Here is a 60,305-nt window from a genome sequence, read left to right on the forward strand (position 1 = left end):
GAGACCTGGGGCTAATTTGCTCACCTCTGTAATGCCCTTTTACACTTAAAAACCGTGTATACGTCCAGTTTTCTTTTTACAGCTCCATGCAAACCTGCTAAAAAAGCTAATTGATGTTTCCCACCAGGAGCTGCTAATTATGGCTTTGCCAAGGTGAAAACATCAAGAGCACAACTTCAGAGAAACATCAGGCACAGAAGTTAATAAAAATACGCATTTGTAACTTTTATCCAGCTTTATGTTTTAATTAGAAACTGATTTCTAGAAGTGTATGGACACACTTATTCATTCTGATCAGTAGGATGTCACTTAATGTCTGGTTTTATACAGACGAGGCTCCTAAAGGTTAGTTCGAACTCAGAGTTGTTCTGGCATCAACAAAATCAGAGCATTGTATTTCAATATTCCAACTGTGAAAGTGTAACTTCAGACTGCAATCTGAATTTATCACTAGTTTCATTTAAAAAAAAAAAAAAAGCTACTTTCTAAAGAACTTCACACCAAAGCAATACAAAGTAACTGGCTGATAATGAGCTCCAGACTCACTTGCTGGTTTTTAACCAGGATTTTAGTGGAAGATTTAGTGTTTGTACCAACTAATAACTGCAGGAGGAGACGGGCGTCACCTTTTCTGTTTGGTCTGAACACAGATTTCTGCTTCGGAGCACAACTTTCTGTTTATCTGTATCTAAAACACTCCAATATTCACACATAAACAAAAAAACCCCAAAACGATTAGACCTAGTAATGTTCCAAATGGGTAATTTTACTGTTTTACAACATTTAAATTTTAAGATTTAGATGTTGGACTCCATTTTAGATGAGATGAATATTATTTTTGTTTCCTAAAAATTCATTGAACACCATTTTAACAACATTGTGACACATATGGGTAAAAAAAAACAACAAACCTCCTTCTGCTTCAAATCTCTGCAAACTTTCTGTATAAATAAAAATTCTGAAAATATGATGCAAAAAAATATTAAAACTCCACTCACTGTAAATTTGCCACAGCTTGCTAATGACTAAATTAAAGATGGAAGCAAAAAATATGAATTGTTTCCATATGACTGAGTAAAAATGAGTTTCAGTGAGGTAAGTAACAGTTTTCTGTGTGTAATAATCCTGCTGGGATTCAAACCCAGGAACCCCTTGTTGCATAGCAACAGAGCTAACAACTTTACTAGCCAGCAGCCCAACATGTACTACACTGAATAAAATAAAATGAATATAAAATTACAAGGTCATAGCATATCTTGATTCCCTATCTTTAAGGATGTGTGTGGCATAATTTTTTCACTAATCAGATGTTAATAGTCAGACTTTATTGCTCAGGTAATTTGTTTTTGTCTCATGCAGGATCATTTTAATTTCTCTAAATGAAGTAAACTTTTTCTATGGTCTGATTGTCAGCTTTCATTTTGTTTTCATCCAGCAAATCAAAAGACCCAAACTGGTCTAATTTGACTGGGGATTCTCACAGATTGGTTTCTGTCTGTTATCATGACACAGAGTGATGTAAACACACTTTGACACCAGGGTGTGACAAGTGTGAGATGTTGTTGACCCTCGTCTGTCCCCTCTCGTTCTGCAGAGGTCCCTTAACGTTAAGGTCACAACCTGGCGGTTTTATTGGCGCTCTAAAGTCATCAGCGCTTTGGGATCGGATGAAAGGCCGCTAATGAAGTCAGTAATTGCTCCCGTTGATCAGTTTATTAGCTGCTCTGGCTGTGAGAACAGCTTTGACATATTAAGTTGAACATGCACCGTTAGCAAAGAAGTGGCTGAATGATGCTTGGGGTGGAGAGAAAGTCATCCGTAGCAACACCTGCAGGAATTACGGTGATATGTTTACTTATTTTCTGGCAGCTGTTTCTTTGATTTGGTTCTGGAGCCAAAAGTGAAATTGGTGGCCAGTGAGCTGTCATCCAGATATACTGTGGCGGATTCGTCATCCAGTCGCCATGCATGACCTCCAGCAAAGAGGAAAGCTTTGGGTCCTTTTTGTTCGTTTCCCATTATGTACGTGACCTGTCCCCTTAAAATGCCCTGAATGAGTGAAAGGTCCTGACTCAGCTTCAGTATACATGTTAACTTTTTCTTTTCACCCCACTGCAGCAGCAAGAACAACTGCAATCTACAAAGACACAAAAATGAAATGCTGGTGCATGTTTGAAACAAATTAAACACGTTGATGTTTGGTGGTTTGGGACGAGAGTTTCAGAACACAAACAAGCTTTTTCTGCATGACCTGTCGACAAAGAAGAGGAAAACAACTGTATAAAAGCCCTCCACCCCCGTTCTCTCCCCATCCTTCTCCCCTCCTCACCCACAGAGTCCTTTCTCCCACTGACCAATGTTCAGGATTGCCCCCTCACCCCAGTGACCCCCACCACTGGACGCTTTCACTCTGCAACAAAGGCTGCCAGGGGCCGTGTTATTTGATGCACTAAAGAGCCATCCCACCCTCCCGCCCCAGGACAATGCCCCCCCCCACCGAGAGCTTTCTTCCTCTCACCTCCCTAATGACAGGTTTCATCCTCTTTGCTGGATCCCCCGGGAGGGGCAGCGGCTCCCGGCTCGGCCCGCTCTGCCAACAGACCTTCCTCCTACCCGCTAATAAACACTTTCACTCCCCTCCAGTGACTGCATGGATGTAGGAAGCTGTGATGGGTCCCACTCCTCTCTATATGCACTGTAAAACATTTGAGCTCCATTCAGTTCTGTCTGCTATCTTCTACTCTTCAAGTCAAATAAATTTATCAGGTTTTAGATTTTGAAGCTAAGTGGTGAGTTTGTGAAAGATAAACTTTCAGTAGTAAGTTTTGTTCACTTTTTATGCCTTTTGTCAAAAATTTTATAAACTAGAGTTTTTAGGTTAGCACTTAAAAAAACTGAAAGAAGAAAAAGACAGGAGTGGGAACTATTTCCCAGAATCCTTAGCGGCATGTTTTTGTATCCTGAGACGGAAGTGTGTTACATTAATCTGACTCTTGTGTTTTATTAAGGAAAATGTTTATTTTAATGTTTGTAAATGTTGAAGATAATGCCCTACTAAACTAGATGTTTTTAATTCAATTCATTATAAAATCATAAATTTTGTTCATGCAAAAATTTAAATTATTCCAAAGTAAAATAAGTAGCTAACAGTAGCTTTATAATGTGAGTGAAAGTAATGGAGAAATATGCACTTTAACTGGGTGAGGACAGTTGTTTTGCACATTGTGAAATAATTATTTGGTTTAAATTTCAGCATTAAGTAAATATTAATGCTTTCATTAATCTTGAAACTCAGAATTCAAGATTAATGACATTCATAACAGTTTGGACAAATTGTCTCTTGTTGTTAAATCAACTCCATAAACTTTCATTTCTGAGTTAAAACCAAAACAATTTTCTTGTTGATTTAAAAAGCTTTTTCAAGGCAGCAGGTGGATTTTCGTTTTCAAAGTTAAACCACCTTCAAATGTTCAAATGTGTGCCATTCGTCTAAATAAGAAAAGTCTAAAAAAGAAAAAGTGACAGTCAGTATACTGACTAGTGACTAGTGACAGTTTATTTATCTTTTATCTCTGTGGATCAGTTAAAATCAACACTCTGCATTCACTAAGTGACTTCAACAACGTTTCACCTCATTCAAACTCAAACCTAAAAGTTCATCTCTGTCGGTATGACAGATAAAACGCAGCCCTTGATCTTGACTTGATTTCAGGTTGGTTCGTTGACCTTCCTGTATCTGAGAGGTCATGAAATACCTTCAAAACACAACCAGTCCTGCAAAGTCAAACTTCAGGCAAGGAAATGTCAAAACTCTGCTGGACATTCATCAGTGACAGCTACCTCTCTGTCATCACACACAAGTGGTCACTGACAGGTTCAAAGAAGTTCCTGGTCCCTCATTACTCAGGCCTGCAGCCCAACCTCAGCGTGAATCACTGTCTCTGAGGTTTTTTGTCTTTCTCAGTCATAAAACTACATCATCAGCAAAGTAGTACATAATACTCAGTTTTTCAATGATTTCCAGTGTGACTAATCAGTAGCAAAGAAAGTTGGTCATTCTCACTGCAGATCTATAAAAGACAGAAGAAACTTCCTTCCCTCTATTCACAGCTCCAGCGTTCGCTTCCTAATTCATCCTGGTCCCATGACTGGAAGTCATGATCCCGTTCTAATCCTGAGTGATTATTTCCTTTGTTGAGTGTTGCACAGATCTTATCCTGTGAACTTACGAGGGTCTCAATTTGCAGCACAGGGCGAGATCATGCTGACGCCAGTTTAAAATCAGTGTCGAGAAATGAAACTAAGTCAGTCACACATCTGACTTTAAAAGTCAAATTCAGGCAAAACTTTGATGCTACTGCAATTATTTTTAAAGCTCAGAAGTGCTGAATCAGATTTTAGTAAGTTCTGATCAATCAATGAATATTGAATATAAGAGTGATTTCTGAACCGATGGGCTTTTTAGCATCTAAACAGGCTAAATGGGTTTCCTGATTGGAAACCAAAATGAGGACGGAAACTCTGCAGGTACCTGCAACAAAGTCACATTTCACCAATACCCACAGAACTAGTGAATAACGTGGAAACAGACGTATTGTTTGAAAAAAATGACTGTCTTTTAAGGAAATGCTAATCAAATTATTCATTTATTTAAGTGGACAAAACTAAAGAACTTTTCCCTGATATATTCCAGTCAATAAACTCTGGTCAGATACAAACTTTCCTCTTCAGAATCCAAACTTTTGGTTCAAAATACCTAAAATTATTGATTATCTAAGCAAAACATAACATCCCATTTCCAAATTGCAAAAGAAATCACCTGCACTTTTGTCAAATTTTCCAGCTTTTCCTGATTTAATGTTGTTATATTTCAGTGATTAATGTCTGGTGAACAGGTGAAACACCCTAAAACCAATAACAATTAACACGACGTGCACCAGAGCTTGTATTAGTGATTCCATTTGAGCCTTCGGTGGGGCCGGGGTTAGTGTTTACCAGAGGTGGGTGGGTGTGGGAGGATCGCTGAGGGGCGCTGAGGTGGAGAGAGGGCGAGAAAGGAGAGAGAGGGCGTCACTGTGCAGCAGTGATGTGAAGGCGACAGGGTGTGACAGGAATGTGCACAAAGAACACAATTAAAGAAGTTTGGTGAGATTTGTCTCATTTATCAGTCAGATTCTCACCAAAGATCCAAATAAATTACATAATTGGTTGATTTTCATTTTATGTCATTTAAAATTGTGAAATACTTGAAAGTTGTCAATTCCTTAAACGTTGACTAATCAAACCTTTTTTTCATAAAGATGACTGATCTTTGTGCAGTTTCTGTCTAGATTCACTAAACCAAAACCTTTGAGGTTTTACGGAAGAGAATTAGGGCCACCGAGAAAAAAATTTAAAAAAGAATTCTGACTTTGATCTCAGAATTATTTTTTAAATTTTTTTGGTGGCCCTAATCCTCTTCCGTAGGGTTTGGTCTACTCTACTCGCAAATATTTGAGTTTTTAAGAAACATTTTGGAAAATTTTGAAACATTTCAGTATTCAGACATGTGTCTTTGTCAGGATGATTTTATTTTAGCCAACATGAAATATATGCTGACACAGGAAGAAATCAAGTTCATAAACAGTGAATATTAAATTAGGCTGCTGGTAACGTTACCAACTACAACCGAACAATAAATGCAACATCCAAACCGATTCCTGAAACTTCACATTAATTTACTTCCTATAATACGCAGGATGTTTAGCCTTATACAGTTAGACTCCACAAAGAGTCTCTTCAGCTTGACTTCAATCACTTATAAGTGTAAATGCATCGTACTGGAAACTGAATTATTATATTACTGCTTCCCCATGTCGGACCTTTAGCATCATGGGTCATATGTGCATCAGCTGTGGCATCAACTGCAGTAAAACAGCATCCAGAATGTTTTCTGGAGGCAATTAGTACATTGTTGTGCTAATTAGCCATGCCATCAAATATATCTTCTTTTTTTTACCAAAGTAAAAGTATTAAAATATGCATGCAAGTTTATCCATATTTCATTTTGGATCTTCCATTGATGGTGTTGGGGCAGTCTCATTGTTCTGGCCTTTTCTGGACTGCCTTGGTTGCAGTGAAGTCATGGAGATCCAGATTCTTAGCTGCAGTTTTCTGCATGCGGAGCAGTTTTGATGCAAAGCGATGATGACTTTTCTTTGGCAGTTATCACAACACAAGAAAACAATAATTTCCATCAGAAACGTTTCGTTTGCAGCAATCAGCCATAAAGACATTGAGTGATTTCAGCTGGATGCTCTCACAGCTTCACATGTGCTGATTGTAAAACTGCCCTGAAGTGAAGCTAGCTGAGCGGTTTGGGATATAAGCTAATAAATCTTTGTTTCCATCTGATCATTCTGTAAGACTGGATGCATTATTTAATTCATTATAACAATATTTCTTTTTATATCTATTTGAGAAGGATTTTTATAGACTAAATAATATGTTTCAGTCATGCAGATTAAGATGTGATTAGCAGATATTTTTGTGTTTTGTATTTAAAAGTTGGAGCTTTTCAAACCCAAAATTTGCATTTCAGATGCTTTTACATCTTAATCATGAATTTTCCAGCACCACACATGGCCGCCATGCAGCAGTGCATCAAACATTGACAACCACAACGCCTGTCCGCAGATCCTCCCTGGGGGGTCAGAGCAGCGGGAGGGGGGCAGGGATTTCACGCTTGACCTTCCCCTCACAGCTTTGTGAGCCCCTTCACTCCCGCCTTGATTCTCTTGACCTACTTGGTCATCCCGGAGCAAGCCACTTATAATACCTACATCTCAGCCAGCAGCACGCCCATCACCACATCTGCACCGCTCCTCGCCGCCGCCCTTTGACTGTGACTGCTGCAAAAGTTTACAGATAAAGAGTTAATCCCTTTGTGTCAAAAATTCGTATTGACCCCTCGTAGAAACCGACAGAAATACATCTGCCAGGCTTGTAAATCCTTTTTACATGATTTTTAATCCAAATCTCTTTGAGTCGGTCGTATGATTTTACGAGGCAGGAGAGCTGCAAAGCTCAAACCGGCTCATAAAAATGGCCGCCTCTGTAGGAACAGTGAAATAAAGTTGGGTGACTGAGGAGTTTGTTGTCTTCAGTGTTATGGAAGTTCAACATTTAGTGGCATAAGTGAATTACCAGCTGGGTGTAGCAGAGCAGATTTAATTGGAAGGGATGGTTCAGCTGTTGCCATCTTTTAGCTTAGAGACAGGATGCATCTCAAATATTCATTTTAAAGTTTTACTACCTCTAAAGGTGACCTATTATGTTTCCTAGTACAGGTTAGGATAGCACTATGGGCTATACAAAATATATTCATTACATTTTTTGCACAAAATCATCCTTAGATAATAACATTTTAGTCTGGTCAGTTCTGCCTGTTTTGAGCTCCTTTCAGAATGAGCTGTTTTAAGGCCTCCTGTCACTTTAAATCCATATAAGCTCCTGCTGGCCACCTCTCCTGCCCTCAACTCAACGTTTACAGTCACACATGAAAATGGCTGACAACATCTTTGAAAAGCATTAGTAGAGCCTCCTGCGAAAACCAACAAGAATGCAGCAAGTGGTTTCTGGATGGAAAGTCAGCAATAAAACACTTGTCTTTTCCAGCAGCCATTGTACAACACAAACAGCGAGAAATCCAGCTGATCAAGAATGCTGGAGCTTCGCTTGGGTTGCTAGGTAACAAGGCTGGGCTTGGCTGGGGTTGCTAGGTAACGGTGTAGAGCACACTGAATGTGACTTAATAGCTGGGAGAATTTTGAAATGGCTAATTTTCCAGACAACATAAAACAATGACTTATTGCCAAAATAGCTAGGTGTTTTTTTCGAAGCAGTGCAGACCCTTAGTAAGTTCTTACTACTGTCAATAATGCTCAAGTACATGCTGCTCACACCCTCCCCATACAGCATATTCAAACTCACTATTGCTGTTTTGCTGCAGTTGTGAAAAACATGAGAGAAACAAGCTAACGCTACAGGAAAACTGTTTAATCATGGCTATGCTAACTAGCCTATGGATTCACGGCAGGCTCTGCTGTGGTGGAGGAGCTGTAGCGCAGCAGAGAGCAAAGGGGAAGAGTGTGAGCATGAGTGTACACAAGGATGATTGACAGTGTTAAGATCCTCCTACTGGCTCTGATTGGTTATTTCTGTGAATTTCTGCAGGTGGCAGTAGGACCACTGGAAGAAGGCAGAGGAGCTTGGTGTTCTTCACACATTGTCTGTCTCATATTATCCGTTAGTGACAGTTTTATCAAAATTTATTTAAAAAAAACTATTTTATAAAAGCTACTGTAGCTTTAAGGCAGCAAAACAGTATAAATCTGTAAAAGGGATAAGTACTTTTCTAGCAGCATTCCAAAATTGTTTTGAAGGATGAAACTCCAGTCTGTAAACTCTGAGGTAGAGCTGCAGGTTTCATCCAGATTAATACCCAGGAACTCCCCTGTTTTACTCTTTCTGCCCCTCCAGAGGCTCCTGCTGGAGTCCTGGGTCCATCCAGCAACCAGGACTCATTTTCTCCCCCCAGCAAGCAACACTTAAGGCCTCCTGTCTCACACTGCAGCGCTGGCGATAGCTGGGAACCCTTTTGTACTCTGATGAGAGCAAACAAAGACATGCATGTGCAGAAGCAGAAATAAAAGGAGGGAGGAGGGACAATGGAGGAGGGAGGAGGGAGGAGAAAGGGCGACGGCATGTTTGGTAAACAGCGTGAAAGCCGAAGGGAGCGGCCGTCGCCAGATGAGAGGAAGAGGGGAAGTGAAGGAGAGGGAAATTGCATGTCACAATCCGAAGACGGGCTGATCATAGAGGAAGAGGGGGGGCACACCTGGCACTGAACAAACAGGTGTGTGTGTGCATAGACACACAGCTGGAGCTGGAGCTCAGAGCTGATCTCACTCATCCATGTGATTATTGATAAAAGCATCTCTCCATTCCTCAGCAGCACTCTGAGCTCTTCATCATCTATTATATGGATATGAGGGTCAAACCCAAAGATGACAAAGTCCTCATATCAAAGACCAAACTCTCCCAGTTGACCCAGAGCTCCCAGTTGCCCCTGTTGCTTTATTTGAGTCCAAATAACTCCCCTAATTAAAGCTCCTTCCTATTATTTTTCCCTCCTCTCATCTGTAAAGAGTCGGGTCTTCAAACTGTTAATAAAATAAACTGAAAGGGGCCCCAGTTCTTTATTTGTATGAGTGTGAAAAGCGTGTGGGAGAAGAAGGGTAGGCATAGAGAGAGGGAAGAGAGGGGAGGATGGAGGTTTAAGGTTCAGAGGGGGGGTAAAAGAAACAGAGGTCAGCAGAAAACAAAGAAGCGCGAGACCTGGAGGTCAAGCTGCCTGGTGTCAGAGTCAGCGGCCCGGCGATGCTGCGGGGCCCGTTTTGTCCACCAGGGTAGGATAGAATATATCACGGCGCTGCTGACAGATGAACAATAGATCACGCTCTGTGGAAGTCCGAGCGGAGCCTTCGGACGTCCTTTGACTGGGCCAGTACATCTGGAAGAGACCAGATTAACCCCGCGTTTACTGGCCTCGCTCATGGCTGACCTCTCTGGCCTGAACAGAAGCCCCAACAATATCATTTATGGGTTTCATAAAGGATACTGAGAGATGGAGCGAGTCTGAGTGAATCATCCTCTTAGGAGGAAGTGGGAGGAAATCAGCTAAATAAAATAAAGGTGCTGCATGTTTAAGAATTACCAAAAAGGGAGAGCTTAGCATGAAAAAACAAAAACATCCTGAAGTCTTGTATTTCACACTTTGTTTGCTCTCAAGGACAGTATAAAAACATGCATGATGTTTTTATCTTCTATATCAGATTCTTGAAAGTGAATAAGTCGCCATATTTTTGTGCTTTGATACATTAGTTATGCTAATTATCTGGTTCTCTAAGGCAACTGTGACACCAAAGCGAAGCGTTCAGGACTCCTAATCTCTAACATTTGGGGAATATTAAGGTTTCTCACACAGCTACAATGAGGAAAGAAAGGTGGAAAAAAACAAAACTTTATGTCAACATATGCATCTTTCAACATCAGTAAGGCACAGAGCTCATTGTGCGTCCAGCTGAAAGATTCACCTGAAACAACATCAAGCTGAATGTAAACATCACTGGTAGCTGAGGAAAACCAGAAGTCCAAATTCAGCTGCCTGCAGCATTCAGCTGGTCCAAAACGCTGCACAGCATGTGGGAAATAAAACACAGCTATGGTGCTTTTCCTGTGACCCAAACAGACACACAGGTCAGCTTACGGTTCTGTGCCTTGCCCAGAGGAACATCAGCATAAAGAAGCTGGACTCAAACCTAAAACCTTCTGATTGCAAGGTGATTGCTCTACCCACCGTGGCTTCAGTACCTCAGGCTCACTGGATCCTCTAAACATCAACAACTCCAAAGTGATTTCAAGCTTTTTTATTTCTAAATGTCTGAACCTAAACAACATGAAACTTTTCAGTTTTATTGTGTGTCCATCGACTCTTCATTAAACCACAAAACAAACTGTGAAGAGGGTATTTAGAAAAATTGTTTTTATCATCTTTGAATCATGTTATAATGTTATTCCCTCATCAAAAATATGCTGGAAAGGATTGGAGGTTTTTAAAGAGACAGAGGCCAATTTCAAGGCGTCAGATAGTTTTTATATATATATTTTTATATATTTATATTATATAGTGTGCAACTTCCAAGAAAATACACAAAGCCACCACTTTTAAAATCGAAGTACAGACAGAGCCGTGACATTTTACTCCTAGTCAGACGTCTGAGACTTTACAAAATAAAAGCATAGCTGCAGACATGAATTTTCCATAACATCTAAAAATAATCTTTTTTTTTGTTGTTAAAATATGAATTTGATTAATCTACAGCCCTGCTTCTTCTTTACTCTAACTGAATCCTGTCAAACACAACAGACCACAACAGGAAACTGTCCATGAAATGAAAGTAATGAAAACAGATGAAACCACTAAGTCATGGAAATGTCTGGGACAGACTAAATTCAAAATTTGGGGAATTTTTAAAATATTCCAATTAAACCAAAGAATCCTTCTGTCCAATAAAGCTGCTGATTTTAAAGCAAACTAGTAGAAAAGTTAGTAAAGGTCAGGATGTGCTGTTAGCTATAAAGAGATTTCTGTTCATCACTTCAAACTTTCCCATATTTGTGTTAATCCATTTGAAGCAACACAGTAAGTTACAAACTTCCTAAGTTTTGTATTTCTAGATTTCCTCTGAGCTCATCTTGGCCAGGAAAGGCTCATAAATTAGATCTTACATTTTAAGAGTCTTTTAGAGAATAAAGTTTAAGTAAAACTGGGACACAACAGGTGCAAAAGGACACCAGTGACAGACATTAAAACCAGATGGTATCGGTTGTTTTACTTTACTCAAGGCTCAGCCAGTAAATTTGACCCATAACAATCCTGCGTTTGCATTAATAAACATTTTGTGGACGTTTATGAGTGTTGCTTTGTCTCTATGGATATCATGAGATTTTCAGGGTTCTCAAATCCTCAGAAATATTCTAAATACCCGGTGTTTAAATAACTTTCAACCTCTGGACTCAAAACATCAGGGGCTGAGCAACGCTCAGGAGGAAAAGTGATAATGTGAAATGGTGATATGATAATAGCTTCAGGCTGTGCTGGAGATATAAACATGATCTGAAGGCCGTTTGAGCTCATCGGGGGGGTTAAGTGGATCTAATCCTCCTGAAGAGCGAGGGCTATTGAATGAAATGTAGGCAGAGAAAACTATCTGTTAAGGTTCAGTCATGGGTAACGCTGAGAAGATTTGAAAGAATTACACAGAGCAATGCCACATGGAACAGCTTGGCTAAACTTAGATGTTACTTGAGTAGAAAAGAAGTTACCAGAAAGCTCCGAGTTCAGGAGAGCTGGCCAAGGTGTGCAAACGGAGCCCAGAGTAGCAGAGAAGCTGCTGTGACTGACAGCGAGGGAGGACGAAGAACACCCTGCAGGAATGAGGCACAGGTTCAAAGCTCGTAATCACAACGCTGCGGAGCAAAGAGGTTGAAAGAAGAAGCCTTGAAAGAGACTTATCTGTGACCTATTTGTCCTGACATGCACACTCCGAGCCCTGGAGGGGAGCGAACAAGAGCTGCATGACGAGCGCAGGGCTCAGGGCTCAGGGTTGGGGCCTTGGCCTGTGCTGCTCTCTGGCCCAGAAACCAGTCCATCCAGACTCCCTCACACCCTGAGGAAAAACTCCCAGGACTTCCAGCTGTGATCAACTGATTGGGGGGAAATCACAGTAACAAGAAAGGCAGTTGCAGCTACAGATGTCACTTTCTCAATTCATTTATCATCTTGTGTGTCAGCAGATTTGTCAGCGATGTCTCATTGGTTCAATCACACCATCCACAACACATCAAGCTATTTTTTAGTGATTTGATTCATTTATTTCATACATTTCACCAAGAGAGAAAACAAAAGACATGCAAATACAGCACTTATTTGGTGACTATGTGCCCCAAAAGCAGAATAAAGAAGTTTTGATTCCCAAAATAAATACAGTGAGTTGGAGATGACTGTGTAAAGCAGCAGCAGTAATTCAAAATACGATGACGTCACAGTACACATGGAGATTTGCCCAAACTGGATGTGCAGTCGGGTTTAAAAGGTGAGCATCACTTTAAATTATTATAGTAGCATGAATTTTCAAACATGCCAACACATTCTTAACACTAAGTACTCTGCTACATGAAGGAAAATGAATCTAATTTGTTATTAAGTTAAGTATTTGCAGGTCAGTATTTACATGTTTTTTTTGTGGAATGTAATTATCCATGGGAAATTTGTCCATTTCAGGATTTTTTTTGCAGATATCTAAAATATTCTGGAAAAAAATGAAATCCGGGAAGCTGAATGCTACCTGACACACTGATCAAAGATCATCGTTAATTTATTGATTGGCTATACCCAAGAATGGAGATAAGAAGACAGTAGATGTTAGCATGTGCGCCAATGCTAAGCCAGTTTCCACAGTGCATATTAATGCATATCAAGGTGTATTTAACATTGGAACACAGTTATAAGAGTCATTCATTTGGTTTTAGCTATTCGCCGGTTTGCTCCCAAGGCCCTGCGAATACAGAGATCTGCTGTACTTAGCACCTGGCTAGTAGCTACTAGCAGTGCATGCTAATAATTTTGAGCCAGCAAGATTTTGTTTTACCAAGATAGCTTTGAGAAATGCAGATAAAATAATGTTCACTTTCATTAATGTGAAGTTTCAAAGGCAGGGCGGCCATATTGGATTTACGATCAGATACTTTCCAGATTAAAATTCTAACTTTACTGTTTATTTTTAAAAATGTAAACTTTCAAAGGACCAGCTCCGGTGAGGTTATGAGTATTTTTAGAGAGGGTTTCAAGTATTCAGGATTTTAGCTATTTGCGGTGCTTTTTGTTAAGCTTAACTCTTGTATAATTTTAGCTTAATAACTTTGATTCTCTACATTTTAATCCACTGACGTTGGTTTGGATGTATGAAAGAGGATTTCCTTTTTTAATTCTTTATGCTTCTTTCCAGATCCAGAAAGTTCTGGACTTCAGATTAATTGTTTCAGAACCAGAACATTATCCTCTGTAACTGCGGCTCTGATCTTGCCGTTTCCAGCTGAGATGTGATCCTTCCAGTGAGTAACAATTAAAATCACCTCACTGCCCCGCGCCTTGCTGCCATGTCGCCGTCGTGCATCAGAGCCGTGTGGCTGCTTTTCTCACACGTACAGCACACCTGGGAGATTTACCCTAATGAATACCTGATGTGCTGAAGCAGTTAATTCCGCCTATAAAATTCCTCCCTTCCTCCTTCCTGTGAGCCACGGCTGCTGTTTATCAAACGAGGTAACGTCCTGTCATGTGACCCCCCCCCCCATCTAACTCCCACCTGTGTGGACTTCTCCTTTAATCCCCTCTTCTACCCCCAACCTCATTTTTTTATTTTTCTCCATGCTTTGAACACTTAGACTACTGAGTGTAACTAATTCTCCCACACAAGGATATTGTCTTTTCTCTATCTCTGCTTTTGTCCCTCTCTTTCAAGGCTGCTATTCACTGATTTCATTAGTCAGCTGTGTGGTGGGCTGGGGGGCGGGGGGTGGAGGCAGAGGGGCTTTCCAATTAAAGGGCTTTAATAGCCTATTACCATCACCTCAGGTTTAACTCAACTGTTTCTAAAACATGAAACCAGCTGAAGATTAATCGTCAGAGCTGCGTGGGAGCCGCTCACAGAGTCTCTGATGATAAATATACATTTTAGAATAGTTTTAGCAATTTTCTGAATTGCAAATTGCTTCTTTTTTCAATTAATAAGCTGAAGGTGGGTTTAATTTAGGGGTGCCAAACTTCTTTTCAAGTCAGCTCAAAAGTGGGCCAAGAAAATATAAGTTTCAGAAACTAAATACACCCAATATGTTGTGTTTTTAGTTTTTTAGCTGCTCAACAATAAATTGCAAGGACTATTTTTCTGAAAAAATAAAAATAGAGTAATGAGATTAGATTTTTTAAAATGGGAAACTACAAAAGGTTTTTGCACATTTTTCTTGTTAACTAAAAGGTGTCCGGTTTGCTTTTTAAAGAAAACTGAAGGAAAATATGGACAGGATCCAGCTGAGTCTTCATTTGAAAACACCAGCTGCGTTTCCATTAAGAATTTGAGCAGAAAAAATTTGATATTCTGCTAATATAAAAAATAACATAGTTCCGTAATTTCTGTTTCCATTAAATAAGAAACACAATTAAAATCATATAGGAATAAGTTTGTTCATGTGATGTCATTAAAAGCTGCCGTGCTGTGATCCTCCAACCACTTCCTGTCGTCTTCTTCTTCATTTTGCTAAATAAACCAATTTTGATACAGCCAGAAAACCACCTCATCAAACAAGTTTTTATCAGAAAATAAGAGTTTTTTGAAAATTGACATGTTTCAGTTAAACAAATTTATTTTCAAAATGTCAAATTCTGCAATTATATGGTCAATAGAAACTAAGTTAATAGCTGTATTTTGCAAAGTTTTAATACACTAATTAAAATAGGAATATTAAATATTATTTAACTTTAAAAGGTAAATGTCAAATGCAGAGATGGTTAATAATTAATATTTTAATAGATTTTTTAATGGATTTTACCAATAAATTACATTACAGCTAGCAGAATTATGCAAGTATAAGTTACCATGACAACAGAAAGAAACCAGAAAGTTTGGGAAATATGGTTTCTCTGTGTTGCATCTAACATGTTGTAAGTACAGCTTAATTTAAAAGCTGTATCTTTGTCCCAATTTGTCCTCAGAACACAAGCCCACGGGCCACAAATGGCCCCCGGGCCACGCTTTGAACACCGTTGGTTTAAATGAAATGCGTTGCTTTTTGTACACACATGCTGCACAGATCCTGCAGCTGCTCTGAGGGTCCACAAGACGACGCCAATCCCCTGGGACAGCACAGCCACCCTTTCTCAGGCACCCATTTGTTGCGTCCAGAACCCCACCCGACCTCCCAGAACCCCACCTGACCTCCCAGAACCCCACCTGACCTCCCTTCAGCCATCCCCACCGGTGGATGACCCCTCAACCAGCAGAGGTCAACTGTGCAGAAGGAGCCGCGACATAAATCAGCGGCCGCTCTGGTACGCGGGAACCCTGCCCCGTTCAGGGTCCCAGCACCAACCTGGCACCATCTGTCTCGGACCGGTGACGCAGAACCAGAACCGCCAAGGTGGGTTCCCACTAACCTACACTGGCCCACACAGACCTGACGGGCCAGAGCCGGGACCAGACACAGATCCATCACTGCTGGAGCCGGACTCTGGAGGAAAACACAGCAAAAACACAAAATAATACCAAGTACTCTAAGTCTAGTTACTAGTGCAAATAACTAAATACACCTGGAATAAGAAAACTAACTTACAAGAAACTCTTCGGCAAAGTAAAAGAGCTGGTTTTACATAAATAATTGCTTAATATTAATGAAAAGTACTAGTTATACTGGTAGATTTTTTCACTAATAAAAATAAATTTTTCCCATAAGTGAAATAATCTGCCAGTGGAACTAGTTCTTTTTATTAATATTAAGAAATTATTGCCTTAAAGCCAGCAGCTATATCTTACTGAAAAGTTACTTGTAAGTTAGTTTTGTCTTATTTGAAGTACACCGAGATATTTGCACTAGAAACTAGATGAAAAATAAGATTTTGTGTTTTTGCAGTGGACTGAGGTTCAGCTCCGAATGTTTGTAAGAATGATCTGAAATAAAAGATTTTGTAATTCAAAATATTAAAATGACTACAAATCTCTGGAGTCCAATTTAGTTAAGAATTAAAAAATTAAAAGCTAAAAACGTTTATAATTTATATATTAAAAAATAAGTAGATTAAACTGCTTTTTTAATCAATAGGTGATATCAATGCTATTATTTGCCTTCTGTTTAAAAATGTATATGTAGAAACAATAAAATTTCCTCTAAAAAAAGTAATTCACTTTCATTTATAAACTATTAATTTTCACCTTTTGGCATAAAGTTTAACTTGGAAAAGTTTAATTTATTTTGATACAAGTAATTTATCTAATGAATGGCCTCTGTTCTTATTTTTTGTGTGCTACTTTTGGTAATTATTTCTTTTACCAAGGAACCAAAACTCCATTTTGAAACAAACTCTTTATGGAGAACAACACAGAAAGAAAGTATGAAATTTTCAATCTGTTGATTTAAAAAGTGTTGATGACAAAAAAAAGAAGAGCCTGAATATTTCTCTCTCAGACAGTTTTCTGAGTGTAAAATGTGAATTATTTACCTTCTTGGGAGATATAAATATGAGTTTTCTGGACAGTTTGTCTCCAAAGTGAAAGGTATTTTCAAGCGGAGCCCCTCTGGGTCACCATTTACTGCTCTGACCCAACAGAACCTGTCATTTCGCTGCAGAACCGCCTCTAATGAACGGGTGATGTACTGCTCACAGGGAAAACAAGCAAACCTGTTAAGTGCAGAGACAAGTCCCAGCAGTCCAGCTCATCGTCCCCTCTGTTGGATCTTAACGCCACCTGGAATCGTAACGCATAAATCTCCCCAGCAGCAGCAGCAGAGTGCAGGTCTGCAGGCGCTCCGGGCCCCGGGTCGATCCGCAGGCCCCTCCTGGCTCTAATGAGTGCCAGGGGTCATAAACTGGTTGTGTTCCTGTTTGCCTTTTTCTAGACCAGTGACACCAGTTGTTCTCCCTCCTCACCAGAACCTTTTGCTCGGCCTGACAGGCCGTCGGGTCCAGGCCCAGGATGCTGGTCCCTCTAGAAGCCGGTCGTCATCAGCTAACAATAACTCTGTTGGAGGGAAACATACAAATTCTGCTTTATTGACACAAAGTTGTGTTGATTTAAACCTCTGAGGTCCGTTTTCCTCACGCCAGACTCCAGCTGACACTTTAGCTGTTGTCTCATCTTCCTCGCCTGGCTGAGGCGGTGATTTTTACCCGTCATATAAAGTTAACACAGCAACAACTTCATAGTGAGAGGACAGGAATAAATGCCCACACACACAGGACAACTGGGTCCAACTGGAAACCAGAACAAACTCATGGACCTTCTTCTTCTTTAAATCTGATTTTTACTTAATTACATGAAAACTCACATAAAAAACATTCAAATATTGTTTAGACTTTATAGTATCAAAACATTTCCTTCTAAATGTTTAAATTATCTTTGTGTGACCTTAGTTTGACCCGTTTTAACATCTAGTTTCTGATTTGATCTCACATTTGTAAATATCTAATAAAAAGTGAGTTTAGATTGTTATTGTTTGTCTTTAATGGAGATTATTAAAATATTTTAAAACATTTTTAATATTTTAAACATGTTGTTTAAAATATTTTAAAACATTCAAATATTTTCAATTGCTTTTAAACAACAATTTTAATATTGTTAAACATTTTAAACAATATTTAAGCAGTTGGTCGTTTTGTGTGCATATACTGCCCCCTTGTGTCGAGCCGGCAGGACTGACAAAACCAAAGGACGATCAATAAGCCAGATCGATTGTCTATACAGTATACTGAAACCCAGTGGTGTCTGAACTCTAACTGAATTCTCTTTTACCTGAACAACAATAAATCTAACATGTAACTTTTTATATTTCCCTTAATGTCTACAGTTATTTCGCTTTTTGAGCCAGTTATTTTCCATTTTGTGAGTCTATAAAACATTTGCTGTATTTAGCAAAAGTATAATAAATGAATAAGACCCTTTCTGATTTTGAGTAAAAAGTCACTGGATGTTTGTGTCACAGCTTACTGTGATAAAGAAATAAAAAATTAAAGAAAAAAAGTGATTTTGAGAAGACCCTTTGGACTTTACTCATATTTTGTCATTTCAAAAACATAACATATTTGCATATTTTACTTGGATTTATATGACAAACCAACACAAAGCGGTGAAAAATAATGAAGTGGAAGGAAATAAAAATCTAAAAAGTGAAACAGATATTTATAGTCACCCTTTACACTGACATTTAACTTCCAATACAAGAATCAACAGTAAGCCAGATTAACTTTATCCTCAGTTTGACCTAAAAAAAAATATATATACTAGCTGACTTAAAGGTTTCATTTAACAAAATGCGAAAAACATAAAACATGGAGAAAAAAGTTAAAGGGATTATTTAATTGATATAAAAGTTTTGGGTTTTAAATCAGCATCACTGCAAACAGCATCATGTCTGAAGTGAAACATTGTTTTGACTTCAACTAGAAATAAATCCAATAGCTAATCATTTCCCTCCTAATATTATAAGCAGGCATTTATGCAAATAAATCTCTTTCAAAATGGAAGTGAATCTCAGAAATCACTTTTATTTACATTCAGCAGCAGAAAAGCACAGAAGACCAACCTGATTATTCTCATCTGTACTCAATTTTACACCAACATCAGGGAAATCAAGGCAGATGAATATTAATGAGAAGATTTATTCTTCAATCCTTTTACCTTCAGAGTAGATAAAACCAAAGAGCAGGTTGTGAGTGTCCAGCGCTTCATTCCCGCCCGGCCTTCAGCTTCTCCTCCACAGTGCGGTCGTTTTTCGAACCCCCCATGCAGGGCGGGCTCTTGCCCAGAGCGGGGTCTACACCCCACTGCTCAGGGGTCTTCGCCTGGATGGCCAACGCATGAACACAGCTACTCAGTTCCTCCTTCAGCGCCTCATTGACCAGACGGTGGCGCTGAATCAGCGGCAGACCCACAAATAGCGAGCTGACCACCAGGACTCGGAAGTGAGACTCGGAACCGGGGGGAACCGCGTGCATGTGGCTTTCGTTGTGGACCTCCAAGTGGCTGGGCTTGAACTTTTCTGTCAGTTTGGTTCTGATGGTTGTTTCAATAGGCCGGGTCGGGTCCGGGTCCATGGGCGGTCTGAAGTGAGCCAGAGGCCGAGCTACAGAAAGGTAGATGGGCCGAGTGCAGCGGGAGACACTGGGAAGCATCAGCCTCTGTGGAGGAGAACAAAAACAGATTTATTCATCTGACCATGAGGAATGTTTCATTTTCATCCTCCTGTTCCAGCTGGGTCAGACTCTCTGGTACAGTACTGGACTGGTTCAAGTCTTACCTAAAGAACAGAGATTTCAGTGGGTAACTTTTCAATGGAGTGGGCAGAAATCACATGTGGCGTTCCACAAGGTTATATTTTGGATCCCCGCCTGTTTAATCTGCTAGCTCAGATTAAAGCAAGTTATAAGATTAGTTACCAGTCAAGATTATTTGTATAGCGCATTTCAGCAACAAGACAGTTCAAGTGCTTTACTTTACAAAAACATCAAACACCTCATTTAGTCGATACTTGTGAAAACCAGTAACAGACGTTGTATTTTGTCAAGTTCCAGTGTTAGGATCATCAATACACATCAAATATGTTGGTCATTTTGTCGATTGAAATCTGGGTTTATTGATGCACTCAGACATGAACCTTCAGAGACACATAAAGACAGTTACAAAGTCGGTCTTCTATCACCTGTAGAACATTTCCAGGATTAAAGGACTAATGTCCCAGCAAGATCTAGAGAAACTCAACTGCAAAGCTGCTGAAACCCTGAGTTCCTTTAAATGAGGGCTAAAAACCAGTTTGTTTAAAGCTCCCTTAGATATGACTGTAATATTTATGTTAGTCTATATTTCAAGTTTTCATTACTTTCCTTTATTATGCCATGTTTTACGTTTTCATCAGATAAAGCATTCTAAATTGCTTTGTTGCCGAAACAAACTTGCTTTGCACCAAGAAGGTCCCAGGCGGATTAGTTAGCATTTCTCCTCCCATCAGGATGTCCTGCTTTACAAAGCTGAATCTTAAAACAAAATCATCTGCTCCATTTAAGCATATCAAATTAAATATAGAAGGAAAGCACTGCCGAAAACACACTACAGGTCCATCTCTCAGTTAATGCTCATCAAATGCATTGATTACTTGAAATGTAAGAAACTGTAAGTTATTTTATTTTACCAAATAAGGATGGACTGAAAATAACCTCCAACTCTTTTAAGGGACTTTAAAGCCGATTTACAACCACAAACAGTTTATGTGTCTCTGTAACTGTAAAAAAGGAACAATATCCAGTAACAAGGTCCTGATTGTTTTATAATGTTAGCTTAGCTTGTTTAGCTGCTTGTTACCCGCCGCTGTTATCTAGCTTGTAAGCTAAACACAGCAAAACATACATATGTAAACCACTGACATGAAGAAACAAATCATGTTGACTAAACTCTCAGTTAGGTAAAATGCCCCAACAATTAAAAAAACTCACCTTTCAATGGACAGACAGCGTGACGTCTTCTTCTTGTAAGTTTTTGACGGCTAGCACCTTTGGAGGGACACGGCTGCCATCTGCTGGATTCCTCCAGCGGGTTCGCTCCTTTACAGCTCACCGGTGTGTGAGCCGCGCAGAAATGAAAACGCAGGCAAAAGGAGACCTGAAGGCTCATGTTTTTCCATATAATTGAGCACTAATAAGATTAATACGCAATATTTTTTCAAAAATATAAACAACTAGAGATCCCCTGCTGATCAATATGCTAAAAATCAGACTGAGATGACCTAAGTAAACACAAAATACAATTTTCAGGAGATGATTTCATTTATCTATACTATACTAACTTGCCCTTTGTGAAAAAGTAATGATCTGAATCACTGTTGCTCCATTTGATGCAGAAAATCTAGTCAGATTTCTTGCTACATAATGGCAATCTGTAGATTTTCTGAAAGTGTGACCCCCAGACAATGCAGAGAGGAAGATTATTTCATCAGGATCACATGACCACCGTAACACAGATTAACACAGATAGACCAGTAAATCAAGAACTTTACTTATTGCTTATCCATATCTTCTGAAGCATAATTTAAACAAGCTACATGTTTTCCTTCAGCAGGGGAGTCTAGCGCAGTGAGTGGGCACTAATATGTGTATCTATATATATATGTTTATATATATATTTGGCAATTTAAATAAATGGACATTCCATCTATCTTTTCCACTTGTTTATTGTTAATTATTTTCATAACGTTTTGTTATAGTTCCAAAGGATTGCATCAAAGTGCGATCCTGATCAAAAATCAACATGGAGAAATCTCACACACCTCTAAACAAAACTGCATCTTTTAATCTAACTATGATCCATAACTGGTGTTTGACATTGATGATTTTACTGTATTATCTCATTCTCATTTACAAAATCAAAAGACAACATACAGCATTGTTCATTTACACTTTTTTTTTTATCACTTTTGTATATTTGATTCCACAGTTTCTATACTTACAAACAATCAACTACAGTTTCTACAGCACAGTACAGTGACAAAGGTGATAATTCTTTGTTACATTTAATTTATGGTGATGCACTTGTATCGACAGAAGCCTCAAGACCAAGAGTGGATTTAGAGAGTCTCACACAAATGTTAGCTTTTTTTATTTCATGTCTTCATATTAGTGGGAGAGTTTATTTTTGATGCAATGTTGTGCGGAGTAGTTCTGAACAGTCAGTCTCTTACATGAAAAACACAGCAGTCAGAGCGATTTCAGATTGATGATTCAAAAAGAAAATCTCATTGAGAGGTGGAGTTAAAACTTTAAAGGAACAGACATGTTAAGGAGTGAATTTTCTCCATCTTAAACAAGCCAAACGTTTAGAAAAGTTTAGAATTGTTTTTTATTTCAGGTGGGAATTTTCTTTTAATCTTCCCTGCTCAGATCAGCTGTCTACTGCAGGTAAGACGCTAACAGCTCAACACTACTCCACACAGCCACAATTCAAATACGCTAAACAACCCCTTCAGTGGAAAAAGGCCGGCATGTAGTAATGTGCTTCAACTGCCAACAACTTTGTAAGAGACAAACACTCAAACACTTATTGCTTTGTTAACTTTTTGCACTCACAATTGACTGTTGCCTAGGCAACACGTTAATTATACAAAAACACCCTGTAACATAGGCTTAGATATGTATGAGAGAAGCGTGTTAGCATTTTAACAGCACTCTCTGCTAAAACAGAGTAATCTTGACTTTGTTTTTTACCGCATGATGTGTGACGCGGGCCGGTCTGCAGAGAATTTATTTCTTACATGTGTGGTTCCTGTTTTCTCAGGCTCTATCAGTGTGCTTCTGAGAGGGTGTGATGGACATTTTGCAATGTAGCCTGATAATTATTTTGGCTTCTGAAATTTTTTGCAAGTCAGAGATTTTTTTACTAGGGCACCTGAACTGTCAAACTCAGTGTTTTGAATAATTTTCAGAGAGAAAATTAAAGTGTTTCTGCTCTACATGCCCAACAGAAAAAAAACTACTTTAGTATTGTAAAGACCATGGGGGGAAATCATTTAAAAATCCTATTAGTTCTATTATAGTTTATTTTATTTACATATATTTATATCTATAGCAGATCTCTTGTCATAATGTGTAAACTCAGGCCACAGAAAATATTTGGCAATAATTCATGAAAGGTGGTACTCATGGCACACGAATAGATGATGGATCAGGTGACAAATCTAGATCAGTGTAAAGTAAATGCCAATAAACGAGGGGTCATTTTCTTTTTGCCGAACTGTGTAAACCTACAGCATCTTCACAACATCATCATTTGGTAGATTGTGGTTGTGCTTTCAATAAATGTTCCCCTGGTTCTTCAAAGCTTGTCCAGCCTAATGCGCATCAGGATGAGTGTCAAACACAAGGCTCTCAGAATTGTGCACAATGCACTCTTAGTGCAGCGGTTTGGCTATATATTCAATTGAAACTACATATGGCTGCTATCCTACAAAATGGCAGTTTGGACAAGAAAAACTAGTCTGACATGATTGCTTTTCCAAATGTTGGAAAGCAGCTGTGAATATAATATACCAAGTGGGAATGCATGTGATCTGTATGGAACATATGATAATTGTTAGTGATCCCTTTCTGATAAGTGTGCTTTTATGTCTTGCTCCTATCATATGCTAAAGTCCAGGAAAAGACAGAATTATCCTGCATGTTAAATTAATGTCCCAATCAGTTCTGTGTTCTAACAAAAATCAGGTTAAAGGTGTAGCCCTGATGGTGTTACACGCGCCTGAATTTAATATATCTAACTCATAAAAGCTTGTTATCCAATATCAGTTAATCAGGATGAAGGTAAACTTCAAACATGTTTCAGTTCAGGACTTGTGAGTCATTAACAACTAAAAGTCCTGGAGCATCAACATCCTGAAGTTGCAGAAACCAGCAGCAATACTCAGAGTTGGACGGTACCAGCAGAAGTATTGTTTGGTTAAATGAGAGGATTTAGATGATTGGGTCTCCTATTTCACGTGCTAATGGTAGCTACTCATAATAAATTGATGCACAGTATGCATAGCGTATTGTTCAAACTGAAGTGAACACCAGCTACGATGTTTTTTAGTTTTTCCATAACTATTGAGCAAGTGTTTGAAGTGGATAAAACTGAGACCAGAGTGAAATACTTAGCATTATCTAATGCTAGCAGCTGCACAGCCCATATGTTAGCTCATCTATGCAACCACTGAATATTTACTAACACAAAAAAGGAATCAGGTAGAAAGGAATAAGTTAATATAAGGAATTGTGAGGGAGTTGGTGAATTCACCAAATATAGAAAGTAAGTTTTAATAAATTTAAGTTTGGTGTGCTGAACATCTACAAAAGGTTTAACAGATGATTTTTCTGTAGGCTGGTATTCATGGTGCGCTAACCTGACTAAACCACCGATTTTCCAAACCGCCCCACCCCTGTCATTGTAAAAAAAAAGAAACAAAGGTGCATTTGTGGAATGATTACAGACTTAATAAATAAACAACCATTTGTCAGGTTTCAGTTGCAAAGATGACCCACAATAGCTTAAATTTTGAGTCCTCAGTGAAAACTTAAACGTGACTAGATTAACTTCTCTACATCAATCATGATCTTCTTTCAGACATTTCAAGTTTTGCAACGTTTCGTGCAGTGTGCTCCAAAACACCTGGGAAAGTCTGTTAAAGGTATCAAGAAATATAGAACTAGTGTCCTGCCAAAATACTACAGAAATTTGATAGAGAACAATATATGAGCAAATGTAGTAAAACTCTGTTTACATGTTATAGTCTGGATTTTCAAGTTTACATACAGTTCATACTTTGTGACATGCATAACACCCTCTGAAACATCTTAAAGACACACATCCTGTATATTCATAAAGGAGAAGGGAAAAGGCAGTTCTCACAACGGGATGTACAGTTTGACTGGAATAACGGCTAACTGGGAGATTCTGAACATTTTCCTTGGGAAAATGTTCTCATGACAAATGGTTGTGCTTTAGATGGACAGACACAGAAAACTTGTCTCGAACTCATCCCTGTTCTGGTGCGATCCAAAGTGATGCCATAAAGGGAGGGAGATTAATCTCCGATTTGTAACGATAACAAAAGCAAACCTGGAATGTTCTATTATCTACAAAATGGCAGTTAGTCTAGACACCAACACAAGACCTCAGGAGAAACAGAGTAAGGAACACCAAGACGTTCCCCCGCAGAGTCAAAAATGCTTCCAATCAAGACAGGAATTGTTGCATTTTTGAGCAGATGTCCAACAAAGATGAGAAACTCACAACTTCAAGGGTGAGTTGATGTTGCTCAAAAGAATGACGGTGAATACGGACAATTCTGCAATGATGGCTAGTGGTCATTTCTGAGTCTGTTTGCGTTACTAACTATCAGAGTCACTGACCTCCAACCCTGGATGGTTTTACACTGAGGGGGACAAAACTTAATGGAGTTACATCTACATTGGTTTACTGTTGTTTTTTTTCATCTCCAGACTTTAGTAAACATCAACAAACATCATCTTTTTCTGGAATTATCAGGATGCAGCAACAGGACTAACCTTTACTCTCATGGCTGAATGTTGCACCTTAACAAATTCATGTTGTAGTTTACCGTTTTACTGTGGATGTAGGTGAGTGTGGGGTGGGTTCAGAGGGCACGAATTGATGAACTTTTGAGCCGTTTCCTCTGCAGGGTGGCTAAAGCTCTGCTGCCCTCTGCAGAGCTGCCGGTGCCACACTATTGGAGCACTTGACCCCGCGTCTCTGGTAGTTTGAGGGCGAGAAAACTGCCTGCTGCCAGCGCTCCGGAGGCAAACAGGATGGGCACGGCCTTGGTTATGCCAACGAATGACGTGAAGATGCTGATGCCGAGCACGGCCGCTAATTTACACAGAGCGTTGAGGAAGCCAAAAGCAGTGGTTCTGAGGAAGGAGGAGAGAACAAAAGTTGCGTTGGATTTGTGTTGGAAGTTCAATTAGTGCTTAAGGAGAGTACAACTGAAGCATTTAACTGAAAAAATCTTGGAAATAAATTCAGAAGTATCTGACAGAATATGACTTGTTAAAAAGAAATAACTCCTGATTCCTTCTGACCCTATTTCTTCTAGACAACATCTAAAATCCTAAGATGTGATGCTGTTTTCCTGTTATGATCTTTCTTAGTTAAAAGAGAAAATGTCTTGGTCTTAATGAGATACAAATCTCATTAAAATGAAAATGTTTTCTCGTTTAAATGAGATACTGTTCCTTAATTTATTTCCAAATAAATCAAATAAACTGAAGAATATCTCAGGATTCTTTATGCCATTTCTTATTATAACCTGATGATGGTGGTATTTCCCCTTCAATTAAATCTAAAAGTTGATCTCTGATAGTCTTGGAAACAAAAATTTAATTTTGCTCTTCTTCATCTTACATTCTATTTTTAAATCAGTTTTAGATGCATATATGTAATAATTAAATCTACTTTATGAAAACCATTCAATGCCAAAATGAGCTTTGCAGTCCAAACAGCAGCAATAATTTCACCCACAATGTCATTGGTCCCTGAAAGCCAACCAATCACTGAAGGGCAGCTCCTCTGACCTCATTCTGCAGTGCTGCTGTGTTCAGGGCGTCAGAGGACGCCTAAATCACCCACCTATTGTGAGACGGATAGAGCTCGACGGTCAGCACATCCAGGGAGTTCCAGGAGGCGATGCTGATCCCACCAAACAGGCACAGCAGAGCGATCATGGCTGACTCGCTGTTGCCGAAAGACAGGAAGAAACAGCTGATGCAAGAGATGACGCTGGAGCCGGCTGTGAAAAAAGGAGACAAACAGAGACAAACAGGCGTGATTACTGTTGACAGGCCACTGTATATTTTTAACCTTAGAGTTAAACCAGAGTTACTTGAATTAACAAGAACTATTTTCATTAATGGTCTCGAATCTTTACTGTAGGATAACACATTTTTTTAAAGAAGTCAAAATAACTGATGTTTTCCACTGATTTAAGCTGAACTGATTCTAGTCCCAATATGTTTTCTGTCTAGTAACGGAGCCAACAGAACATTTTGTACCCATCATGCAACAGTGTGGATGCAGAGGACATTTTGTACCTGCTTTGACGCCTGAATGATTGGATGTAATTTTTTTTTTACCCAAGGTTTTAAGTAAGAAAAAGTGAATATGTAATTCCAAAAAACAATATTTACAAGCAGGATGTTTATTATTATTATAGTTTGATTAGGGGTCATAATTTGACATTATATACGAGTCAACAAACTCAAAATAAACAACAGGGAAATTTACCTAATAGGTACAGACTGGAAGCAGGACAGTATGAAATTGCAAAGGTGATTTCCTATAGGACTTAAGCTATTTTTGCTAACAATCAGAGTTTAGGGAACTAACAGATGTTTTGTTCAAACAAAAGAAAATGTAAAGTATATACATAAATCTAATCTTTATTTATTTTGATCAGAAAATGCTGTTTATATCTGGTTAAACTTCAGCAGGTTGTGACCTGTTAAGACTGCATGCGTCTGGGGAAGATTGACCAGATGTAGTTAGTGGCCGTGGCACTAGGGGGCGCTATAGCTCCTCCTGCATGAGACACGATATCACTACCATAACACTCCTAAGAAAAAACAGAGTACTTTTCAGTTTGATGTCATATTTAATTAAATGTGATTGTGATTATATTTATTGTGAAGTTAAAAAGCAGAAAATAATGCCTAATAAACAATCAATATTTATAAATACAGTTCTGAATTAACAAAAAAACCATAAGACACATGGGAAAATATCAGGAGTTAGTATATCTTAAAAATAAATTTTTAGACGTCCATATGTCAACTTCTGTATCTTTCACCCCTTTTTATAAAATCAATTAGCCTTGAGCTTGTTGGTGTCACTAACAAGCCATTAGGAACCGCATTATTTATTAGGAATGCTGTTGGTGAGTTTTTGAAGGTTTGAATGTTGAAGGTATTGTAGATTTTGCCCACTGGTGATGCCAGCAGGAGCTGCAGCATGAATTACAGCAGAAATCTGTTAACGAGCAGCTCATTTGAATCAGGAGGCAGGAGAAAGGCTGCAGCTAAAAGTTTTAGGAAGTTAGATTTGGAGGACTGAACTTCTGGATTACAGTGATGTCCATCACCTTTTTAGCATTAAGCTGCATCTACAGCTATTAGAATGCTCTACAGCAATATAAGAAAATATGGGTTTTATTTTTTTATTTGGAGTTTTGTCAGATATGTCTAGAGTTTGTGTGCAGCAGTGCCAGAGACCTAAAAAGAGTTTTGGTTCTAGGAAAGGTGTGGATGATTCCTTCAAATAAATATTAATTCTCTGTGAGGTAAAGAGGAAAAGGCACTAAATGATGAGCAAACACTTTGCAGACCCCTCACTAAACATATCAAGGATGCAGCCTTAGAGTCCACAAACCTTCCTTAAATGTTTCATGTTATGAAATATAAATTTGTTCAAAATAATCCAAACATCTCTGAAAAGGTTTCAAAGCCAACATTTTGCCACAGAGTTGAATGTTTTACATACAACATTGAATTTGCAGCAGTTGAAAGCTTTGGTGGGAGTCCCCAACTAAAACAATCTCTTTAGCAAGATGACATCCTCACAATCCTTCACTGCCAAACAAGCTGGTGGAGCTTCCTGATGTACCATCAGATTTCTGCTGAGTAGGTCAACTGAAATAGATTTTATAATTATGGCTTGTAAATTGAGTTATTTATAGATGATCTACAGCATTCATCACTGCTTGCTGTTTTATTCAATGGCTGTTTTTCCTTGAAATGCATAAAATATCATATAAATTGCACATCTACTCTTTGAGCTGCCTTGTTGCTGAAAAAGTGCTACATAAATAAAACTTCTTCTTTTAGGAGCCTGAGAAAATTAGCACCACCAAACGTGGTGCTAATTTATGGGTCGTAGTTTTTATGGGTCGTAGTTCTCCCAGAACATTTTAAACAATCAGCCTCACCATCTGAGATCTGAATTTTAGTGCACAATTTGACATATTTATGCTGTTTTTAAGTTATTTTACAACATTTTGTGTTGCATGAATTTAGCAAAACGCAAGACAAACGCAAAATGTTCAAACACTAGTTTGGGACTATGACATTTATGATTTAAAATGTCAAAAGTCAAAGATTTATTTACACTAGCTCTCTCTCCTTCTTCAATACTTTCATCTGAGCAAATGCTACATATTGGTGTCCCGTTCTCTGTCTTACCAAGCATCCTCAAACGCCCAATCTTGTCCATGAGGAGCGCAGACACAATGTTACCCGGCAACACTGCCAAGGTACCCAGGAAGCTGACGAAGTAGACCATGTAGGCGTTATTTTCATCACTGACATCACTGAGCAGGCAGCCTTCTTTGTTGTGCAGGAAAGTGCTGTTTATGAGCTTACAGTTGATCAGACGGTATTTAAAAAGATCTGTGAAGGTAGAACAGGTGTCGGTAAAAAGCAGCACAGTCATTGTGATAAAAAAAAAACATATTTCAGAAAATATAATAAAAAAAGCAACTTCAACTATTTAAATCTAACCAACAAAAACATGCAACAGATTCTATCATCATTACTGATCACAACCTAAAAACAGCCTGTAGAACATAATGATGGCATGCTAAATACAGCACTGGAATAAATATACCACTTAAAATAATTAGTTTCTGTGATTTTACTTTTTATAGGTTTATGTTTGAGTAAAATGAACGCTGTTTTTTTATTCTATGAACTACTGACAACATGTCTTTGAAATTCCAAGCAAAAATGTAGTATTCATTTGCAGACAGTGAGAAATGGTCAAAATAATGAAAATGAAAATGTTGCTTTCAGACCTCAAATAATCCAAAAAAAACAAATTTATATTCATTTAGAAGCAACAATACTAATGTTTTAACTCAGGAAGAATTCAGAAATCAATATCTGGTGGAATAACCAGGAGGTTTTCAATAGGGATCAGTGTAGAGGTATCTTCGTTTTTTCCAGAGCTGTATATAATGCTGTTAGATTTTGGACTACAGAATCCAGCACCAGTAGACTGTGTGTGAATTCCTCACCAGTGTTGTAAAAGAGGGTGGCAATAAATGTGCAGTTCTTGAAAAAAGTGTTGCTGGAGGTGATATCCTCAAAGTAACACTCTTCAAACAGCGAATCTTCAAACACCATAGATCTCATTTTCACATTCATGAACCTGCAAACAAATACACGAGCAAATAAAATAACCTGCACGTCAAAAAGTGGTTCTAAAAAACAAGCAGTGTTTCTAAATAAAAAAAATAAAATCTGCTTCAAACTCATAATCTATGATAACAATGAATGCACTCATGAGATTGTGGCAGAAAACATTTTTCTCTCTTACAGTTTCTCCTGGCAGCCTGTAATGAGGGTCTGCAGCAGACTCACTTGTCGTTGAAGTACTGCCCCTGACGGTGGACCTGGTTCTCCAGAGTGAAGTTAAAGGTGACATGCTCCACTTTCTCCTTGACAAACACCTTGGTGCGCGAGGCATACTCCTGCTTTTGCAGGTACTTGATCATGTCAGGGAACCACACAGTCAGACCGTAGTAGCTGCAGGAAGAAAAAGCAAATCAGTCCCAAAAAGCCAAACTGTGGAAAATTCACACAAAAACTTTTACTTTTCAAAAGCATCTTTTAAATGGCTTCACAGGCCACTGATTTTTGACAATATGTAATTGGTACAGAAATATTGTGCACCTTTAAAATGAGTTAAAGCAAGTTAGTAGAAATGTTGCTGTTTTATCTTACTCTCTCCCACTTATTTTACAGAAAGTGAATAACTGTAAATTCTTAATCCTTTAACTCTCTGACATGGTGTTCATGTTTTTGTGTCTAATCTTCGAATAAAGCATGCTTTGAATAAACCATGAAGAACAAACACCACCACCACATCTAAAGAGAAAATCACATTTATTCAACTACATCGCCCATGAACAACAGTTTTTTTTTCTCTCTGATAGATTATAATTTGCTAATTTTAGTGGTTAGTCCTGCACAAGCACCACAGGTGGTATGGAGTACAACAAGGCTCAGTGCATGGAACAGTTCTAGTTATAAAATATATTATTCTACTTCCAATTCACTGATGAAACTCTGCGATATTTATCCATGCAGCCTGAGATATCCAGTCAGTTCATTATACAACAGGGATTTCTTGACGACACCTGAATGATGCTTTTCTACTTTTAACCTACAAATAAGACTAAATTTAATTTGAGCATCTAAAATCAAACTGCTTAGTCAGTAATTTACTCTTAATAGCTTCTAAAATTAACATAAGGAATATGAGGACATATGTCCTTTAAATCCCATATTAAACGGGTTTCTTAGAACTGCTTCTTTCCTCTCTACAGTAGATTATTCTGAAATTAGAAATATACTGTACTACAAAATAGTATGACGCCAATGAACTAGATTTATAACTAGTTACATTTGATTCTTTAAGGCTAGATTATTGCAGTTTTTACTATAAGAAAGCCCAGATGATAGAAAAAACCCTTCAACCTATTGAAGATCTTGCTGACAGAGTTCTGGTGAGAATTAAATGGAGAGATCTTATTTCTTAAGTGACTTGAAATGACATTTGTTTTTAATTGGCACTGTATAAATAAACTAACTTCAACAATTCATAAATTTTCTGATTGTGCTTGGATAAAACCAACAAAATGCACCAAACAGAGCTTCTGAATAAAGATTCATGAGTGTTAGAAAGTCTGGATAACAGCATCAACCTGGTCTTACCTGAAGGACATGGAGAACCACACGGCCATCATCATGTAGGTGGTGCGGCGGTACTCAGGGGAGAAAACGGTTTGGAAATTATTCCACACCTGAAAGAACACAAAACCACAGAGAGACTCATCAAATTTAAGGAATTATGGCAAGAAGAGAGCAATCAATCAGAGGCATCTCTGAAACCAACCTGATGGAAAAGTGAGGAGAGTTTTAGCCTCCATTTCTCATGCCAGGCCGCACTGTCGCTCATATTCACCAGCTCGTCTATCTGCTTCACCGTTTTAATGGTGGTCACCTGGCAGCAAGAGATCTCATCTTCAGTCCTTCATTTTCATTGATGTTCAGTATCACCTGTGCTGTGTGCAACTTACAGAGAAGACCCTTTCTGGGTAACCTTTGGCCCTCATGTTGGTGTCATGGACCTGCTTCAGAATCATCCACGCCTCGTCATGCTTCCCGTTCTGCAAAAGGTAAACAAGACAAATAACTAGAGCATTGCTGAAGGAAATGCCAAAACATTACTCAAACTTTCACCACTATAAAATGATTTATTTCTACATTAATTCTATGTACCATAACTTCGTCCAGCTGAACAGAAACAAAACTGAAGTTATTATCTTTGGATCTAAAGAGGAACGATCTAGAGTCAACACACAGCTTAAGTTATTACAGCTGGAAACTAGAGATAAGGTTCAAAATTTGGGAGTAGTGATGGAGTCTGACCTGAATCTTCAGAGCCACATAAAGACAGTTACAAAGTCGGCCTTCTGTCACCTAAAGAACATTTCCAGGTTTAAAGGACTAATGTCTCAGGAAGATTTAGAGAAACTCATCCAGTCGCATTGATTATTGCAACAGCGTCTTTACAGATCTGCCTAAAAAAATTAATCTTCCAGCTGCAGCTGATCCAGAACACTGCTGCTGGTGTTCTGACTAAAACTAGGAAGATGGAGCACATAACACCAGCTCTACAGTTCTTCCACTGGCTCCCTGTAGCTCAGAGAACAGACTTTAAAATACTGATGTTGATTTATAAATCACTGATCAACTTAGCATCACAATGCTACAGCAGGAAATAAACTCACTCAAAGCCGTAGAGACTGAGAAGAAATGGTTTATAATTACAATGAAGAAATGGTAAAATATACTTTTTTTGCCTTTATGACTTTTTTATGACCTGGATAATGTTAGAACGTTGGAAACATTTCAGACTGTTTTTATTGTTGTTTTAACAAACAACAAAGATCTGTTGTTGTTGTTGTTGTTGTTGTTGTATCAATCTTCCAGACCTCTCAGGTCTTCTGGCTCTGGTCTGATCTGCATCCCCAGAACCAGAACCAAACATGGGAAGCAGCATTCAGCTTCTATGCACCACAAATCTGGAACAAACTTCCAGAAAACTGTAAATCAAACACTGAGTTCCTTTAAATCTAGACTAAAAACCCAGCTGGTTAGAGTTGCTTTTGAAACATTAATCAATAATCTGATGGCACTTGACAAAATGTAATGCTTCTTTTGTTAACTGCGTGTTTTATGACTTTTTATGATGTAAAGCACTTTGAACTGCCTTGTTGCTGCAATGTGCTATCCAAATAAACTTGATTGATCCCTTGATAAGTCTGAAGCATCGGGGGAGGAAGCTGGCAGCTCACCTCCAGGTAGAAGCGGGGGCTCTCAGGCATGGTGGAGAGGGCAGAGATGGCGGCCACAGACGGGAAGGCACACACCAGAACAAAAACCCTCCAGCTGTGGAACTGGTAGGCCGAGCCCATCTGAAAGCTCCAACCTACACAATGACAGATTACAGGCCAGGTTGTTGCTAAACATCTCAATCAAAATAGTCCCATCTGGCCAAACGCACACGGTTCCGGGTCTTTTAATGCCTTATTTTCATTCATTATGTCCTAAAATGATGTTCTAAACAGAGCCTGACTCATAGAGACCTGTTTGTTTTTCTCACCGTAGTGTGGGATGATGGCCCAGGCCATGGCGGAGGCGTAGATACCACCGATCATCCAGAACATGCAGAGCCAGCTCAGGTGCTCTCCACGCTTCTCCTGGGCCAGGAACTCAGAATAATAAGAAAACACAATCGGGATGGAGCCTCCGATGCTGCAGAGTTACAGAGAGAGGCAGAAATGCAGAGAAAGAGGCAATTAAAATATGAATTATGCTCTTGAGAGGAAGATAAGAGAAAAGGAAGGCCAGTATTGAGAAGTAAGTAAGCAGAGAAAACATTTGAAGTTGGATTTTTGTGTTGAAGCTCTTAAGAAGGGGTTTGAATTAAATCCAATTTTTACATTTTTTACATTGTTCTGATGTAAAAGGCACCATTCAACTGCTATTCAGCATTTAAAACTCCTTGAATGAGTCTTTTACTTATCTTCTGTGCAGAAGTGCTTTCATTCAGTCATATGGAGGATTTTCAGGCATGATTGGCATGTATTAGGATCACACTTTGACTAGGCCACACCAACTATTTGTTTGTTTTTTATTATTTCAGTGGAACTGCTGTAGTGCCCCATATCATTAATCTGCAAAATAAGCAATTGAATAAATGAATGTATAATTCACACACTTCACCGCAAAACCACGAAATCTTACTTTGTATATTAATCTAGAGTCTGGAGCAAATATTTTAATTCACCTGAAATAAGACAAAACTAACTTACAACTAACTTTTCAGCAAGAAAAATTAGCTGATATCTATAATTATCAATATCGATAGTTATTGATTTGTTTTTTGTTTTAAATGTATAAAATACTGCCAAACTGATGACATGACTTGTTTTCACAGTTTTCACTCTGCTCCGTTTGTTAATTTTAAGCAGTTAAGGGGCATGATGGTGAAACGTTAAACTGCTGCTCACTGTGTTGTTACTCAACAGGCTGTTGCTAGGTAACCAAAGAGTGCGTGAGTTGCTAGGTAACCAAAGAGTACGTGAGTTGCTAGGTAACCAAAGATTGAGTGCTAGCTGGTGCCACCAATGGCCTCATTAGCTCTGCCTACATCTCCCAGAATGCCGTGCGGGTCTGGATCAGAATTCAGTGAATATTCTACATATTGAATATTGAATATTTATCGCAGTGTTATATATTGTTATTGATTTATTGTCCAACCTTAATCTAGAGGGATCATTGCACTTTCACACAGTGCCAGGCTGACTTGGAGGTTTTGTCCCCCCGATAAGTGAAAATGTAAATTTTTATGTCTCTTTCTATACTTACAATTTTAAACATTTATTTTGACATATTGAAGACATGAACTGATCCCTTTGGACAACAAAGGGACTACAAATATGCTCTTTTGCTGCATTTTCGGTGCATTTCCCTTGATCTATTTTGTGATTTTGCGCATTTCACTGCTCGTCAGATCAGCTGCTGTTTATGCATCACAGTGGCTGTGACTCCCTGCGTGATTCATCTGCCTGCTCACCCGACGCCAGAGGCCAAACGGCAGAAAAGGAAGGAGCTGTATCCCTGGACGAAGGACGAGAAGAAGGCAAACACACTGTTTATGGAGAGCGAAATGAGCAGGGTCTGTCTCCGACCGATCCGATCAGCCAGGCCGCCCCAGACGAAGGCTCCAACCATCATCCCCAGGTAAACGATCAGACCTGTGAGGAAGAGGAGGGGACAGGGACGAGTCGGACCATCAGCAGCGTGAAATGATTGGAAGAGATGAAGTAGAAAGGCAGGTAGGATGATAATGGGTTATTATTCTCCAATAAACTCACGTCTAGCACTTCCAGGCTTCACTTTCACTCTCATTAGATTTCCAATTTGTTGTAAATTACTGCCAGGGGAAATCTTATTGGACTTCTAAAAAAAGTTTGCATTAATGATGAAATGTTATGGAAGAATTGAAGCATAATCCTCTGAAATGTTTCCAGACAAAAAATGGAGCATCAGTTGTTCAGAAAAAACTCTCTTCTCAGCTGATGGTTATTCAAATCAGAGTTTTTTAAACAGTTGAGTGTTATCAGGGACAAAAAGAACTGATGACTTTTTGTGTTTAAGTGAAGGTTTTTATTTAAATCAGGCTGAAAATTTGTTGACTCTCAACATTCAAATATGGAGCAAAGAGTATTGTTTTCCGTGACAAAGGAGAAAAAGGTTACTGCGTACATTTACATAATGTTTAGTTAAAGGCCAATCTAAAGTGTTATTTTGTTTGTTTGCAATGTTCAAATCTAGAAACATATGTATTTAATCAGTTTTGGTAGTATTTCATTAGTTGAAGTTGGTTTATCTCTTCTATCGCTATGATTTTCCAACAGTATTTGCAAGACGGTAGCTGGAAATGTTCCTGCATTTTATTAGTTTAATAATTTGCACTTGGGGGAAAAACACAGGTCTTTTCTCAAGTTGGTATGAAATATTCTTCCTGTAAAGTTAGAACGCAGTGAGAAGCGTAAGAACACGGTTCTTACACAATGTTCATTTTGAAAGTCTTTATTTTTCCAAACCTAAAGGTAGAATTTTCTGGACATCTCAGTCAAAATATTTACCTTTAACAACTTGCCTTATCTGCAGATTACATAAAAAACCTGCAGATAGGACTATAGAGTGTATAGTATTGGGTCACATTTCTGGGTGTTTTGGTATCCACACTAACTCAAATTTAATTTCTACAGATTTTAAAATCTGTGATTTGCATGTCAAATTAGGTTTAACAAATCCAGATTCTTCAGATTCATCATTTATCTGATTTGTCAGTGTGTGCATTGAGTCATTACGTCAAAAACCAAAAGACTGAAAATGTGGTGAAAATGTTCAAATTAAGCTAATATGCGGCATATGAAAGCTAAAGTAATTGTAATGTAAATCTATGTAAAAATGTCTGTAATTATTAAGCATTATTAGAGATACATAACCTTTAATCAGCAAGAAAGTCTACAAAATCAAACATTTCATGCTCGGTTTTCCTTTTTTTTACTCATCCAGAATTTGAAAATGGTTCAATGAAATTCAAATTTTTTAAGAATGGTGCAGTTCTAGAGCAGGTTATACACTGAGGTCCCTGTTAGGTATTTGAAGGACATTTAACAGGTTTTCTATCGAACGATGTTCACTTTGTTGATCTCAAACTACTAAATTAGTCGACTGTATTTCATACATGACGATACAAGCAGAAACAGAAATGTGTTTGTGTTTTTATCTCCCTGTGGATGAACCTGTATGTTCATCCACAGCTTCAAAATGACACAATCTGCAGTAAGAGACAGTGAGAGCCAAAGTATCATTAGTATTTCTAGTTGCAGTGTCTAAACTAGGCTTTGTGTTTCAATTAAGATACACTATCATCTACAATGGAGTCAATGAAGTTGAATAGACTGTTTCCCAGGAGGCAATTACTCATTGTGTCTTTTTAGTATAACAAGCCATTTAATGGGAATACTGCCATTTTCCAACTAAGCAGGGGAGAAGGATTGATTTATAGAATATCCAGTATAATAGATAGTGATTTGCTCCTTTCAACTTGTTATTACTGAAATTGATGTGTCACAGATTGAAACAACTGGCTGTTTTGCAGGAGTCAAACAGGCCCGTCGTGGAGGACTGAACTGGAAATCCTCTGTTGTTCTGGGTTTTTATGTTCCACCTCTTTATGTTTGTGTGAATCCCTGTAATTAAAACATTTTGCTTGCAGCACTGAAGCCAGCTGTGAACATGAATGTATGCATTCAGCAATAATTCAACCCCACGTTGATTGATCACAGAAAGCAAATCAGTTTGGGATGGAGGAATGCAGTGAGCAAATGCTGTTGTGTGGTTTGACCAAAAACAAACTATTTTATTCATAATGGCAAAAAAAAAAAAAAATGTTGAAATAATAATTGCTGCTGATAACACTAGATTTAAAAGCTTAGTGATGCTTGTTGTGTAAAAAATCTCCCACGCGTTACAGATGGAAGATTCTGGACTCTTTACATGATGAGCAGGTAAACAACAGAAACAAAATCAGAGCTGGGATTCAAGGTGCTAGCATGAGTCTCATCGCTTCCACTGATCCAGACACACTCACTCACAACCTGCTCCACTGAGCTAAATATCTAGCTCTACTAAAACATTTAGCACTATGCTATAGCTTATTAACTAAACATTTTAGTTTATGAGCTAAATATTGAGGTTGCTAGCTAAATATGTAGTTTGGAACTAAATATTCAGTCTGGGAACTAAGTATTTCACTTGCTAACCTTTGCTGTGGAGTTAAATAGTTAGCTCCACAACAAATATTTAGCTTGCTTAATATCTGTAGTTTGTTAGCAGGCTAAATATTTGGAGCTAAATATTTAGCCTACCAAGTTAACACTCTATTTTGCTTGCTAACTAAAAAAATATTTTGGAGCTAAATATTAAGCTTGCTAACTTATTGTTCAGCTTGCTAACTAAATATGTAGATTGGAGCTAACTGTTTGACTCTGATCTATATATTTAACTCTAAATAAAATATTTATTTTGAAAGCTAAATATTTAGCGTGCTAACTAAATACTTTTTTTGTGAGCTAAATATATAGTAGCTCTTTAGCTAAATATTTAGCTTGCAGCTCCATTTGTGACTGTGTAACTATACAAACAATCCAAGTAATTCAGTGTCCATTAAACTTACGTTCTTCTAAATGACGACATTTTATTTGTTTAAAATGTTGTGCGCAAAAGACAAAATTGATGTCTCCATTTCAAGAGACTTGTTCTGTCTGTGGAAATGGATCTGGATCTGCTGTGTTCATGCAACGTTATCAGGCTGTTACGCATGCACAGATTCCCTCTTGTGCTCTAAATCTGTAGACAGAAGTTGATCAGGTGCAAATTCTGAACTTAAACCTCAAAAAAGATGGTAACTCAGGGATTAGCCATCAAGACTTAAACTTACATCAAATTATGTCTGCAAAAAGCAAATCTACTCCAGTCAACGACCTCAAACACATTGAAATGCAACCGTAATGAGACATTATCCCATTAGCACATTGGTATTTTTAGTTATCTAAAAATATACACCTTAATAATATGCAAAGAGAAACATTACTATAAATGTGATTAAGCGAGCATGAAAAATAAAAGAGAAACTAACACAAAACTATCAGAAGGCAGAATGCAAAGGTTGAGCAATAAAGGGGTGAAAATACAAATTCAAGACTTTACCTCATGAATAAAAACATGGAAAAACGATGTGAGTGGCATCCAAAAAAAGATAAATCAGAAGAAGACACAACTTACAGTTCCTACAAAACCTTTCCAGATTGTGTCACATTGCAACCAGAAACTTCAGCCTATTTAATCACAGAAAAAATTCAACCATTTTGACTGAATCTGAACAGTTCCTGAAAAAAAACTGAGTATTTAACTCTCCAGATTGAAAAAAGATTGGTAAAGATGTGCTCAGTAAAAATACACGGAAATCTTTGATTGTAACATGAATAAACGAAGGGATATAAAACATCCTACAAGGAACTGTAAAAAGTATCGACTAGATAAAGGAAGATCAGCCACTGTTCAAGTTGGTATTCATATGTCAGGGCTATTGACTCTGATGTAGATTATATCTGAGCACCAAGGATGGAAGCTGTTGACCTAAATGAAATCAAAAGGAACGTCCTTGCTTTTCAGATCAAACAGCCTTTTAAAGGCATTTATTAAATTAGTCGTTTTCTTCTTCATCTGAATCGTGTGACACATTTAGTGAATCTGAGAGAAACTGCGGCCTTTATCTCAGAAAGAAGGTGACTTTTCTCTTCTTTGTCCAATCAACTGCAGGAAATTCTGCATTCATTAACAAAAATGAGTCATTTAGTCATTTTCAAAGTTATTTCATGTTTTTGAGTAAAAACTACTAGTGCCGCACACGATTCATACATTTAGATCAAATTAAAAATGATCTGTAGATATGATGGAAACATAATGGTTGTGCTTTCTGTAATGACAGAGTACCGGCGAGTCAATCACAATGAGTGACCGGGTCATTCAGTAAAGATCTCTGATTGGATATCGCTGTGGGCTGCAGCGCCGACCTGTCGACCTTTCACCAATCAGAGGAACCAGATCACTGTCTGTCCTGCTGTCGTCACTGTTAGAAAGCATCAAGATAATATATCAGCTTAATGTGTTAACAAACTTCAAAGCTACTAATAAAAGCCAGGAATACAATCTCAGTGTGTGATGTCTCAAATAACATACAGTACAGACCAAAAGTTTGGACACACCTTTTAATTCAATGAGTTTTCTTTATTTTCATGACTATTGACATTGTAGATTCACACTGAAGGCATCAAAACTATGAATAACACATGTGGAAATATGCACTAAACAAAAAAGTGTAAAACAACTGAAAATAGCCCTTATATTCTAGTTTCTTCAAAGTATCAACCTTTTGCTGTGATTACTGTTTTGCACACACTCTGCATTTTCTTGATGAGCTTCAAGAAGTAGTCACCTGAAATGGTTTTCACTTCATAGGTGTGTCCTGTCAGGTTAATAAGTGGGATTTCTTGCCTTATAAATAGTCATGAAAATAAAGAAAACCCATTGAATTAGAAGGTGTGTCCAAACTTTTGGTCTGTACTGTATATCTAACATTATTGCGCAAAAATGATGCATTAAAAAATGCTTCAGGCCTGCTATCACTTGAAACTTTGAAGATGTATACATCTGATTAAAACAGGAAAGTAACACAACACTAAAACAAGTCCTGGATCTACTTTTAGCTTCATCTGTCCAAAATAAAGGTCAGATGAAAATTGACTTTGTTTCTCTTCTTTTCTTGAATTTCTTTAGACTGTAGCATGATGCAATGATTCCTGAGAGCTTTTACTCTCCTTCTTGTTGACAGACAGGTCCTGTTTTGATCATTTCTTGATTCTGCAGGTCAGACAGAAGTAAAGTTGAACACAGCTCAAAATTAATTTATCTTTCCACAACGAAGCTTTTTAAAACGTACCATGTTGCTTTGGATTGCTTTTCACTCCTAATAAAAGGAATTATTATTTGAAAACTTCCTTTTTAATATCTTCTCAGGTTATCTTTGTCTAATGTTTAAATTTGTCAGATGATCTGAAACATTTCACAAAACAACGGTGATGCAGAAAGGAGAAGAATTGAGCTGGAAAAGGTGTTGGAGAGAAGTAGCAAAGCTGGGCATCTCAGCCGGAAGTGGTGGGAGGAGGAGATGGAGAACATGAAAAGAGGAATAAAAAGAGACAAAAAGGGAGGAGTGGACAGCGCGAGTCAACGCTGTGGCAGAGCTCCCTGAGGCACAGGGATGGTGGATGCATGTGGATGTGTGTGGGGAGGGAATGAAAGAAAAAACTGCAACACTGCAGGATTGTTGAGTCTGTGTGGATGAGTGGGAGAGATGCGGGTTTAGTTTGGGTTTAACATAATACTACTACCAATAAAAATACATCATTAAACATAAAAGACCCTCATTTCCACTTACATTTATGTGCATCAAATATTTGTTGCTAATTATAGCCAGGTATAAAGCTTCCTATTTCCTTGTGCCAGTCTGTCCCACAGGAACCAGTAAATCAGACAGGCCTGATTAGATCTGCCATCTTGTCTTTGTTCCATCTGTTTCCCCTCGACCAGGACTTCACTGAGAAAATCCACCAAAAGGCCAAATACGTAATGTAATACAGAAAGGTTCCTGGATGCTGCAGGAAAACGGCGCAGCAGCACTGCAATGCACAACGCAGCGCGGCCAGCAGGCCTCCAGAAGGACAGAAATACGCCGTGAAATTTCTCACACATCAAAAGCATTTAAGCTCAGTTCGTTCCAGAAGTCATCTCTTTCTGTGCAGAACTCCTCCTTTGTGTATTTCTAATAAACTGGCTGCAGCAGCTGCAGCTTCATGAGAAGGGCAAATCAATGACAGCCAGTGTGTTTCTCCTGTGGCTCACTGAGCATCAACGCTGCATCACGATTTGTGTCACTCTGAATTCCCGGCTGTTAGTTTTCCTACTTGATCAAATGTTCCTCAGCAACACGCCTCTGGAACCTTTCTTAATAAAACGGAGCAGTGTTTTGTGAAATGAGCTGTCACAGCTTCCTCTCTGGGATCATCTGATATGTTAACATTCTGCAGCTCATTCTGCAGAGACTCCTCCGCTACGTGCGCTGGGTGTCACATGCAAACAGCGCATGATCCCAGCCCAGTGCTTCGGGTTAAAGACTGTTTAGACTGCATGCTGATGGAGCGCAGCGGGGCGGGGAGAGCGCAGGGAGCAGTCGGAAATCAGGGGATGCAGAGAGGTTAGAGCAAAAAAAACAAAAAGCCTCTTCGGCTGTGACTCAGACATGTTGCATAACAAGCGAAGGAGAGAATGGAGGCCGCTCGTGACTCCTAACTGAAGCCTTCACCCATAAATACTCAAGTATTTAAACATTTACACTTTTTCTTAATTCCTCTGGGTGAAATTTTCTGTTTTTATTGAAGTATTTTACTGACTGTAGCAATGCGCCTCTCCTGCAGCGTGCTAGAGGAGTTGACATTAATGCTAAACATCATGGTGAGATCAGCTGCATTTAAAAGCTCCCTGCAGTACAAAATGCACAAATGTTGACAAAGACTGAAACAAGAACTCAGAAATCTCTGGCCTGTATTTCTGTTCAGTTTTGTTTCCCTTTTTTCTTCCTCTGATTCTTATTTTTGGTTTGTTTGGTCTTCTAACCCTTTTATTGATATGAATCACAGTCATTTTATTAGTTTGGAGGTTGGTAAGAGTCCTACCTTTCTGTTTCTCTGTAAAGCAATTAGAGTTTATGCAAAAAGTGCTCTATAAATAATGTCTGATTAACTAAATAAAATAAAGTATATCATTGTTTGTGCTCTCCTCCGTCTGTACAGACAACATCTGACAAGTCCATCCTACTCCGGTCATTACCTGTTCCTCTAGGAGGCGCTACAAGCCCTCAATCCTAACTAATTAACTTAGGCACTTTTTTTATAGTGCCTTGTTACTTATTATTTATGACTCAAACGTGGTGGTAAGTTGTTGTAATTCTGTTTGCATTGTGGTTGCTGTTCGTATTGCATCTGGTTTTAATTAACAGAGTTTCACCATTCAACTGCAAACAAAAATTCATCCCATTAAAACTGGTTTTCTCTCAGGCCACTGATGTGGTGCTGCTCCCTGCATTACAGGAGCACACACCTCCATATTGCACCTGAATTTCTGATCTATCCTTTGCAGTTTTGTGGGATCCTCTAGCTTTGGGATAATTGTTAAGCAGCTGTTATGAATTTTTGAGACACATAATTTTGGGTTTTCAAATAGTATAGTGTAGATACTGTAAGCCATATTCATAGAAATGAAAAGAAATAAGGGCTTGAAATATTCACTCTATGTTTAATAAATCTATATGACCGTCGCTTTTTCACATTCTGACACAAGATAAAAATATTGGGGTCAAAATGGAGGTCAATGGTAAAACAAATGACAGGGGTCAAAGATTGTTTAACTTAAAAATGGTTCAAAAATAAGTTAAAGTTAAATTATCTACTGTAAGTAATTGAGTTTTCTAAACTAATGTAGGTAATTATTAATATTTTAATCCTTGTTGTACATCTGGTTCCTGTTCTGTGTCCACCCTGTGCAGCTAACGACAGACGATCATGTGGTTCTGGACGCTGATTAAACATAAACCCGCAGGGCAGGAAAAACAATCCCGGAGTCTTCAGCTTCCACTCAGTGCAAACAGAGCCAGCCACGCTGCACACAGTGTGCGAAAGACAAACAGCACACACAAAAGAAGCACAAAGCCAGCGCTCCCTTTCACATCCAGAGACACAAACAAACACTCAGTAACACAGGTGAGCCCAGGCTGATGGTACCGTGTGCCTGAGAACTCAGTCAGGCTGTTGGGCTCATGCATGGCCAATTGGGTCCTAAAAAGCTGCAGCCTCACAAAATGTAAACTACAGCGACTGCAAGGATATTCTCTTAGATAACAAAGGGAAAACAAGTGAAGTGGAAGCAGCGAATGCCAGAGAAGCTACTAAAATTAAAATAAAGAGTCAATAAAAAGCAAAAAGTGATTTCAAACTAGAAGCAAAATGTGGCAGGTTTTTTTTTGTTTTTTCTTTTTACATAAAATCAGTTTCTGTAACTACATTCTAGATAACTAAAAAAAAACACATTTTGACCAGACAAGTAATGCTACTTACTAATGGTAATTTAAGATATCTGCATTTACATTCTGACTAGTAAGAATAATAATTCATTACGTTGAATTAAATTACACTATTACATTTTGATGAGTCAAAATTCCTTTCAAAATACCTCAAATAACGTCACCAGATTTGTCATTTGATGGGTCAAAATTATGCTTCTACATATCTCCAATTTAAATTTGTCTAGTCATAATTCTCTTTCAGGATATGTTTGAACTAGTCAAATCTATTTTGCTACTATCTGAAAATACATTAAACATATGTTGAATTAAGGTGTCATTCAAGATAATTAATTAGATTAATTGAAACCTCAATACAACTCAAAGATGAGCAATAAATTAATTAATTGAATGAGAAATTAAAATGAGCTCAATAATTTCCATTTGCATGAATTATAATTTTTCTCTTTTCTCTCTTTCTTTCCACCAAAAACTGGATGATTAAGGTCTTCACTGTGGAGGATTTGGTCTCAGTTATACCTTTTTTCGGAGGACAGTTTTGTTCACAGAGGCTTCGTAATTCATTTTACTGGTATTTTGTTTATTTATTTGGGATATTTGTCTTCCAGTTTTAAATGTTCATTAAAATTTTAAGTTTATCGATGTTTCAGGATGTGTTCTTGCTTTATTATGCTGTTAGCATTATATTACTTGAAAAATGGTTTCAAAACAACAATATTTAATCAATAGCTATTGGGCCAAATTATGATCCAGAAAAATGAGTTATTGTGCAGGCCTACTAGTCAGGATGTAATAAGAGATATCTCAAACAGGTACTTGGTCTAGTCAAAACATAATTAGAAATACCTTAATTTACTAATATGTCTATTCATAAACCAATTTCAGATATGTGTGTACTGAAATCAATTTCATGTTAAAATGGCCTGCCATACACAAAACTCAGCTGACTTACCCAGCATGCCTTTGTTCGGCTCTGACAGGCACATGTCCTTCTCCGCACTGGGAAGCACGAAGCCGACCACAAAGATCTCCACGCCGTCGGCCATCAGCGCCAGTCCCAGAACAAAGTAGAGAGTCCACTGGAACTTTCCGTGGCCGCATTCCTGCAGGATGGTCTCGTACTGCTGGGCCAGCTCCTCCCGGTCCTTCCGCACCTCGCCCTCAAACGCCGACAGGTCCCTGAACTGCTGCGCCTCGGCGACTGCCATGCCATCCATGCCGCCGGTTTTCCCAGAGTCACCCCGAGGAATGCCCTGGTACTCACCCTCATAAATCTCATCATCCTCGTCGTGACCTTCGGTGGAGTCGCTGTGGCCTCCATCGTCGTTGGCTCGGCTGTCGTTCCGGTAATATCCACCATCATTGCTCGGCACGCCCGCGTAATCGTCGTCGTCGTCTTCCTCTTCAAAGCGCTTGTAGGAGCGCTTGACGTACTCGTCGGCCATCTTGTCCACGCCGCGTCCGACCTTTTTGCCGACCTGCTTCTTGGCAACTTTGGCAATGTCTTTGGCGCCGCGGATGAAGTCTGAGCGGCCGTCTCGGTAGCGCTCGTCGTCGTCCATCTTGGATGCTTGGAGGAGGCGAAGAGATGCTGCAGAGGACGGGAGAGATCAGCACATGAGTGTCTGCTGTGGATTTCTGTGGACTGATCCAGGCAGGACCGTGGACAGCTCCCTGCTCTGCTGCTGGTCACCACTCAGACACCAAACTCTGCAGGGAAGCAAAGGAAACGGGATGTCAGCAGCAGTTAGTGGACTGTAAGTAGTACAGGAGAAATACTAAAGCTTAAGGTTAAATTAACAGAGGAAGTGTCCAGAGCATCCATCCATCCATCACCCGATCCTCAAACAAGTCCAAACTAAAATTACCCGACAACATGACCAGACATATGTCCAGTCCCCCCGGCTGCCAAGGTCTATTTGGTTGTGTCTCCTGGGAATCTCCAGAACTTCTCCAGCAAACCCTCTTTCTAACATTTTAAGGTGAATTAAGCCATGAAGAGCATCCATGTCGCCTACACTATCCAACAGCAGTGGACATTATGAACACAACTACATCACAAACATTAGCTTTGCTAACGCTACAGTGCTATACCAATGTTTTAATCATCAGAAGCTCCATAGCAGAGCATTGCTGATTCAAGTAACTCATTTGTAGCACAGTTGCTCAATAAAGGTTTTTTTAAAAAAGCATAATGTGAAGAGAGGAAACTGAACTGTTGCATAAACAGACTTCAAATCAAGAGCATGGATATAAAAATCTAACTTGAAGAATTTCTAACAGTCAAAAACCAAAACTTCAGCACAAAACCGCCGAGTAAATTAGCGTTTCAGGATTTATCTGGAAAAAATAATCTAGTCGAAGCTAAGTGCGCTAAATGTTTTCAAAGTTAGCAAAAATGCTACAGTGCTAAACGATGTATTTGCTATAAATCTGCCTACATCTGATCTGCAATACATTTTAGAGTTAAAGCAAAGCAAAAGTTTATTGTGAAACTGAGTCATTTTCTAAATGCTTCTGACATCTCTAATAAAGTGTGAGTTGGTAATTTAATCGCAGTTAGGCCGAGGGACAGACTAAAAGCTGTTGCAGGCAGTTGATGAAAGATTTAATTATGTAATTTCATTTTCTTCTACTGAGCAAAGATGATACTGAAGGGATGGGAAGCACGATCTCAGGCCACAACTAAATGGACGCAGTAAAGTGCTGAGAGGAGACAGAAAGGAAAACACAATGAATGTGTTTTATAGAGTCGAGAATTTCCTCTGTTCCGGTAGACAACATGTCCATTAAGCCTCTCAAAACCAAGAAAAAGATCAAAACTGCATTCAGATGCACCATGTAACAAACTATATTTACCATAAAACTGCATGTAGTAGCAATCAGTATTATATAATATAATATGATACGACACAGGAAGTTCTGGACCGTACCAAAAGACAACATGGTACAACTCAGTATGCAATAAAAAATTTGATGGTGTGAGTTTAAATGGTCTGATAGCCTGCAATGAGAATGTTTATGTGAGGAACTAAGTGCGACATTCAAGGTTTTGTAGGGCAACTTTATAAAGTGACACCAAAACAAACGGCCAGCTGTAACTAGACTCTGCTGTTTTACCTGTTTGAATATCTACTTGTGTAAAAACGTTTCTAGACCAACTCCTGCAGGTGTGATGGCAGAGTGGTAAAACATGGTAAGATACGACACAAAGCGATTAGGTGTGACTGGATACACCCCAGCTCTCTTTTTACCTGAAAAAATATATTTAGTTCATCAACAACCACAACATCTTTCAAAAGACAAAACAAACCTTTTATATCAGTTATCACGAATCATGCACTAATGGAGGCAGTAAACATATCTATAACTTTCATAAACTGGAAAAGATTATTCAAGTGGAGCCCAGAGCTGGTGGTGGGCTTTAGGTCTAAAGTCACTGAGTGAACGAAAATATAAAGAAACTGAATCAGAAAGCTATGACAGTAATCTGCAGCTGAGATCATATTTTGCTCTGATGTCAGAAAGAAGCTGTGGAGATTCCCATTTGCTTCTAAAGAAGTCAGAACTTTCAGCCCATTCAACGCGTCTGAATCTCTGCCTTTCATTCCTCTTTTATCCTTCAGCAATAAAACAGCTACATTTACTGCATGTCTTTTATCTCCTAGAATAGATTTCTCCCTCTTTATCAGGTGTTGGCGCTCTCTGATGGAAGCAGGATATTTTACTTCAGGGACATAAATGGTCCATTTAGCGGCAGGCAGCTTTTGGCAGGGAAACGGCCAGGCAGATAGGCACCAGAGAAGACGGATGGAGAGGAGAAACTAATAGAGCTAAAACACAACACCATTAACATTCAATGGCTTGCACCACCAAACACATCCACTCCATAAAATACACTCAGCTCAATTTGTTTAAGCCATATAAGCAAAATGATGCCAATACAGACATTTTGTTGGTGTTTTTCTCCTTCATCATATTAATATTTTATAACAGTCTAGCTGCATGTTTGGTTCACCTCAGGTTGACCTCGTTGTGAATACAGTGGAGTCCTGTTATCCTCAGAGGTCAGAGACAACAGAATGCTTATTTAAATTCACTTTTTTTTTAGCTTTATTATTAATATTTGTTATTTAGCAGCAGCAACATAAAGAATGTTGCAGCAGAGGATATTTTTTAAAAAGTGCTGTAGCATTTTTCATTTTGTATCTTTGAAATCTCTTAAAACACAGCAAGTTTTCAATGTAAGGAGATTTTAGATTTTTTTCATCTCAAAAGACTTTGTGGTTTTTTTTATTTTAACTGTGCTTCATCAACTTTAACTGAACATATTGTTTTGGTCTCCCTCTCTCTTCCATCTGCTCAGTTTCCCCGTGGTATTCTAGTGTGTTTTGGTTGTTTACATTATAATCTTTCTTCGGTAATGTTTGGATTCCCTTATGCTGTCACTTTATTCAGTTCTGTATAGTTTTCATCCAGCCTCCTGTTTTTCCACACCTGCTTCTCATGTCATCCATTTGGTGCGTGTGTGTGTGTGTGTGTGTGGGTGGGTGGGAGGGGGTGGGGGATCAATCTGTGTGTGCGGTGCGGAAGTGGTGATTCCTTTTCTAGCTGCAGATGGCTGGTAATGTCATGCAGCGCAGGATTCATTTCTCACATGCAGAGATGGTTTTTTTCTTCCGATCAGAAATGCTGCAGGTTACAACTAAAGCTGAAGAGCTATTTTTCAGGAACACCCTTTAAAAAGAACAAGATACAGACATTTCTAGTGACTTGCGTGGCTCAGGGATTACTTCAGAACTCTAACTGATGTTAACTCTTGAGAAAAGTAGTGATCATAAATGCATCATTCCCCCTGACAGCTCAGCAATGTGAGAATCAGTGAAATCTGTCTGCTCCCTCTCCTGCCTCAGTAACTCAGATATTTCTGCCTGTCTCAAGAACATTTAAAATGTTACATAAAATTTCTGCTGTTTGGAAATCTCAATCACACACAGCGCCCCCAGGAGATTCATCAAACAAACGCCCACACCTCCAATAAACAGTCCACTAGAGGAAATTATGTGCAGCTGGACGCTCTTTTCATATCGACGCTCAAAAGAGAGGAAGCAGCTGATAATCAAACAGCTGTATATACAACAAATACCTGGAGAATGTAAGGTTAAAGCCTTATATTTCCTGTTTGTCATCATTCTGGTTCTTTTGGAGTCAGAATGTGTAAGACGGAGCAGCAGACCGACCCAAAACCAAAACCTGTCCAATATCTTCTGTTTTAGCTTTTTGCTAACGCAAAAAATGTTTCAGATCATCAAACCAATTTTAATATCATACAAAGATAGCCTGAGAAAATACAAATCCACTTTTCAAATTATTGTTTTAATTTTAAAGGTGAAATAATCGACACAAACTGACCCTTAAATGTAATTTCCTCCTGAACCTCATAACTGATGGCAGGAACAACTTCCATTCATTACTTATGTCTTTGCAGAATTGCTTTAATTCAAATTTTAAAACATAAAAAACCTGCTTAAGGTCTATCCACAGCATTTCACTCAGATTTCAGTCCATGATTTGACTAGGCCAATGTGTTTTAGCTTCTTTTGTGACCTCCTGGATGAGCCGTCAATAAACTCTTGAAATAATTTTGGTAGATTAGCTTATTCTGGGAAGGTTCACCACTATTCCATGTTTTGTCGCACTTTTGTCCACTGCAGTTCTCTGGAGTCGGAAAGCCTCATAAATGGTTTTCTAACCTTTTCCAGACTGAATGATGTCAGTGGCTTTTGTTGCTCATCTGAATTTATTTGAACATTTTTTGGATTATTTCAGGCTAGAAAGGAATTGTTAAAGTGTTTAAGGTTTGGCAGCAGGGTGCAAATACTTTTCCATAGCACTTTATCCCTCACATTAGAAAGAAAGTGAAAAATACCACAAATAAAGTCAATTTCATGCCATGCCTCCTCTTTATGTCTGTTATTTCTTCTGTTACATTTTTTATTCACCTTGTCCATCTTATCCAAAATCTTTTCTCTGCTCTCAATACCGAGCATCTCATTTATTTAAATTTTTTTTTTTTTTTGTTACCCCTCCAGGGGGTCTTTTGTGGGATCTAGTGTCCCTTATGTGATAGTAGGCTGACAGGAAACAGGGAAGGAGAGGGGGGAAGACATGCGGCAAATGTCGTCGGGTCCGGGAGTCGAACCCGCGCCGGCCGCGTCGAGGACTGAAGGCCTCCAAATATGGGTCGCACTACGCCCTACGCCACCACGGCACACCCATTTATTTTACATTTTTAACCCTTTAGAATACAACCCTCGATTTCAAGCGAGTCCTGGTCAAGTGGCACCAAAAAATACAAAACAAAAGAAAATGGCAAGCTGTAAAAAACAGGTACATGTCGTCAAATTTGTCTCAAGAACTTTAGTTTGGATGTAGAAAGACAAAACAAGATTTATTCCGTCAATTTCAAAGTTTCTTGTAGCAAATTCCAAGAACAGGGAGCAGAATGAACGAAAGCCTTCTTACCCGATTCCTGAGCAAAAGGGACAGAAAGGAGCCTCAAATTGTGTGAGCAAAAAGTATACAAGTCAACATTTCTCAGGGCAATTTCAGTACAAACATAAACCATCAGTGGTCCAAGTAATGCCTGGTAAATAAAAACTAACTCCTACTGATGTTGAGTGAACAATTCTTTCAGTTCCTTCAATAATTCATGGCTCTTTTCTGGCCGAAGGGACAGCGGTGTGAGCATCGACTCGACCTCCCCCAGCGGTGATGCGTTGTTGCAATAAAGCGGCCTCGCTCTAGTTCACGCTCCCTCATCTGCACAAAGTCACACAGCTCTTCCAGCTGCATCACGTCCAACCCAGAGCTGCACACATGCCGGCGACTATTGGCTGTTTTCAGCTCAACTAGGCCAGAGCTCCACCTCAACACGCAGGTCTCCTCTGGGAGGCTCTGCATCCACGGTGGCACCAAGTCGGATAGCAACACCATGTCAAACAGCGTGACGTCAGGCCCCTGCATCCATTTTGGCTTTGGTCTCTGCTAAACGGGCTGAATGGCAGTCAGACAGAGGAAAGCTGAGGGAAGCATGTAAACGTTGTGAGGGATAAATGGACTGCATTCGTCATGTTCTCATTCAGGTCCATTAGCTTCCACTAATACAGAAATGTCTCCACAAGCTCATTACCTTTGGAGCTGTAATGCAGCTGATTGTTTATCTATCATCCTGCTGAGAACCAATATATCACAAAAGGAAAAGATGCCTTTCAATAATGAAGCATTTTTACACCAATTTACAGCAGGAGAGGAACTGGTACTGAAAGCTGTTGGTTCTGGAGCAGGACAGCCATGCATGGAGAGGCTTTGACAGAAGAAATGACATGCAGACATCGTCAGATCTCTGGATTCACTCAGGAGTTTGGTTAATGAGGATACCTCCTCCTGCAGATGTTTGCACCTAATGTGTCCTCCATGCACATCTGTAATGAGCTGCAGCACAAGCATTTAAACCTCTTCAACCGTTCCACCTTCTTTTAAGCTAACAAAAAGGCCCTCTAGTCGAGACATCTTCTGAGGAAATTCTACTGGAAGTCTTTTCATGACTTTTCACACTTAAAGGGGACGCTTTATGCAAAATTCACAATTTGCAAATTTTTGTACTTCCATTTGGGTTTCTACTGATTCTAAAAACAATCCAAGTGTTAAAAAAAGAAAACAAAACACCAGCCAGTTTTTGGTAATAAGTTAATGTTTTTTGGTGCCTGAAAAATGAGCCATTTCAAAAACCTCTGGGATGCAGCATCACAAATCAGTAGGAACCCCATCATCTAGCAACCCAAGCTAACGGCATGTTCAGGGTAATGTGCAGCCCTCCATTTTGGTCTCCTCTAAGCTGCTCCTCCGGAAAGCGTGACTATTATTAATCATATCAACAGTTTCTCCAACCTGAGCTGCTGATCTCTGCTGTTTTAACCTAAAACCAATTCAAAGTACTCCACCAAAATAGAACCAAATTTAGCTTGGAGAAATCAGCACAGCTCAATCTGCCTCCACAAGCCTCACTAGCTGTGTTTGTAGTTTAGCCTAAACAAACAGACGAAGGTTCAGCTGCTGCAACAGGACTAAATTCTTTGTGACAGTCAGAAACCTCCTGCAGGGATTAAAAAAAGGTGATTATAAAACCTGTGAAAGCCTAACTTATGATGCAGCAGTCTGCAGACACTGCAGCCCGGCGAGTGCAGCGTTGCTTTTCATGGTCGTGTGAATTCCAGCTCTGCTCATCATTCTGTTTGCATCATGTTCATTCAGAAGAAAAAACAAGTTCAGATGAGCAGATTTATATTTCACTACCAAACAACAGAAAATGTTTGTCTATTGACCTTGACTTTTTATTTTTAAATCAGGGTCGAATTATTATAAACATGGAAAAAGTTAGGTATAACACAAAGTATCTTTTAATAACCAAACGTTAATATTAAGAAGAACCACGTCAGTCCAGAGGTTTTTACTGAAAAGCTGCACCCAATTTTAATACATTTTATTAAATGTATTAAAACTGAGTAAATGTAGCAAACATTTTGGAAGAAAGTGACCCAAAACCTGCAGTAGAGTATTTATCGCACCGCTTATCATTTATCATGATAAATTTCTTTTCAGGATAAGAGTTACGATTTATTGTCACCATAAATTCCAATTATTGGCGTTTAAAACTTCCCAAAACTGTCCTTACTGTCGAGTTTGAGAGTTTTATTATTTTTTCCACTGATTGTTCAATGAAAGCATCAATAAATACCAGTACATTTAAAAGTACAGTTGCTAAGTTACCAACTTAGTGATACGAACACACTTCTTTATGTGACTGGTGTCCTAAAGAAGTGTATTACAGTTGGGAATGTTTTCAAGAAAGTCATTTGTGTCTGTGGGGCTGTAATTGCTGTGACACAAAGTTACAGTCACATAAAAAAGGAGTAATATATCGTTCTGTCATCACTTTTATCGTTATCACAATAGTACCGCAAGGTATCATGAAAAACTTTGGAAATGAGAACAAATTTATTAAATCAAGCAAAAACCTATTTGAAAACTAGATGCATTTCTTTTTCTACAGCAAACATGCAAAATCCTTTTGGATCTATGATCAATAAAGTCTCTTTCCTACACAAACAAAACCCTGGACTACTTTATTTGCTTGATTTTATTTTTATTTTCTTGGTGTGTGAGAAATTTTGAATCAGCGATTTGGACACCCCTGATGACTGCAGTCCAGGGTTTCATCAAACATCCTCCTGCCATCCGTTCAGCATGAAGTCACCTCTGGCAGAAATAAGATGCACTGTGAGTTATTTATGGTGCGCTCCACTCTAATTGCTGCTCCAACCCTCTTTCATCTGCAGCTGACAGAAAAAGGCCATTGATTATTCCTCTGCCTTGCAGCAGAGCACAGACATGGCGGGTGTGAGGTCCAAACAGATGTCTCCACAAGCACAAACGAGGCAGTTCGATCCGTAAAAGCCACCTTGACGTTCACACAGCGGCGCTGATGGCTGAGCGTAGCCATCAGCGTAGCTCCACCGTGTTTTAAGATGTTCTGCTGCTGTATCCGACTCAGAGAGGCGAGCTGGAACGTGTGACGGGATAATCTCTGAGGACAGACGGGAGCGTGGCCCAATCAGCGGGGCAGCAGGCAGAAAATAGGAACACCAAACAGAGAGGCTGCTGCTGCTGCTCGTTTTCAATGGCCAGGGGCCAGGGGCCACAGAGTCAACACTGATCATTGAATGAGCTTAAATCTGGGATGTTTGGTTTTGTTAACATGTGTAGAATAAGAAAGAAAATCAACACAAGCTCAGTTTAATGGATTTTGGCAAAAATCAAAGTTCTTCCAACAAAATCCACCAAAACTGGTTTGACCAAACTAATGCAGCTACAGTCTGAACAAAGTCCAGAGGAAACCGGATTGGACAGAACAGATTGATGGATCTGAACTGGAGCTACTTGTTCAGTTTTCTGGGTAGAAAACTCATTTTCATTTTGCTCCATATCAAGATTATGAATTTTCTCAAAGGGCCAGTTGTGCCAGAATGTAATGATAAAACCCATTAACAAAATACTGCAAACAGCTGGAGGAACTGGTTGATGTAATTTTACAGTAAACAGATAAAAACTGCTTTGATTTGAGCGATAAAACAATATTTAAGCAAATGACTATTATCTCTGGAGTCCAGCAGGCCACATTAAAAACTACAGTGGGCAGATTTGGCCTCGAGTTTGTGAACAAGCTCATTCATGTGTGATTTTAATTTCACTTCTTATTTAATGGAAACAGCAACTGCAAAATTAAGTTGTTGGGGTTTCTTTGTTTTTTTATATTATCAGAATATAGACAAAGATTTGCATACATTTGTAGGGGAAACGCAGCTACTGAGGAGCTTAAATGCTGGTGAGTTGATTGCTGGATAGAAAACTGGTGGCTGATTGATAACAGGCTGCAGCTGTGAGATGAAACCAAAGACTGAGGAGGGAGAGGCAACAAACCGGAGATAGATGAATCCAAGTGAAATTAATAATAACTAAACACAAGCAATAAATACAAGACACACTAAACTGAGCAAAACAGAACAAGGATAACTAAATTAGAATAACTGAACTAGCAGAGGAAATAAACATGGATAAAGAAGAACCATGAAAATAAGTAATCAATACAGGGAAAAAAAGAAGCAAAGAATTTAAATAACCTGACAGGAGGAAGTCAGCTTCACACAGCAGATCCTCATCCAGCTCAGTTCTTTCCTTTAATCATAATGTAAATAAACCTGGAGTCTAAATGAGTCAATAAAAAAGAAACTCCAGAAGCTGCAGCAGCTACAAAATTAGTTTTTAACTCCAGTTTCCTTCCTGCATCAATGCCAGGTTGGATTGGCCTTGTATTGGCAATATATTGGTCCTATATTGGTGCTTTATTGGTCCTGTATTGACCCTATGCTGACACTAAATATTTTACTGCAGGACAGACAAAATGCCCTGATATAAGTGTCCTAGTAAAACAGCAAGTCTTTCATTCCCACCAGTCTGACCTCTGACCTTTAGGATCTTGTCTGGTGAAGAGACAGGACATCCAAATGGGCCGACTTTTTTTTATTTGAGTTTTTTTAGTGTTCGGTTTTCCATCTTGCTGAAAATTGACCCTGAATTCTGCGATGACAGCTCAGTGAGAAATAAAAACCAAAACCAGAGTCTCCTGTTTGAAACACCCAAACTGTTTGCCCCATCAGGAGGAGACCAAATGAACACATGAACTGAAAACAAACGAACTGGGCCGGAGTTCTTTAATCTGGTTCCTGAGGAAGAATAAAACCCATTTTCAGTCCCACATGACTGACGGGTCGCTGCAGGATGGCTGCCACACAGGGAGGACAACACATCACACATGCAAAGTTGTAAAATGCATCTCATGGTGACGGTAGAGCCTGAATTAATCAGCCAGCAGCTCCGAGGACGCACTCTGCCTCACATCATAAACAAACCAGAGCAAGGTCCAAATGCAGCGCAGGATCCGAGCAGAGCGAACAGAAAGACCCGAAAATACACCGGAAAAAAAGAAAAACTGCTCATCACTCGTTCTCCATCTTATCCTCCCCGCTGGGTTTCCACAAGGTCATTTTTGCGCACGACGCAGGACACCTCCAAGGATGCACATTTACAACCTCCTTCACGATTCACAGCAGATAAAACAACAGATAACCAGGGAGGCTGTGGGGATTTCATCTGAGAGGAACGAGAAACCGAGGCGGAATCTAGAAACGAGGCGGAGAGGAGAGAGGCAAGGGCACCGGAGCCGAACCCAGCGCTAATTAGCAGACATGGTTTAGAACTCTGGAGCTGCGGGTTAGCGCTGCTTAAAACCGCTAAACAGAACACAATGTGATCTCTGAGCAGGATGGAAGATGTTGTTCTCTGCAGGAACCAGAACTGAGCGCAGCTGGCAGCAAAATGCCCCCAGAAACACATTTCAAACCGATTTCGATCTTCATTTACCATTTATCAATTATTATCATTTAAGGGCTTTTGGGTCATCGAAGAACCATTTTATCAGGAGGCTGTCAGGAATCTTGGCTGTGAAATGGTCACGGAACCGATTATAAACGGATGCAGGGCAAGAAAAGGCGGAGGGGAAAGGCGGAGGGGGAGGGGTGATGTTGGATTAAATAATCTTACCTTTGGGATGAAGAGGTCAGCGCATTTTAGGGCGACTGGGATGATATCGGCGCAGGGAGTCACCCGGATCCTTCAGCAGAAAGTGGCTCCTGTGCGCTCCTGTGATGGCTCCTGACGTAGAGACAGGGGAGCTGCTCACTCCTCCCCCTCCCGCCCGCTTCCCTTTCTACTACACAGCATCCTTCCTGCATGGACACACACACACGCACACACCAGCCCCCCCCCCACACACACACACACACACACACCCTCCTCTCCTCCTGCTCGCTCCCATCCTGGTTTCAGCTACAAACCAGAACCAAGCAGAGCGGCCGGATGTGTGAAGATGCTCCTTTTCTTTTCCGGCCTGGTTGGTTCAGCCAATAAAGAGTCCAGCTCTCTTATTATTCAGACAAAGGAAGAAGACTCCAGGCTTCAGCCGCAAATGTTTGGTGATGCAATCTAAGCGAGGCTCCCCTGGCACGTGGCTGGGCTCGTGCCTGTAATTGGCTCCGTTAGAGATCAAAGAGACCCTGATGGGGAAAACAGAAAACCTTTTCATTTTATAAGGACGTGATGAAGAAGAGCCAGATGTCTTCCTCCGTGACTCCTGACTCTCCACTGATGTCTCAATAACCTGCAGCAAAATCACAATATATTTTTTTCACAGGTTTTTTCTGACCAAACTGTTGTAAGGCACTTTAAATGAACACAAACAATAACATCTGATTGGTTGATTTATTTTTTTATTTTTATTTTTTTGTTTGTTTACGTTCTTAATGCAAATTTTAAAAAATCAGTACCACACCAGAAATGTACACTTATATTTTTTTTTTCTTCTTTTATGTATTTATTGCTTCTTTTGCTTTTATTGAAAAGGCTCATCTCACTTTGGAAAATCTGGAGCAATAAGGAGGTAAACAACAATTTAGATTTTTTTTGCCTTTGTCAATCAAACAAGAGAAACATCTACAAAAATATGTTGACAGAAAAATACAAAAGAATAAAGTACATCTACAAAACACCTTTTTGGTTTTCTAACTGGTCTGAAGTCAATGAACCATAACGACAAAGAAACTATTATAACATTGCAAACAACACAAGCTGTTGCAGTAAATGTCACCAAAAGCCTCTGCAGTCAGTTCCACACCAGACTCAGCCGATCTCATCATAACTCGGGTTGGTGGTTCTGGTTCTGGTTCTGGTTCTGCTGCTCATAACAGTCGGTTTAATCAGCAACAACCAATGGAGATGATCCAAACAGAGAAGAACTGTCTGATTGGACGGGATCTGATCGGACTGCTGCTGGTGACGATGTGTGAGGTCACGACCTGTCAGAGCGCCGATGAGGCCGATTCACCTGCAGGACGTGATTAATAATTCATAAAGTAACCACACCACCTGCACGTCTCATCTATTCTCTGCTTCATGCTGCATTCTGAGAGCATGTTTGTTATTTTCAGTCAGCCTTTCATTCTAACACACACACACACACACCCACAAACAAAAATACACACACACACACAGAAAAATACTCACATAAGGTGATGGTTGATGTTCCTCAGAACACGTCAGAGGAGAGTTGGATTAGTTCAAAGTTTATTTTACAAGTAATTAATGAAGCATATATGGAGAAGTAAAAAAATGACTTTGGTAAATAATTATTCAGGTTTTATTTCCTTTGGTTTTAGATGCAGCTGGAAGGATTTTTGCTCTTACTGTTTTACTTCCAGACAGTTGCAGTGATGCATAACCACGGCAACAAGGCCAAAAGTTTTGGGTATCAAGATTTTGCCTGGGTTTTGAGTTTTGTTGCTGTTTTTAGTCAGCAGTTATTCTGAAGGTCATCTTTGTCTTTCTTTCCTCCTGTTGAACTTTGACCTCTGAGCTTTAAGCCAATGCTTTTTGAGCTCTTTTAGCCTACTTTGTGTTCATGCACGATATTTTTAACAGAACTCTGGTCGCTGCTGGTGAAAATGAACAAAAACAAATCGCCATTGAAGTTGCATTTATTTATTTAATTTTTCTCTTTACAAGTAAATAATCGTAAAACAGAACAAACATGTAAACAATTGCCTGTAGATTTTAAAGTAATGTACTGTTTAATAAAATACTTTGTAATATCTAAGGTTGGTGACTGATTATCAGCATCTGGGTTCAGTGAATTTTTATTCTACTGGTTTATTTCATGGAGTGATTCTCTGTATTACAGCAGCTTCCTGTTTAGCTGCCCATTCACTCTCGCCATCGTGTCTCTCTGAGGCTCACTTTAATTTCCTGTACAAAGTGACCCAATCAGGCCCAGTTTAACAATGAGAGCTTCCCGCGGCTCTTATCTGCAGCTGTGGACGCTGCGATGAATCAGCAGCTCTTCACTCAGAGTCAGAGGTTTTCTGGACCTTTAAAGGCTCCGACAGAGAAGAAGAAATGCTCAAATTCAAGTAAACTCAAATTTACTTTGAGTTTGTATTTTGTCGCCATCTAGTGGTCAGATTAGAGAAAGCGCTAATAATTGGCTGGAGTCTGTTTGGGATCAGATTTAATTCACATTTTATCCGACACTTTATTTATGTTCTGAATATTAATAACCATAGTTAAAATGTTACGTTAGTACACAATTTTCTTTCCCTTTAAATTATTCGATAATAATTTAGCAAAACTAAATAAACTGAAGTTTTAAATTTTTATAAAGATTTATTCAATTACATTTTAGTTACTTTAAAGGTCAGTGTAAATTTTAGCCAAAAAAGTTAAAATGAATATTGTTTTTTGTTCTGTCTAAATACGTTTGTTTTGAGGAACGATGGCCGGTTCACTCAGATGGATGTTTTATTTATTCATCCCAATAAGCTGCTTGTCTTGTTTTCTTTTCATTTTAATTTTTTATTTTATTTTTTTTTTAGGAATTTTTAGATTAAATGTCAGTGTAACACATTACACTATATCCGGGATCAGTTTTGGTTGAATAAAAAATGGTTTGACTAAAATGTGCGCAGGTGTGAAAAATGAGACTAAAATATCTTCCTTAAGGAAAAAAAGGCACATGAGGGTCTTAGTGTATTTAAGGGCTTCCTGCTGCTCTTTGAGCTCATTGGTAAAAGAGACGCGTGATGCAACTGAAGCGCCTCCGTTTCGTCTCCTCCCCCTGCTGTTGCTGAGGAAGAGGAGGAGCAGGAGGAAGAAGCCAGAAGAAAGTGTTGAGAGGCGCCAGACTGGTGGACAAAGAAAGCGGCGCTTTGCGTTTCTCTCCTGAAACACCAGCAGATGATGATGAAGATGAGCGCACATCCTCTTCATCCCCGTCAGTGGAAACATTAGGAAGGGGCGGGGGTGTTGGGGGCGGATCGGGGTCGTTTTCCTTCTCAGGAAGGTGGGGGCGCCGCGCCGCGCCGCGCGTCCTCATTTAAAGAGCCTCGGCGCTGTTTTTGTCCAACATGACGCTCGTCGGAAAGCAGCTCGCTGGATTCTGGATGTTACCATGAGAGCAACCGGCATGGATCTGCTGTGGAGGATCCTCACTGCGCTCAGCTTCGACTGCTTCAAAGACTCATCTTCATCACGGTGAGCCCCGCTACCCATCATCATCATCATCATCAGTAATCCACCTGATGTCTCCTTTGGCTTCAGGCTGAAATGGCCGGAACAATCCAGCCGGCTGCAGCTGGTGGGCGTTTGCAGCAAAAAAAAAAAAAAAAACAGTTTCTGGGCGCCTCCAACGTGCTCGCTCATATTTTTTAGTCCCAAACATAGATATTCAGCCGCTTGTCCGTTTTTTTAAAGATAATCCTTTATTGTATAACTCTTTCCTGACAGGCAAGAAACCTTAAATTATGATATTTCGCTGCTTAAAAATAACCATTGAATTATTTAAATGTCAGCACAGGACGTGGAAAATGAGTCTTAAACACTAAGAGGAAGTGTGGCAACCCACTTCTGAGCTGCAGTAACAGGTTTCCTAAGTCAGGGCATGCTCTCATTTTCTACACCAAGCAGCCACTGTCTGTCCCTGAATTGAATCAAATCTTAAGTTACGACCTGCATCAGAAATTCATTTAACTTTAATCCCGCACAGAAAAAATGACCCAGAATGTTCAGATGTTGTTTCTAACAGGTTGCTGCTGCAGCCTGTCATTGAAGAAACACTGAAACATCCAGTCCCACACCTAAACGCATAGAACTGTCAACAGTCCGTTTACAGTTGTGCAATCTGCCTTTAACTCCACCCAGACTGGGATCTTTTCAGGTCTGACCAGTTAGGGTTTCACCTCTGGAGCAAATCTGTGCACACATTAAATCAGTTAGTAG

General features: G+C 39.1%; 2 protein-coding genes across 5 annotated transcripts; both read right to left on the bottom strand.

The window, feature by feature from the left end:
* Nucleotides 1–17,259: 17,259 nt before the first annotated feature.
* On the bottom strand, nucleotides 17,260–20,977 carry bola1 (bolA family member 1). 3 transcript variants are annotated; one of them, XM_028013382.1, is made up of 3 exons: nucleotides 20,858–20,977; nucleotides 19,050–19,549; nucleotides 17,260–17,393 (listed from the first exon to the last, which is right to left on the bottom strand). In XM_028013382.1, exon 2 carries the CDS (start codon nucleotides 19,541–19,543, stop codon nucleotides 19,097–19,099), a length of 447 nt encoding a protein of 148 aa, XP_027869183.1. In that variant the 5' UTR covers nucleotides 19,544–19,549; nucleotides 20,858–20,977; the 3' UTR covers nucleotides 17,260–17,393; nucleotides 19,050–19,096. The 3 variants fall into 3 exon arrangements, with proteins under 3 accessions (XP_027869183.1, XP_027869184.1, XP_027869185.1); XM_028013383.1 differs by lacking the exons at nucleotides 17,260–17,393; nucleotides 20,858–20,977 and adding an exon at nucleotides 19,669–20,371 and having other exon boundaries at nucleotides 18,897–19,549; XM_028013384.1 differs by lacking the exons at nucleotides 17,260–17,393; nucleotides 20,858–20,977 and adding an exon at nucleotides 19,697–19,708 and having other exon boundaries at nucleotides 18,897–19,549.
* A 596-nt stretch (nucleotides 20,978–21,573) lies between these two features.
* Nucleotides 21,574–56,207, bottom strand: sv2a (synaptic vesicle glycoprotein 2A). Of its 2 annotated transcripts, none has more exons than XM_028012730.1 (13): nucleotides 56,022–56,207; nucleotides 44,755–45,393; nucleotides 35,106–35,286; nucleotides 33,630–33,781; nucleotides 33,322–33,455; nucleotides 32,041–32,130; nucleotides 31,857–31,964; nucleotides 31,676–31,764; nucleotides 30,320–30,484; nucleotides 29,974–30,107; nucleotides 29,141–29,347; nucleotides 26,538–26,697; nucleotides 21,574–25,819 (listed from the first exon to the last, which is right to left on the bottom strand). In XM_028012730.1, exons 2-13 carry the CDS (start codon nucleotides 45,362–45,364, stop codon nucleotides 25,636–25,638), a joined length of 2,214 nt encoding a protein of 737 aa, XP_027868531.1. In that variant the 5' UTR covers nucleotides 45,365–45,393; nucleotides 56,022–56,207; the 3' UTR covers nucleotides 21,574–25,635. The 2 variants fall into 2 exon arrangements, with proteins under 2 accessions (XP_027868531.1, XP_027868530.1); XM_028012729.1 differs by having other exon boundaries at nucleotides 44,755–45,512; nucleotides 56,022–56,206.
* Nucleotides 56,208–60,305: the final 4,098 nt, after the last annotated feature.

This window comes from Xiphophorus couchianus, chromosome 3 (genome assembly GCF_001444195.1).
Source record: "Xiphophorus couchianus chromosome 3, X_couchianus-1.0, whole genome shotgun sequence".
In the NCBI taxonomy this organism is placed as follows: domain Eukaryota; kingdom Metazoa; phylum Chordata; class Actinopteri; order Cyprinodontiformes; family Poeciliidae; genus Xiphophorus; species Xiphophorus couchianus.

Excerpts from the sequence above, each read along its gene's own strand:
- bola1 (XM_028013382.1), bottom strand. The coding sequence starts at position 19,543 with ATGCTTCCCAGTGTCTCCCGCTGCACTCGGCCCATCTACCTTTCTGTA.
- sv2a (XM_028012730.1), bottom strand. The coding sequence starts at position 45,364 with ATGGACGACGACGAGCGCTACCGAGACGGCCGCTCAGACTTCATCCGC. Across the intron at positions 33,456-33,629 it reads GGCCATCATCCCACACTACG|GTTGGAGCTTTCAGATGGGC; the intron begins GTGAGAAAAACA and ends GTCATTGTGTAG. Across the intron at positions 26,698-29,140 it reads TGGGCGTTTGAGGATGCTTG|CCGGCTCCAGCGTCATCTCT; the intron begins GTAAGACAGAGA and ends CTTTTTTCACAG.